Below are 72,089 nucleotides of genomic sequence, written 5' to 3' on the forward strand. Positions count from 1 at the left end.
ACTGTATGTAACTGACTTCAGACCTGAGATGGTGAGAGATGGTTTCCTAAAAAAATCACCATATCTGTCTTGAAAGCAGAAAGTTTCCCCTGTTGTGTTTGTCACTGTAAGCAATTTTAGACGTGAGGAGACAGACGAATGTTGTTTGGGCTCAGCAAGTCTTACCTGGGTCTGAGAGAAGAGGACTGGAGTGTCAGCTAAGGTTTGGAATTTGGAAAAGTTGCCTTCTGGAAACAATTTTAACTTTTCATATAATGTGTACATGTGTGCACAGAGTCCCATTTCCAAGTCACAGGTCAAGTACTGATTTAAAGTAATTAGCTATTTTTAATCACATTTTCAAGTTGTATTTCAGGAAAAAAATCTTCCATTTACCTATTTAAAATACTGAAGTTATCTAAATACACACACTTGGGTATATTCTTTTGTGCTAAAAGAATGATTTGCAAATGTTGGGCTGAGAGATTTAACCTTCTTTACCCAAAGAATAAAATGTGTAGTTGTGTCTTGTATGGCTTTTTCTTAGCATCTTCCACTGGGCCACCCCCTCCTCTACACAGCAAGGCAGCCTGATGCCCTAATCAACTGTGTGAGTTCAGGGTAAGCCTGTTGGTTTTTCTTTTTCTTTTTCTTTTTTTTAAAATAGAGGCAGAAGAAAGGGGGCAAAGCCAACAGCCTCAGGAAATTACTAATGTTAACACAAGAAGCAAAGGGCTTGCTCCTGGAAGCCTTTAAGAACTCCCTGATAATAAGCGAAACAGGTGCTGGTTTTCCTGTCTTGACTATTCATCCAGTCATTTCTGATTGATGTTAAATAGGTTTTTTACTTTGGAAATTTCTCTATTCAGTTTCCCTTGCTCTGTATTCCTACTCGTTAGGACCCCAGGTTCTTTTCCCATCTGCCTCTTTCTTGATTCCTAAATGTGAATTCAGCCAAGACACCCGAGCTGGAGCACATTAGACAACTGTTTCAACATTTACTCTCTATTGCAGTCAGCTTGGGGGGAGGGGTCCCAGATACAGTTAGCTTCCGGTTCTCCTCCAACTCTGCTTATCAACTCCTCCGAAATGTTTTCAATATTATGGATCTTAACATCCACTGAGTTGACAAACAGAAACGGAGAGTGAATTCCTTTAATGGTGTTTCTCTTCTTCAAATTCTAATCTCTACCTATTAGTGACACCCTTCTGAGCCCACGGCATCAACTACTTGGTGAATTTACTCTCCTGACCATCATTATTAGTTTTGTCATATTAAAGAACAATATCTTTCCTGGGCATGGTGGCTATGGTCCTGTAATCCCAGCATGTGGGAAGGGGGCAGAGGGAGGAGTATCAGGAGTTCAAGGCCATCCCCAGTCTTCAGCTGGAACTGGAGGACAGCCTGGTTTGCATGAGACCCTGCTAGGAAAAAAGAAACTAGTTTTGAGAACCCAGATTCCCAGTGTCCTAACAGAACTGCATTGCTTCTAATCTGCCACCTCATCTTCCACACCTCGCCCACAAGCACACACATCGGAGTGATTACAGCAGCCTGCTTGTCTTTCCCTTTTCTCCTTTAAATGATCCCAGAGCATTTTCCCCTCTCTGTGTACCGTTCCCAAGCACCAGTTAGTAACTGTGTGATATGCCATTTTGGTGGTTCCATAGTTCACCGTGCAATTCCTTATCGTTGACTTTATATGAAGTGGTATTGGTGTTTTACCATATGCCCACAGAAATGAAAACTTACCATGGAAAAGCTGTCTCCCTTGCAGAGGGGGCAGAGATGTGTGTGACTGTTCATCTGGCTGCTCAGCCTTCTCTTCACACATGTGGCTCGAAGATGCAGGGTGGAGAACGATAAGATGTTCTTCAGAACACTGCCTCTCACAGCTAGGTTATAGCAAGGTTAGTCTTCAAAGCACAATGTCCAACAAGAAAAATAACAAGTAAATAGGCCTAACATGGTAATTTCTCATATTCCAAAGCACTCTTGTTGAAGTACTTCCCTCAGAGTTTATATTTCATATGTATGTAATAGTAACTTATAGGTGAGCTGAAATTTTAGATATTCAACTAACTCTAACCAAGACTTTTCTGTGTTTCAGTTCCTAACTAAAGCAAAACAAAATGCTAGAGAGGGGATGGAAACACGCACAAATGTTTGAAGCTCAACAGAAAATCTCAGTGAAGGCTTGAATTCCAGTTGGCCTGTTCTCAGCTTGATATAAAAGCATGCAAATGCTGTGTTTGTCAGTTTTCTATTACTCTGACAAATGGCCTGAGATTATAATCAGTTTATAAATGGTGAATGTTAATTACAAATCACAGTTTTAGTGGTTTTAGTCTAAGGTCAGTGCACCCATTGCTTTGGGGACCTGTGTCAAGGTGTTATGACAAGGGCCAGACAGCATAGTAAAATGTCTTCCCTCATGTCTGGGATAAACTAGAGTGAGAGGAAGAGTCTGGGGTCCCAATAACCTTCCAGTGGCATGTCCCCAGTCACTGGAAGACCTTCCACTAGGCACTATCTTCTTCAAGTTCCCAGCATCTCCCAATAGCACCAAGTTGGGTAAACAAGCCTCTAAGCTATGGAGTTTTAGGGGAGAGAGATGCGGGGTGAGAAAGCATTTCAAATCTAAACTATAGCAAGCACCACTGGGCTGTGATTGGCCTTTCACAGGGTCTCATTCCACAGGCTCCAACCCAAAGTGCATCCAGGTTGGCTCCCTTGACCCAGGAGTCTGGGGATGATAAGTATTTTAGATTTTGAAGTTACTAGATTTGGGGATGTCTGCTAAGACTAGAGGAGCATCCCTAGCCCAAAAGGCATAAATGTAAAGTGCCACAAAGTTTAACGCTTTTTGAATGCCATGCCAGCACTAGAAAAGCCTTCGATTTAGGGCACTTGGGAGTCAGCTTTTTGAGTTAGGAGTTCTCTGTCTGAGCATGATGCTCACAAGACAGGCATCAACTGGGTCTCCAGTCTTTGGTGAGTTGGTTCTGGGCTTGACTCCAGCTAGGAGTCTTTTCCCTCATCCCGCCATCTGACTCCAGGTTAGAGCTCAGCAGCCTTTCAGTATCCTTGGTAACATGCCTTAGTTAAAGTTAGAGAATGGACCCGTTATTAAACATAACACATGTGGCTTCACATCTCATGCGCTCTTTGACACACCTACCAAATCTGAAAGCTAAATGAAAAGACACATTTTTACAATCCATCCCTTCTTATTTTTCATAGAAATGGGGAACTGAACACTGGTCTTCAGTCTGAGGCAAAACCATAGGAACGGAGTTGGGCATTGAAAATAGGATCATCTGCCTATAATCCAACACTCAGTGTGGGAAGTCATCTGCTGCACAAGTGGTTAGACTGTAGGAAGCACTCCAAAAGGTCCACTCTTTACTGTGCCCCGACACCCTCCTCATACCCTCCTCAGCAGTTTCCATTTTAAAAATAGGTTTTTAAATTTTTATTTATTTTGGTACCTTTTGTCTTGCTCATATTTTGTTTCTTTTATTTTTTATTTTTGTTTTGTTTTTTGAGGGGAAAAAAACCATGAAGTTGGGTAGGTATGGGGGGCAGAGAGGATCTGGGAGGAGTTGAAGGAGGAGAAAATATATAAATCATGTTGTACAAAGAGATATTTTATTTTGAAACTTAGATAATAAAACAAAATGTATTGGGTAGGATGGGAATGGTGCCTGCCTGCCACAGAGCACTTGTGGAGGTCCGTGAACAGCGTATAGGAGTCAGCTTTCTCCTTTCACCATGTGGGTCCCAGGAATCAACAACTCATGTCAACGGCTTGGCAGCAAATGCCTTTCCCCACTGAGCCATCTTGTCGGCCCCTGTAGCAGCTTCTTGACTTCCCGGCTATGACCTACAGCTCACACAGAGCCTCTCTCTAAGAGCTCCCGAAGGAAAGGAATATTTGATCCATCTTCTCTTCCCCTTTTCCTCTGCTATGCATCCTGCCTTGCTCAGTGAAAACTCCAAATTGCACCATTTAGTCACACTAAAAGCCCATTTCCCTTTTAATATTAACTATAATCTGCAATAACGTGGGTGAAAATAGGCTTCTGTGGGTTGAGATCCTAATTTCGATTCAGTATACTGTTAGTCTATGGAGGAACTACATCTCACATAACAAGGAGAGACACACCTTTGCAGAGCACCTCCCCTCCCTCCGTGATTGGTCTAATTGTCATTGCCTGTTTTCTAGGTGTCATTGGTTGCACCCAATACATGACAAGGACAGAGCATGAGAAAACCACGCTTTTAAAGTCATAACCAGAAACAAGTGTAACTCGATGTTATTCACGTTCATTTTGCAAGTATGTAAACAAAACAGAATCCCCAGTCTTGCCCCTCTGCTAAGTTTTCCCTCTGACAATATCTAACAGGCATCATCAAAATAAACTGGATGCTCTCTCAGGTTGATCATGGGGAGCTGAGCTGCCAGCTCTCACCCACCCTCGACTCCCAGTGAAGTTCTTTCTCCACAGTGAGACTGTGGTTTGTAGTTCAGAAAAGCCCAATTGTTCTGGAAGGTGGCGATGGCACTGTTTAGCAATTCCTATGGGCACGATTTAAAGCCAGTCTTAATAACTTCTAACCTATATAGTTTGTCTTGTGAATTTCCCCATCATCTGACCACATAAAAATGTATTTGAGTACTCTTTTCCTGGGCCATAGGGACCACAGAGATCTGGAACAACAGCAAGAGAGACATCCTTTGAATACAGGGAAAGAGGTTGTGTTAGATGTGGAACAGAACATCTGACAGAGAATTGTGTATCTGGGCTCACACTTTCAGAGGTTTAGACCGATCACGGTGTTGAAGACAGCACACATCACAGCAGCCAGACGACATTGAGGAAATGTCTGCCGTGCGTGTGTAGCGTGCATACCGTGCATGCGTGCGTACCGTGCATGCGTGCGTACTTCCGCCTCTTTCCCAATTCCAGCCCAGCCCAGGATAGAAGATGGGACGCTCCTGTCCACCCTCAGACCAGGATAGAAGATGGGACACTACTGTCCGCCCTCCGAGCTAGTCTTCTCCCTTTACCATCTCTGAAAACGTGTTTACAGATATGCTCAGAAATGTGGTTTCCTATTCTCCTAGGTGCTTCTCAATCAGTGAAGTTGGCAATCAAATTTAAGCACCAGAGAGGCAAAGAAAAGACTGTGCAAGCCTCCCAGCTTGGGGAGAGCCCGCAAAGCCCCCAGACAGCCAATCGCTGTCCCGTTGTCTGCTCTTTCAGCCGCCTCAGTGGTGACTCTCCATCTCTAGCTCAGGAGCAAATGTCGCAAAATGGACTGAGAGAGTAAATCTAAATGCTTCTAAGGTGAATAACAACAAGAACAAGAAAGAACAAGAACACGCTATAGATACATTTGAGATGTACTAAAAAAAAGTATGTGTACATTTAATTTTATATCCCAATAAGCATAAACTTTGACTAGCAATATCTTCCTGCTAGATGAAGTTAAAAAAAATCAGAGGCTGGCAAATAAACACGATCAAATGGGTTAAAAATGAATGAAAAAAAAATATGATACACATACACAATGATATATTGTTTTGCCTTCAATAAAGAAGAGAAAAAGTATAATAAACACGAGAAAATAAAAAGAATATAAAGTGAATAATACTAGCTAAATTTTAGAAAGATAAAAATGAGTCAAGTCAAGTGAATTTTAATCCAAAACTTCTACCAAAATTCTCCATGGGAAGATGAATGTGGCATTTAGTGCTCAAACTAAGGCACAACTGCACGGTCTAGACAGAGGAGAAACAGACAGAAAACAGAGATAGCACTCCCATCTTCTCCTAGAGGGGACTCCCTCTAGGCAGGAACTCAGCAGTTCAGGCTCTGACTTTTGGGGGACTGGGCTGATTTTATGAATTTGACTCCCAAAGTACAGAAAATAAAATCAAAATAGGCAAAGGGAGTGCATCACACTAGTAAGCTCTTTCCCAGGGAGACGGCTCGGTGTGGCAAGGCACTGAGCGAGCGAGTCTGTTTCCCTCATATACAGCCCACGTGGTGGAGGAAGAGAACCAGCTCCTACAAGTTGTCCTCTTAACACCCACATATGTCATGGAGAGCGAGCACGCACGCACACACATCACACACACACAAATAAATGTTAAAATTTGTAAGTGCTTCTGCACAGCAAAGGAAGCAACCATCACAGTAAAGAGATAGTTTATGTAATGGGAACAAACATATTCGAGCCATGCAGCTGATGATAAATTGGTATCCAAAGGACGAACAGCACTCGACCTCCTCAGCTCCAGAAAACGCTGGCCTAAAACTGGGGGGAGAGTTTATTAGACATTTATTTTTTAAAGCTACATAAATATCCAACATACATATATGAAAAATACCCTCAAAATCACTAATCACCAAGGATTGATACGTTAAAATGTAAGTAATATACTACTACACTCTGCCTGTCAGAGTCACTATTGGAAACTGATGAATAATAGCAAATGTTGGAAAGAATGTGGAGAAGGGGAAGTGTTGTGTACTGTTGATGGGAATATAAATTCTGATATCTGTTATGTAGAACAACCATGGGATATCTCAGAAGAGAAAAAACAAGCTGGAATTGCCGCATGATCCAGCAACTCCTCTACTGATTGTAGACCCCAAGGAACTGAAATCAAACACCTGTATTTCCATGCTTGCTACACCATTATTCTCAACACCTGAGACATGCAAACAACATCAGTGTCCAACGATGGATGGATCCGTTATTTAAAAGTCTCCATACACACACTAACACACACACACACGCACACGCACACGCACACGCACACACACACACACACACACACACACACACAAATATTATTCAGTTTCAAAGTGGAAGCAAATTCTATCATGCAGATAAACCTAGAGGACATTACGGTGAGTGAGACAAGACAGGTACCAGAAAGACAAACTTACACATGACTCTATTATGAAGTGGTCGTTGCAGAAGCTGATGGATGGGGGGAGGTTTGGGGGAGAGGCACGACAAGTGTGAAGATGTTGACCAGGTACACAAGTACAATTGGGAAGAACATATTTTTAAGCTCTATTACAGAGTAAGGTGACATCACTGATGGTAACGTATTATGTATTACATATTTCAAAATTGCTAAAAGAACAGATTGTTTAATGTTTATATTCTAAAAATAAGTATATGAATTGGGGGATAATGTTCATTCTCTTGGCATGCCATATACAATGTATATATAGCTTGAAACATCAGTGCATCCCACAAATATATACAGATATTAATTTTCAATTAAAACTAAAAGTTAAATAAAAAATAGGGTAATTTAGAAACACTGCTCCCCCTAAATTCCAAGTGAGCTGGGCCAAAGCTCGCTTATCGCTTGCTCACTATTAGAACAGAGGCTATTTTAAGGGGTACAGGTGACTGTAGCATGAGGGGGATCCTGACTCAGGCGTGCGAACATCAATCATGCTCTTGTCAGCCTCACCTGGCCTCTCTCTTCATTTCTCCTTCCAACGAGCTCTCAGCGTACATTCTTCATTCATCATGTACCAGTTCAAGAAGATATTTGGCTTGGTTGGTCACTGTGCTGAGCCTTGGGAGGAGCAGGAATCAGACAAGGTCAAGGTCAGGCCACAGCATGTGGTGGGCAAGGGATACAAACTGTTAGAGACCCAGATAAGAAGGATGCTATAGCAACAACAGGCAGGGACACTAACCTTTGCTATGTGCGTGTGTGCATGTGTGTGTGCTGGGGGCTCCATGGAATTGTGTCAAGGAGAGAAAATGTCTGAAACCTTTAAGACTGAATAGAAAGCAGTGGGACCTAAATCAAGATGGGAGGGAATATTCCAAGCCTAGAAAACAGAACATCTAAAAGCCAAAAGGAGAGAGAGAACACATGACGCATGTTTAGTGATGTCATCAGATAACTGGACAGAGGTTGGCAGACAGAGGGGGCTGGAAAGGAAGGACAATGGCATTACCTGGCTCTCTCCTTCCCTACAGTAAAGTTTAGTCAGTCCCAGAATCCCTAGGCAATCCCACTGTCAGAGAAGAAAAGATGAGAAGTAATCTGTCAGGCCTCACATCTACAGATAAAGAAGCCCTGGGCATCTCAATTATTCCCAGCACAACTGAGGAGGAGTCCCAGACCCATCTTAACCAGGACTTGAAGCTTTAACCACACCCTACTTTAAGAAGAATTCAAAGATGTCAAATAGTTCTTGCTTGCAAGATGGTATGACACTATGCTTAAAGACCCCAAGACTCCAAGGTGCTTCTCGATCCAGTCAAGTTGACAATCAAAATTAACCACCAGGGAGGCAAAGACTATGCAGCCCTCTTGGCTCCAGAAGAGCCCACAAAAGCCTCAGCCTTACAAGACAAATTAGGTACCTTTTCTCTCATATATGAACTTAAGGGGTAGAGAAAAGACATGGGGAAACTGTGGAGCTATGAGGGATGGGGGGGACAAAAGGGAAGATGGGAAGGAATAATGGGGTGAACAGGATGAGAGCAAATGTCCTACACAGGTATCGTAGGTCATGGTGAAACCCAGTGCTTTATACAACCAGAACTTTCTTCTAATTAAAAAAGAATTAAATCAGCAAGTAACTGTTTGCTTTGGTTCTATTTCTGGGACAATTTTCGTTTCCACTTGGGGACAAACAGCTAATTGGAGGAGGCAGTCCCCCTTCCCAAGCATTTGTCTTGCTGTCACGAGGACTAGAATAACTTGGAGTTTTTATGCAAGTGTCTGATGGAGACCCAGCTTCTGAAGTCACCAGCTCTGTGGTCCTGACTCCTGACAGGCTGAGGCATGGGAGCATGTCTTCCATCATGAAAAGACGGGCTATTAAGGATGTAGAATTTATTTGCTTCTTTACTGATGTTTTCTGTGCCTCAGAACACCTCTGCTGTTTACAACCCTTCCTATGCAGAAATGCCTGTCATTTTGAAGACCATGCCCTGTGTATTTTTGTTCCTTGAGATGTGAATACATGCTATATAGTAAAAGGGTTCAATATGCAGATAAGTAAGGGAATGGAGAGTTAGGCCAAAGTAAAAAAAAAAAAAAAAATGAAAGTAAAAAACATGAAAGTGATCAAAATAATTAAAATCAAAATTAAATTAGAATAAAATACAAAATAATAATCAGGCATTTATGTGTCCATATCTCCAGCACTCTGAATAACACCTAGTATACACTGGGCACTGAGTAGATGCTCATTGAAAAGAAAGCAGAATTCCTTAGGACCATTTATTATCATGAACCCTGACCTTCCCAACGTGTGCAGTATCCCTGCGACTTCTCTCAGGATCAGCATTCATTGAGCCATGCTTTGTGAAATCATGTCCTAATTTCTAAATCTAGAAATTTAATTTCATTTAAAAAAGTTAAGTTTTCAAATTTTCAGAAATCATAAAGAAAATTAATTTTAAAAAATTAAAGGAAATGGGAAGGGATTATATAATCCCAGAATTACCCTAAATTTCTTGTCTCTTTCCATCCACCTGGCATTAGTCACACATAAGTGCCTTTGCCTCAGGAAGAGACACTGAGGGTCAAGGTAGAAATGTGTCTGCTGGGTATATTTTGCTTTCAGAGGTCAACTTCCCAGGTCCTCACTCAGGTTTGCCCAGCAAGAGTTACCAAATTCAGGTCTTCATGTTTTTGCAGCAAGCTCTTTATCCAGTAATCCACTCAGGACTCTATTGTCCTGTCTGAACTGTGTTCTTTATGCATAGACCCCAGTAGCCAATTGAATTCTTCCCTCTCTCTAACTTGTGTCTGTGAACTAGACAGAGGAAAAATAAAACTGTACTCTGGCCCCAAGGCAGTAAAATATTCATACTTTTGATGGTCAGTAGGGAAAATTCCAAAAGTGAATTTTTCTCTCAAGAAATTCAGAAGGAAAATGTAAAGCCTGTTGTTGATGACTCTACTAGAACATTAAGGCTCTCCACAACCCGACACCCCTAAGGAAGTTCAGGTAGCCACCTACGAGCAGACAGAAGACTGACCCATGTGTGCCAACCACTGCCTTCCCACTCCTGTTCCTCTGCAGCTTCCACCGCTGTTTCCCTTGGAAACCAAAGCAGAAGCTGCCTGCAAAGCCAGCTTCTCCCTCCTCGCTCATCAGTACCAAGGACTAGCAGCCTGTTGTCTTCCTCAGTGAAAGCAGTTGATGGCGGGGTGGGGGATGGTGCTCACGTGGGCTCCATGGAAACATTATTACCTGGGATCAGATACATTGTGTGTTCCATGTGCTATTCTTTTCCTTTTTCTTCTCTTTTATTTTCTAAGATAAGCCATGGATTTCTCCTCTATGCTGTAATGGTCTGTGCACTAAATCTTTTCTGTTAGGTACCAGACTGCTTAAAATCTAAAGGTGATACTGGCATCTGCTTCACATTTCCTTCTGCATTCTCGCAAAGCTTGGTACAAGTGAATTGGGTCATGTAATTATTGGTTAATATGATTATAGCCCACAAATGTTTTAACATCCATGAACAATTCTTGCCTAGTTCTATAATGGTTACAAGATACTTATGTTTTTAATCTGTTCTACATTTATCAATTGTAATTCTATCCTAGGAAGAGTTTTTTCTCCCTTATTTATAAAAAGTATAAACAATGGATGGGTTATCTTGTGGAATGTGCTATAATCCGTTAATATCATCTTTTCCATCTGCTTTGAGGTATAGTTGACAAGTAACTCATTTTTAGTAATAGATTTTATGAAGTGGGTTATAATCTATCACTATCCTTTTTTTTTTTAATTATAAAATTATCCCAGCTTTAGATTTGGCTGAGGTGAGTCCTCTTGGTTTGTTTGTATGTCTCTTAATATATCTCCATTTTGCTGTAAACACGTAATTGCTGTCATGATGTTTCCATAAGATATTTTAGCTACAAAAATAAAAATATTCATATGGACACGTGTGGTAGATGTTAGCCTCACCCAGTGATCACAGTATCGGAAGCAGTGTTGCCTCCCAATGTGTGCATCTGCACAAATGCTTCATTGCTCTGGTGACTTCCTGCCAAAAACTACAAGGAAACATCAGAAAAGATTAACGTTTGGGGACATTTTACAAAACAATCGGCCTGTTCTCTGAAAAAGAAAAGCACTTATTAAACTTTGTGACTAAAAATGAGCATGAATATCAAAGCCTAGAGACATGGCTTAATGTGATGCGTCACCCACACTCAGGTACTGAAGAGGGAGGGGATGATACACGATTTGGACTCAGACACTGAAAGGGTCTGCTGCTAAAACCGTGGGCCAATGAGAAAGCTATTATAAGAGTTGGAGACTAGACAATGCATCATTTTAATGGTATTTTTTTCTGATTTTGACCATTGTGCTGTTGTTATATAAAAGAATGTTGTCACTCAGAAGAGAAGCACGGAAGTATGTGGGAGGATAGACGCGTGGTGTCTGAATGTATGCCCCGAAAGAGTCAGAGAGAGAGAGAGAGAGAGAGAGAGAGAGAGAGAGAGAGAGAGAGAGGTGGTTCTCATGGGTCCTCCACAGAGCATGTGTTGAAAAGTCAATCCCTGATGTGTCAGTGTCAGAAGATGGAGTGTAGAGGGAGGTGTTGTGGTTAAGATGGCCCTGCCCATACAGATGGTGATTACAAGCAGAGCTTTGGGCCACAGTGCATTGGTTAGTTTTTGTCAACTTGAGACAAACTAGAGTCACCTGGGTGGAATGAAACTCAATTGAGCAGTTGCCTCCATCAAATTGGCCTGTAGGAGTGTCAGTGGGCATCTTGCCCATCAACGATTGATGGGGTCAGGGCCATCCTACTGTGGGCAGTACCATCCCTGGGCAGGTGGTCCGGGGTTGTATAAGAAAGCAAGATGAGCAAGCCACAGGGAGTAAGCCAATTAGAAGTATTCCTACATTCCTACATGGTTCCTACCACTGATCCTGCTTGAGTCTCTGTCCCGACTCCCCTGAGTGATGGAGTGTGACAAGGACATGTAAGCCAATAAATCATTTTCTCCCAAGTGGCTATTGCCTGTGGTGTTGATCACAGCAATCGGGAAGCAAAGCACGACATTTGCCCTTCTGCCTCCTGTCATGGGATGATGTGGTAAAGAAACACACAGCTCGCCAGATGTGGGCAACTTCTCAAGCTCCAGAGCTGTGAGTCAATGAACTTGTTCACTATAAATTACCCTGGCTGAAGTATTTTGTCATAGCAGCAAAGATGGACTTAGACAAATGATAAGGCAAACGTGGTACTTAGTCAGGGTGACTTGGGAAATCAGGGAAGTATTATAACAATTCTGCTGCCCTTGCAACTTTACATTTGAGATTATGGTTAAATATTGTGAAATCATTAGTTGCCTATAATTTTTTGTCTAGGTGTGGAGCCTCACATTTCAGTCTCATTTATACAACCATTTCTCTTTCTTTCTTTCTTTCTCTCTTTCTTTCTTTCTTTCTTTTATTTATTTATTTATTTATTTATTTATTTTTGCTTCTCAAGACAGGGTTTCTCTGTATATCCTTGGCTGTCCTGGAACTCACTCTGTAGACCAGGCTGGCCTCGAACTCAGAAATCTACCTGTCTCTGCCTCCCAAGTGCTGGGATTGAAGGCATGCGCCACCACTGCTTGGCTATACAACCATTTTTAAGAGAGACTGGTTCACAGTCGATGTCCTAGTCCTCTGCCTCTTACCATCTTAGAAGTATTCGGCCTCTTTCCCACAGTGTTGCCTGAGCCATAGATGCAGAAGATGTGATGCAGATGTACTCACTGGGGTTGGGCTCTCCACTATCTGTGCATCTCTGCATTGGGTCCAGTTGTGGTTTTCTGTGATGGTTTCCATTTGCTAGAAAGAGGTTTATTGGCTGTCCAGTGCAGAGTGGTCAGCCCTGCAAACATATACATACAAAGAACAAAAAAAAGGCTCAGCGGGTTGCATTTCTGTATTGATGCACACACACACACATAACAATTATAATTAAAGGGGAAAGAAGGCTATTAACTTGAGGAGGGATGGGGGTCTGGGGGAGGGTACCTGGGAGAAGCTAGAGGAAGGAAATGGAGAGATGATCTTATTTTATTTCAGTCAAGGACATTTATAAACATTATAAAATAAAAACTTACTAAAACCAAGTCAACACTATTGGTTGTTTATACTCTACTACATCCTAAAATGAGTTGAAGATGATTTATCTATTCAGAAGGATTTTAAAGTAGCTTCAGCTGCTTTCTCCTAGAGGCAGACACTGAAACAGAGTATAATATGAGTGATTTGATGGCAACGAGATCCTTAAAGGATCAATAGGGGAGCAGCAAAGAAACCCAAAACGAAAAGAAACACTGGGGCACGTTATCGGGCTACGTAGGGCTGTGAGCAGTTACAGCTGAATACCGAGAGGCAGTACAGCACATGCTCTGAGCTAGCCTTTCCCGAAAAATCAGAGGAGCTGGCCTTCAGGAGGCAATTCTCTGCTTCTCTACGTCACACAGAACAACAGTCTAGTGGTCAAATGACCTTTTCCATGGTTCACAGGGACATTCTATAGTCAGAGCACAATGAGGAAAGTCAGGTTCAGTCCCGAGGAAACCATGTGTGGCTTCAAGCCAACCATGCCAGGAGCTTCAGGGTCATCATTCCTCCTAACCCAGCAGTGACAACCTTCCTAACGCTGTGACCCTTTAGTACAGATCCACATGCTGTGCTAACCTCAACCATAAAAGTACTTCATTGCTACTTCATAACCGTAATGTTGCCACTGCTATAAAAATGTGTGTTTTCCTGTGGTCTTTTGGGGATCATGACTCACAGATCGAGAATCAGTGCCTGAGCAAATTAGAAAAGAAGGAACAAGTTAAATTCCAGCAAATCAGAAAAAGAGAAATGATAAAAATTAAAACAAGAGATGACGATGGAGAAGACACACTCAAGAGGAAAGCAAGGAAATCAAAAGCTGCTTCCATCGATGAGATCGATAAAACTGGCCAGGTGCTAGTCAGACTACTAAAAGAAAAAGGACAGAGATGACTGATGTCAGAAGTACAGTATGAGAGTCAGGCATTGTAATAGACATCTGGAATCCCAGCACCAGGGGGCTGAGTCAGGAGCTGCACATGTTCAAGGCCAGCCCAGGCCACAGAGCAAGACCTTGTCTCAATTTTTTTAAAAAGGAGGAATTATAAGAAGTTGACACCGATTCCATGAGCACCAAAGTATGTATGTGTCAATACAAAGAAAAAGAAGAGGCTATCAATTTGAGGAAGGGCAGCTGGGAGATGCTGCAAGGAGGATAGGGATAAGGAGAGAAATACAATTCTATTTCAATTAAAATATTTAAAATAGTTAAAAAGTTAAGAAGCAAGCTAACAAATGACTCTGCAGTTAAAGGCACATGACAGCCTGAGTTCATGCCTCAGAACCCACATGATGGGAGGAGAGAACTGTCCCAAAAATTGTCATACACCACACCTACCCACCCACACACACACACACACACACACACACACACAAACGTGCACACACGCGCACACATACACAAACTAAAAAAATAATTCAAAAGGCAAGTGTTGGCTTCAGTGAGAATCCCTGTTCCAAAAACTAAAGAGTAATATAAGAAGATACAAAATGTCCTCCTCTGGCCTCTGTGCAATTCATATAGGCATGCACACATGCATACACATGTACACATACACCATACCTGCATGCAATACACACACACACATTATACTGCAACAAAAAGAAAGCAAACATGTTAGATGTGAAGAACTGAAACGTACCCTCCCAAAGCAAACAACCTACTACAAATAAGCTCAAGAAAAGGGTTCTACACTTGTGTGTCACTGCAGAGTTGCAAATTAGGACAATATGATACCACCACATACCTCTCACCTTGCAAAACCTCAGATACCTGACAAGGTGTTGGATCCTCTGGAACTGATGTAGCAGAGGGTAAAGATTGTGAGCCAGGAACTCATCCCAGGTCCCCTGCAAGAGCAGTTTGTACTCTCAACAGCTGAGCCATCTCTTCATCCCCATATATGACATTTTATAGAAGCTGAACTGTGGAGACAATTTTAAAAGTGAGTGATTAGCAAGAGCAGAGAAGAAGAGGCTGTAGGTGAACTTGGGAGTGTTTACCGCTGTGACCCTCATCTACTTGATATCCTGGTAGTCAGTACGCAGCATTCACGTGTCAGAATTACACAGTGTACTAGATGAGAGCAAACCCTAAGGTGAACCATGAGCTCTGCCTGGGAACGCTGCAGCAAAGCCAGCTCATCGCCTGTAATAAAGACGTGGCCCCGTGTGAATGTTGACAGTAGGGCAGGCTGTGCGTATGGAAGGAGAGAGGGGAACCTGGGAATTCTATGTGCTTTTTGCTCAGTTTTGTCATGAGCTACTCTAAAAGTTAAAGTCTACTTAAAAGCAAAAAGAGGGAGGAACACATCATTGACTTCACATGACTGGAGATTGTGGCTAAGTATTTCTGCCCTCTGAAAGTGAACGAGAATCTGCATAAATTAGGAAGAGCTAACCTACCTACTGAGTTCTTAAGTGCAATTCAGGAACAAAGTTCATAAAAACTGTCTGTCTGTCTGTCTGTGCCCATCTGTCTATCTATGTGTATCTATATCTGTCTCTGTGTGTCTATGTGCTTGTGTGTGTGTGTGTGTGTGTGTGTGTGTGTGTGTGTGTGTGTGTGTGTGTGCATGATTTCAAACACTCCTCCTTTTCCCTAAAGATAACTCACAAGCTTTCATCAAGATTCTTAATGCAGAGCTGAATAGATGGCTCAAGTGTAAGGGTTCTTACTACCAAGCCTGATGACCCTCATTGTCCCCCAGGCTCCTGTGGCAGAAGGACATTCATTTTGGCACTTGTTTATGAGCATACACATACACACAGAAAATAAGTAAATAAAATGTAATTTTAAAAATTTAAATATAGTTGCCTATGTTAGCCCACACTTGTAATCCCAGGACTTAGGAAGCAGAAACGGGAGGATCCCAAATTCAAGACCAGCCCAGGGTGCACAGCAAGTTTCATTAAAGAAGTATTTAGAGAGATCTTGCATCAGATAATTAACTACAAAACAAAGGATTGCTAAAGCCTCTCGTTGCACCCCATCCCCTAAATGCAGAAACCAGCTCTGCTCAACTCCTTCTCGTACCTCTCAGGTTTATCCTGTGGTTCAAGGTAGAGTTGCAAGAGTCTTGTCAGCCCATAGCAAAAAAGCGTCTCTTGGATTCCACCTGAGTACCTCTGACTAACTATGGACTCTATCCCTTCGCAGGAGATGTTGTCTGTGTACTCAGTGTCTGTAAACGAGCCCAGAATCACTTCTTCACACTCACAAGCATGGCCAACTGAAGGGCATGACCTGTCCTACCACCCCGGAAAAGGAGGAGGAGGCAGAAAAATTGCACAGCACACACTCATAACCAACATGGTTGGTATATGTGATGGTTTTTATATGCTTGGCCTAGGGAGTGGCACTATTAGAAGGTGTGGCCCTGTTGGAGTAGGTATGTCACTGTGCAGGCTTTAAAACCCTAATCCTAGGTGCCTGAAAGCCAATATTCTGCTAGCAGCCTTCAGATGAAGATGTAGAACTCTCAGCAATTCCTGCACCATGCCTGCCTGGTTGCTGCCATGCACCCACCTTGATGATAATGGCCTGAACCTCTGAACCTGTAAGTCATCCCCAACTAAATATTGTCCTTATAAGACTTGCCTTGGTCATGGTGTTTGTTCACAGCAGTAAAACAATAGCTAACACAGTATTTAACCACACTCACCACCAACATGGTTACACCTATGTCCATCTCTTCTTGAACTACTTGGTTTTCCATCTATAGGCATATATGTGTGTGTATATACATATAATTATATATATATATATATATAATTTTTCTCTGCCTTAAAATTTTAAAGTACTTAGAACTGTTCTTTATCTACCTTGACCCAAGATCTGTAAGAAGTTAGGGCTTAGTCACTGTATCTTCAAATTAAATGGAGATGATACCATCTTCTCAATAAATCCACAATACTGAAAGTCCATATTCCATAGGGTTTGATACTGCCTATCAGAATCTTTGATCAGAAATTATATATATATATTTCCAACTGACAGTGGGCTTAATAAGCTTAATGAATATATATTTACAAGGGAAGATCTTCCAGAGAAAAATTCAGAGAGTTTTTGGTAGTATCAAGTGATTTGCTTGATGGCTCTGGTCACATCTGGCCATCTGATATGCTAAACATCCTTGATACTAGCTTCACAACCAGTATGTTACCCCGGCTCCTGTTGCCAAGGTTCAAACCCTACAGGGCCCGACAGCCAGGAGAAGCATCTTTAGTCAATTTGGACACAGAGTAAACATGCTTTTCTGAGCAGGATAGAATAGGATTGAACCAAGGAGGAATTTAGGATGAGGATGAGTCTTGCAAGATGTTCAAGGTGGAATGAAATTGGGATGGGGATTTGGAGGCTGGGAAGAAAAAACAGTGTGAGCCATGGGCAAGGAACATCTTTCAAACAATACTTGCTGCATGTGGTGGCTTTTCTTCATGGTCAACTAGACACACATGGGAAGAAGGAATCTCAATTTGAGAAATGATTGGACTGAGGCCATGTTCCTGGGGTATCTTCTTGATTTTTTTAAAAATAGATGTAGGAGGCCCAAGCCCAAGGCCCATTGACTGTGGGTGTTGCCATCCTTGGCAACTGGACTGTCAAAGAAAAGTAGCTGAGCAAGTCAGAGAACAAGCCAGTACGCAGTATCCCTCCATGCTCTCTGCTCTAGTTACTGCTTCAGGCTTCTGCCTAGAGTCTCTGCCTTGCCTTCCCTCAATGATGGACTATGAAAAGGACCTGTAAGCCAAAAAGAACATTTTATTCCTAAGTTTCTTTGTATTGCTTGTATTATATTAATAGGTTTCCCAAATTACATGGGAATTCACGTGTCTGCCTGTAAGATGTTTCCGGTCCCTGTCCCCACCATGTAGGGACGGGGGTGAGGGACAAAAGGCTCAGTCTTGAAAGCTGGAAAAGCGCATACAGCTATGAAGGAGCTAGGGAAGAGCAGCCTTTTCAGGCTAGGATAGTAAAGACAGCATATAGATTTTAGTAAGTAATAATTCAGGAGTATTGGAGGGGAGAAGTTTGGGAGTGGCCCAACCATTGCACTGTTTAAGGCATATTAAAATAGAAGGCAACCTCTCTCTCTCTCTCTCTCTCTCTCTCTCTCTCTCTCTCTCTCTCTCTGTGTGTGTGTGTGTGTGTGTGTGTGTGTGTGTGTGTGTGTTTCATTTGGGAATTCAGAACATTGGGCTGGTGGTGAGGAAGGTACACTGGGGTTGGCAGGGGGGCAATTTGAGTAGCGTTAAGTAAAGAATACAACAGGTCAGTATGTTATCGCAGCAACAGAAAGCAGACTAGGACTTGTGGCAGAAAACATCTTTCAAACAATAGGAAACAGAATGTCTAGATAAGACGGAACCCGAACCTCTAAAAACCTTCTTCCCAATTGCCTTCTGTCACCCAAAATATGACAAAACAGGAAAAGTGTATCTCAGCTCTTCACAAGAGCCAATGCCCTTCTGAAGCCTTGTCCCAAAATCTGTGGCTCTTGTGTGTTACTTCAGTAAAAAATAGTATTACCTGTGCCATCTAAATGTAACGTGATAATAAAATGTAATAAATCAAAAATGTAATGTCACAATAAAAATAATTTATTCCACTGACAATAACTCACTAATGAGGTGCCATAGGACCCCTAAAATACTGGAGGCAGGAAAAATGGAGAGCGGCCTTGGGGCGGCGGAGGGGGTGTCAAGGAAAAGGCACAGCTTGGGAGGCAGAAGTCACAAAATGAGTAGAATGGAGAAAGGGGACAACAGGACTTCAGAATTACTTTAGACATCAAAAATGAGCTCAGAACCAGTCTTGCCCTGACATGTTTAATGAAAGGGACATTTGCAACCAAAATCGTGCAACCTTGCCCTTCACTGCAGCTGAGAGCAAGCTCGCCTTAGGCTCTCTGTCTACTCTGTAAGGGGCCATTGTTCAATTGCTAGGAAAAGGAGGTGAGAAGGGGAGGGGGCAAGGAAGAGAGGAAGGCAATGAAGGGAGGGAGGGAGGGACAAAGGAAGGAAGGGAAGGAGGAAGGGAAAGAGAGAGGGGAGGAGAGAGAGAGGGAGGGAAGGAGGGAGAGAGAGAGAGGAGAGAGGGAGGAAACCGAGGAGAAAGGAGGAGAAAAGGAGAGAGGCAAGATAGACTCCATTTTAATCCAGTCCTCTTAGATTATCCTGAAGGAATAGTGACTCTTCCCATATGGCCCAGAGATGTCACTAAAATTCCACACTCGCCATCCTCCACCACACATCAGGAGTGTGGCAGGCTGGCCCACATGGTTAGAAAGAGTCAAAAGCTAAGTACATGGCAAACTGAAGATTTAACTGAGTTCAAGAGACCTCAGTAGTTAAGCACTCTGGGAAAGAGTTTCTGGCCCTTGAATGGGGACCGCAATGGCCCCTTTGGGAGCTGCATCAAACTTGTCTTTCTCCAGCAAATGGGTGACCATTTCCCTTTTCTCTTGGGAAGGAAAATTGCCAAGTGCTTAATTAGGGTAAAAAAAACCAGCCAACTCAAGCAGAAAGCAAGCCATCCATCAGCAGACAGACCAACTCATTGCACATGGCAGCACACGTCCTTGAGTTCTCCCGGAGGGTCCTGGGCTCTCCTGGGAATGGCATCCTCAAGAGACAGCTCTTTAATTGTCTCCCCTAATTCCTTCTGAGGGCATGTACCACATTCAGGGTAGAGTTGAGGCTTCCTGGGCACGGCAAGGCAATACACTGGCTGATGAGTCATGGTTACCCACCCACTTCACACACAAGCTAATGCTGCCATGGCTAACGATCTCGAAGGGAAGAGAAACCCAGACTCTGCTTCTACCAAGCTGTTCTAACAAAGCTAAAGGGTGGTGACCCTGCAGCCTGGAAGCTGGCGTCTTTGGGGGGACAGTTAGTAGGCAGGCATTATCCCCAAGTGAAAACAGTGCTCTTCCATCACATGTGATCCAAACCAGCCTTCTCGCCCAGGAGCCAGAACCACAGCCTCCCTTTATATGGGCATATGCATCTGTGTGAGCACATGCAAGAGAAACAGCACCTGCATGTGTGTACCCATCAGATCCAGCGGAGAGGCACTACAGTAGAGAGACATGGTACTGAGTTGATACTTGCACAAAAGGAATCTCAAGCCACAAAAAGAAGTTGCTTTCCCTGGTCTCCTCTATGTGGGTTACCATGACACTCTCTCTGAATATATTTCAGATTTTAAATATACAAAAATACCACAGAAACTATTCAGGCGCTGTCTGGGGAGAACCGCCCACAAATAATGCGCATGTACCTCACATTGCTCTAGAGCTGACTTAGTCTTTCACTAAGGCACACACACTGGAGGAGTCAGAAAAAAAGGTGAAGTGTCCTGGTCACATGAGCTACTAGTTCTGGCAGAAAAGCGGTGCTGCCCTTTGCTCCTTATCTTGTTCACAGACGAAGCCGAGACCTTGGGAAAAAAGGAAATCCCCCACTTGCAGTTACTCCCACCTTTAGCCCTAAGTACTACTGTTCCAAGTTTATGTCAGTTACTTTGATGCTATTATTTCATTGCCTTTCCTATTGATCCTAGAGGTGTGTTCCTTTAATCTCAGTACTCCGGAAGTAGAAGCAGGAGGATCTTGAATGGGGAGCCATCTTGGGCTACACAAAAAGCTCCACGCCATCTTGGGCTGCTTAGTAAAAAGAGGATGGAGAGGAGTGGGAGGAAGAGGAGGAAGAGGAGGGAGAGGAAGAGGAGAAGGAGGAGGAAGGAAGAAAGGGGTCAGGGGGAAAGAGAAGGTTTTGAGAAAGCCCATGCTAGGCTGGAAATGAGGCTGGCTGGTAGGGATGTTATTTGCCTAGTAATCTCAAGACCCTGGGTTTAGACCCCAACACAGTAGGGTTAGACAGGAGTTAGATGGGAATTCTGTAGGACTACCTCATTGGGAATAAGTTCAACAAGCAGAATAGATTTCCCTTTCACAGGAGGACCTCCAGGAAATGGTAGAGAATTGGACCTCAGCGGCTGGGAAAGGGAGGGATGCTTAAATGCCAGAGGAAGAATGGTTGGGAAAGGGAGTAGGGAAAAACCAAGGACATGCTTGCCAGTTCATAATTCTCTCAGGGGTTTCTGAGTCTGCCTCTCCCTCCTCCACCCAGTCCCAGAAGGAGGGTTTCAAGTCCAGGCAAGCATGTGTAGTTCTCGAGTGCAGTCCAGAAACCTGCATGTGCTAAGATCTTGACAAAACCAGACCTGACTAAAGTCATTTCCCCTACAGCAGGAACACTATAAGCATTGCTACAGCATCCAGCTGTGCATCTCCAGAATGCGCTGGCACACAAGGCTTGAATGGCTAGTGTTTCCTTGAAATGCTCCTCCTCTCTCGCCTACCTCCACAGATGCAGAAGGTGAATCCACCCTCACTTCTCCATTCCCACAACACGCCATTATGTAGTCTCCAATTTGCCCCAGGATTTGATCAGCGTTTACTACACTGGGCTTTCAGAGCTGGAGACCATGGTTATATAAACCCAGGCATTTATGTAGCTTTTAAATTACTTCATTTACCCTGTACTGGAGAAAAAAGTAAGCATGAAGCAAGAAATTCAGCTCCAAGAATTTCAATGAAGAACCCCTTGCACATCACTGAAAGTATTATCCTGAGCCCGAAGCATCCTCCAGGGTCTCTTTTATTATCCCGAGCCTGGTGAGCTTTTCTCATAGTCACTGTATGGCAGGGCAAGCTGACCTGAGGAAATCTTGCATATTCTGGAGAAAAGTTGATGTCTACTCTTTAAGGACAATTCCTTCAGGAATATCTTCCCTTTCTCATCACATGCCTCCCTAAGCAGCTAGCTTTTGGCTGACTGGTATACAAGTGGTCAGGGCGAGAATCAATCTACTTTTTAAATATTTTATTTTCATTTTTGTCATATGTGCCTGTGTGTATGTCTGTGCACATGAGTGCAGGCTATGAGGAGGCCAGACGAGGGGGTCAGGTGCTCTGGTGATGGACTTGCTGGCAGTAGTGAGCTACCCTATGTGAGTACTCGGAACTAACCTTAGGTCTTCTGCAAGAGCTGTGTGCTCTCTTAACCACTAGCCATCTCTTCAAAGACTAAATCTATTGCAAAGCCCTCACGACCCTGTAGCCTCATCCCACCTGTTTCTCAGATCCAAGATGGCAGGCCCACCATGTCAGACCTACCCACATCTCGAGTCTTCCCACGGCATACACTCCCCTGTACTGCTAGTGTGCAGTATTCTTTCAATGATCACACTTGATCTTCTTAAGGAAAAGTCATATAGCTTAGGGAGGCAAACTACCTAGTGTCAAAATACGACCCTTGTTCTTGATGTCCTGGAAAGGCTGAATGACAATGGAAGAATAGGTAAATCTCTCATGATACTGCTCTAATGAGTCTTACAACCTTGTCTCCTGAGTCATCCCATGTACAGTCGCTTACTGTGGGACCTCACACTTGAGATGGAACGGCTCTGAGAAGCTCAAGCACATAGCCTCATAGCTCTAAACAGAAGCACATAGCCTCATAGCTCTAAACAGAAGCACATAGCCTCATAGCTCTAAACAGACGTAAGCAATTCTTCCTCTCACCTGCCACTGGGGGGGGGGGGGGGGGCGGCAGTTTGGTCCATCAACAAATACCCAAAGCGAGGCTAATGTCTACACAAGAAGAGGTCCCTTTCCTAGGTCATGCCAGCCCCCTGTCCCTCAGGCCTCCCCTATCCACTGCATAGTCAAACAGACCAGAGACTACTCCCCACTTTTCAGGGTGCCTTGCTCCAATAACAACCCCTCACCCTGGTCAACAACACCAGGAGATCACAAAGGCAGCTGAGGCCAGTTAATGTATTCACTCAGTTTCCTTTTCTAGAAATATGTCTTTCTGGAAAACAAAAACAAAAACAAAAACAAAAACAAAAACAAAAACAAAAACAAAAAAAAACAAAAACAAAGCAAAAAAAATAAAAAAAACAAAAATAAAAACAAAACAAAAACAAAAACAAAACAAAACACCGCTCTTTTTGAAGAAAATTATTCTGATCTCCCCGGGATTCATTTGGATTGCCTTGTACCTGAGCCTTAGGTTCCTAGGGCAGAAGGAGCAGAGGAGGCCTAGCTCAGCCCGTACCTTCTCTGAGACTTGAGTAAGCAGCAGAGGGCCCTGGCCCACGGTGGTTCTATTCGTGTGGCAAGCAAGCTCTCAGCATACGGCTGGTCAGCTGTAAACCCTGCAATCAAGTAGCAATGCCCAGCACCCTGCTCCAGAAGCAGCACTGAGTGGCCCAAGCAGAGCGTGTGCTCTGAGTAACTGTTCTAATTGAACATGCCAATCATGACTGTACAAAATAATTAAAACGTACATTGCTTCCCATAAAGCATATAATAAACAAAACATGCTATTTTTATGACCAGGTTCTCTTTTGAAGTTCCCTAAGACTTTCTACCACGTTAATAATGATCACTATTTATTGGCACTATGAGCAAGGGACTATGCTAAGATTTTAATATGTACTGTGTCATTTAATCCCCATGGCACCCCTGAGGCATTTAAATTCACTCCAATTTAATGTGTTAAATAACTGAGACTAAAGGAGGTTAAACTCGTACCCAAGAGAATAGAGCTTATAATGGTGGAGCCAGGATTACAAAGCTGGTGCCCTACACATTTCAATGTTAGCCGTCTAAACCCCATTCTGTATACTCATAAAGATAAATCAAGGCATGGGGGTACCTTAATCCTAGCACTCAGGAAACAGAAGCAGGTGGATGGATCTCTGTGGGGCAAATGGACCGTACCACCAGACAGAACTGGTAAGGTTAAACAGGCTCAAATCTCAGGGAATTTCAGAATTGATAATGGCAGGTGTGGAGCCAGCTCCCTGCCAAACTACCTGATCTGTAACAGGTAACCATGTCACCCCACTGAGAGGACCATGACAATCGATCACATAGCATAAACGCCTGAAGATCTCCATGCTAATGGGGCATGTAGATAGGTCCCGAGTGTTCAGGCTATGAGCTTCCCTTCCTGGGCATTCCTTCCCGCAAAAGGTATTTAATCCCTAGCTCACCCTGAGATGGTGTATGCATTCACATCCGCCAGCAGTTTGGACAAGCAAACACTGTCTTCTTCATCAAGGACCGCCTCCGAGGAAGGCTTTTGTGGTAATTCCTGAGGAGGCCCCTCCACACTCTCAGCATCACTCGGAACCAAACAGGATTCCTGACCTCAGCTTTCCCCTTCCTGCCTGCCTCATAGCCTGGGTGCACAGGACACGGAGAACCACAGCATCTATCCCAGACTCTGCTGTTTTCCACCTGAGGAAACATGGAGTCGGCTGAGCGGTTTGCTGGCGGCGTTCCCTCGGGCACCCCAATGGCCAGGCAGACATGACAGATTTCTGTGAGTTTGAAGTCATCCTGCTCCACGCAAAATGTTCTAAGCCAGCCAGGACAACCCAGTGAGACCCTGGCTAAAGAAAGAAAATAAAAGATGAGTCGTGGGAAGCAGAAAATAGTGAGTTTAAACTCCCTGTCTGTGTTGAGCAGAGAATACGTTCTTCTAAAAGAGACCAATCAGGTAGAGGACCTGAGAGCAGGCTTTTTGTGGGCCTGATATTTCACTCCATGGGTCTTTGGTTAAAGAGCTTCTATTAATGAAAAAAAAAGTGGTGGAGAAAAAAGCGAAGCCCTTAATGACAGCAGTTTCTCTATGGTGGCACTGAAGGAGGCTGGGTGGTAATGCATCGTAACTTCACATTTCCCCATGCGAAAGTGGCTTTTAGCTGAGACGGGCCTGCATGCTCCTCCTGGCTGAGCTGTAGACACCTTTCTTGGCCTTCTTTTCTCGTGGTATTCAGTTAAGAGAAGTTTTGATCATGGTTATTTCTCCTGACCCTCGGAGGTATAAAGCCCCCCATTGCTTGCTGATTCCAGTACCCAGAAATGTCCTTTTTCAGGATCTGGGACCTGTGCTTTTGCGTTCTATTACATCATCATAATAATGATCACCATTTATTGGCACTATAAGACCATACATGGAAGGGTAGGAGCTCAGCCTCAGTCAGCACCTACCAGCAAGCACCCCAACCAAGGAGCAGTGCACCACTACTTCTGTAGCTTGCTTGGGGTTTAAAACCTCCCCCACCCCTTCTCTTTCAGTAGGATTGCATTTAGTCTCTTACCGCCTCTATAATGGACTTGAAGAGCCTGCTTCAGTGTACTACTCCATCCTGTGCACTTTCTGCTGGTTCTGTGTCACTATAACCTATGTTAACCCACCCTCTTTCAGTTGCCAACAACTGTGCTTGTAGACTACTTACCCCAGTCAGCTCACTAGAACTGTAACTTACATTACACAAAATTCCCACCCCACCCTCAGCATCTCCGCGAGAGACCCAGTAGATGCTCCCATACCCCATCAGACATCATCAGTTCTCACATGAGCCTCTGTGATGTTGATTTCCTAAACTGGATCCATTTGGCGAATGAGTGAAAAAAGAAGCAGGAAGATGGCTTGATAGGCAAAGAAAGGTCCTTGTCTCTCATCCTGAGGGTCTGGGTTTGACCTCTGGGACCTAAGTGGTATAAAGAGAAAACTCTCTAAGCACGTTACCTTCTGAACTCCACTCACATGCAGGCCGTGGCACACACACACACACACACACACACACACACACACACACACACACACAGGGCTGGAAGAAGACTTTAAAGCTTTTTAAGTGACTTCCATGTTGCCCAGGCTAGACTCAAACTCCCTCTGTAAGTCTGTTCTCTTCCACACTTCCTTTTGGCAGGTATCTAGCCCACTTTATTTAACTTTTGTTCTTCACTCCCTGAGCCATCTGTTTAGCACTCAGAGAGCTGTTCTGTGGTTCAGATGAAAGCTCTCTACTAGAGGTGTGAAACTGACAGAGACAGAGACGAGAGAAGTTCTTGTTGGAAAGTTAACAGTCTGCTTTAGACATGTCTAAGCTGGTCTCCACATAGGACATACAGACGGAGGGGTCCTGGGGATGTCTGTCGTCACTGGCCTCTAGCTCAAGAGATGGGTCTGGGTAATGGTGATCTGGGAGTTTTCATCTTCAAGGGATTGTCCGTAAGCCATCAGTGTGGAAAGGTTGAGGAGATGGGGGCTAAGGACAAGGCAGCTAGAGCCCGTGGGGACAGAAATGGGCACAGGGACAAAAGCAGGGCAGACAGAGGGTGAAGACTGAGGACAGGTGATGAAGACAGAGCAGTAGAGAGATTGGTAGTGGACCGGTCTCAGCATGAGCAAGTGCAGTCTGATGTAGCATATGGCTGTGAGGTTGGGTGGAACTTCAGGGTGTAGAGTGATTTACAATGGCTCTCTGAAAGTTGGCTACAGCAGAAGCCATCAGAGACGATATTAAGAATCCAAGGTTGTAATAATGGCTAATACTTACGAAGCATTTAGAAAGTCCAGTCTGCTGTGGACATCCAGCACCTCACTGAACCCTCAAGCCAACTCCTTAAGGAAGCGCAAACTAAGACACAAACTGTGGAGTCATTCACTCAAGATCGCTAATCAGCCGGATTTGAATCTAGATAATCTGGCTTCAGAGCCAGCTTTCTCATCCTTAAGCTAAACTATTTCTCAAAGTTAAAAAAAGAAAACAGGATTAAATTTAAGAAAGACACCAAGAGATTTATTTACACGTTTGATTTGGGTTAGGAGTGTTTTGAGTATGGTTTTAGAGACTAAAAGAAAGGACGAACCAGGCAAAGTCTGAAAGCCATGGAAAGAGTGGGGGAAAAATCAATGTACAAGGAGGAAGGCGTGGTCAAATCCTTCGAGAATGGTGGTATGCCAGACTCTGGCCCTGCAGCTCAGTGGTGAGAAACAGAGTATGGGCCTTGACCCCAGGAAGCCTTCAGCTTTGCAGCAGGAAAATAGATAAGAAACAGACAAACATAAAACCTGGTATCCAAGATAAAGGTGACAAATGGAATCCTGGGATAGAAAACAAGCTCTGGTTGATAGTGACATTAAAGCTGAAGTGTGGCCGGGTGTGGTGGCACATGCCTTTAATCCCAGCACTCGGGAGGCAGAGGCAGGCGGATTTCTGAGTTTGAGGCCAGCCAGGTCTACAAAGTGAATTCCAGGACAGCCAGAGCTATACAGAGAAACCCTGTCTTGAAAAATCCAAAAAGCAAACCAAAAAAAAAAAAAAAAAAAAGCCGAAGTGTGAGGAAAGTCCTGTGGAGATCGGAGAAGAGAGGCAATGGTCACTAAGGGATCAGAGTGTGGCATGAAGCACAGAAGGAGTGAGTAACCTGGGTGGATTTTAATACTGCCCAGATCTTGCCCCGTCCCGTGAATGCAGAACAACTGGAGATGGCAGCTGGGCAAGGTTCTGCTTTAATGCTCCCCAGGGCATCCTAAAAAGAGAGTGATCATTTTAGAAACATCTGGGAGGTTTCCTCACACAATATGTATTCACTGATAAGTGGATATTAGCCCCAAACCTAGGATACCCAAGATATAAGATATAATTTGCTAAACACATGAAACTCAAGGAGAATGAAGACTGAAGTGTGGACACTATGCCCCTCCTTAGATTTGGGAACAAAACACCCATGGAAGGAGTTACAGAGACGGAGTTTGGAGCTGAGATGAAAGGATGGACCATGTAGAGACTGCCATAGCCAGGGATCCACCCCATAATCAGCATCCAAACGCTGACACCATTGCACACACTAGCAAGATTTTATTGAAAGGACGCAGATGTAGCTGTCTCTTGTGAGACTATGCCGGGGCCCAGCAAACACAGAAGTGGATGCTCACAGTCAGCTAATGGATGGATCATAGGGCTCCCAATGGAGGAGCTAGAGAAAGTAGCCAAGGAGCTAAAGGGATCTGCAACCCTATAGGTGGAACAACATTATGAGCTAACCAGTACCCCGGAGCTCTTGACTCTAGCTGCATATATATCAAAAGATGGCCTAGTCGGCCATCACTGGAAAGAGAGGCCCATTGGACTTGCAAACTTTATTTGCCCCAGTACAGGGGAATACCAGGGCCAAAAAGGGGGAGTGGGTGGGCAGGGGAGTGGGGGTGGGTGGATATGGGGGACTTTTGGTATAGCATTGGAAATGTAAATGAGTTAAATACCTAATAAAAAATGGAAAAAAAAAAAAAAAAGAAACATCTGGGAGGTTTCAAGCACAGACGTGAGATAACTTAACGGTGTTTAAACAAAAGGACTAAGTACAGAGGAGGGTATAAGAAATAGCTTTCGTGAGGAATAGGCAAGTTTTTCTCTAAGACGACAGCAAGAGGAAAGACCTGTGCATCTGTAGAGAGAAGTTCAGAGGTGAGAGGGGAGCCCACAGCTAAGAGTTCATCCTTCTTGGAGCGATCTAAAGGTGTGGGGATATGCCTCACAAGAGAGACATACCAGAAGCAGGCAACACAGGGAAATGAGAGAAGATATCAAGGAAAACAAATGGGTAATGAGGACTAGGAGCCTCAGACTGTGTCCAAACCCAGATCCTTAGATGGCCCCAGCATCACCAGGAGAGGTTATGCGAGCATCCCCAGCATCTCCAGGAGAGGTTATGCGAGCATCCCCAGCATCTCCAGGAGAGGTTATGCGAGCATCCCCAGCATCACCAGGATGCAGATGTGAACAGTGGGTGAGTGCAGAGGAAGAATGGGGAACAGAATCCAGAGATCTCAGTAAAGACACCACAGTAGACACAGATCATGGATTCCAAACTGCAAGTTAGCAAGTCAACGCAGGGGAGGGCATGTAGACTAGAGTGGCTGAGATCTAGAGGGTTTTTTTTTTTTTTTTTTTGGTTTGGTTTGGTTTGGTTTGGTTTTTGAGACAGGGTTTCTCTGTGTAGCCTTGGCTGTCCTGGAACTCACTCTGTAGACCAGGCTGCCTCGAACTCAGAAATCCGCCTGCCTCTGCCTCCCGAGTGCTGGGATTAAAGGCATGCACCACCACACCCGGCAGAGATCTAGTGGTTTGATGAGATAAGGACCTGATTCGGCAAAAGAAATATAAAATGAGTGGGAGGCATGACATGAAGATATGGACACTGGGTGGGGAGCCTTTCAAAGCAGCAGCTCCTGTAATGAAGTCTGGGCTGTAAGCACAGGAGCTCTGAAACAGTGACAGCGCCTAGCTTAGCCACCATCTCCAAGGAGCCATGCAAATGGATGGAACTAGAAAACATCATCCTGAGTGAGGCAACCCGATCACAAAGGAACACACTGTATGCACTCACTGATAAGTGGATATTAGCCCAGAAGCTCCGAATACCCAAGATATAATTCACAGACCACATGAAGCTCAAGGAGAAGGAAGACCGAAGTGTGGATGTTTTGGTCCTTCTTAGAAGGGGGAACAAAATACTCACAGGAGGAAATACGGAGACAAAGTATGGAGCCAAGACTGAAGGGAAGGCCACCCAGAGACTGTCCCACCTGGGGATCCATCCCTATACAGTCACCAAACCCAGACAGTATTGTGGATGCCAATAAGTGGTTGCTGACAGGAGCCTGAGATAGCTGTCTCTGAAGAGGCTCTGCCAGAGCCTGACATATACAGAGGTGGATGCTCTCAGTCATCCACTGGACTGAGCACAGGGACCCCAATGGAGGAGTTGGAGAAGGGACTAAAGGAGCTGAGGAGGTCTGAAGCCTTGTAAGAAGAACAACAATAACAGACCCTCCAGAGCTCCCAGGAACTAAACCACCAACCAAAGAGTACATATGAAAAGTCACATATGTAGCAGAAGATGGCCTTATCTGGCATCAATGGGAGAAGAGGTCCTTGGTCCTGAGAAAGCTTAATGCCCCAGTGTAGGGGAATGCCAGGATGGGGAGACGAGAGTGGGTGGGTGGGTAGGTGGGGGAACACCCTCATAGAAGCAGGGGGAGGGGGCATGGGATAGGGGGGTTGTGGAGGGGAAATGGAGAAAGGAGATAACATTTGAAATGTAAATAAAGAAAATATCCAATAAAAGAAAGGGAAAAAATGAGCCATGCAAATGAGCTGAAGGCATCAGAATGTGCTACCACTCAGCCACCTTCGCATAAAAACTGCTTTGAGCTGGAAGCAACCAACACCAACAAAAGCTCCCTATGCTGCCCTTGTTTGCCAAAAAGTAGAGCCTGATTTCACTTTGTGAGGTGTTGCTCCCTCTGCCTCTCTCGTGCCAGGGAAGGCAGAATGAAAAGCCACTCTAGGCTGTTTGTCCAGAGGCGGCACTGCAAGGCACAGCGTCACTAACATGGCTGAAACAGTCCTTCTCCTCCAGTACCTTCCCCCATGTATTCAGCTTCCCACCAGCCACTGCCCTTGGACGCCAGGAAACCTTTTCCTCTGCCTTGTCATATACCCATAAAATTGTTCCCCCCTCGTTAAAATGACTAGTAAGTCTCAAAGACCAAGTAGCTGCCTGGGGTTTCATTCCATTTCTGTGAGGCCCATATGCATCTCAAAACACCCTGTTCTCATTAATCTGTCTTTTGCCAGTTCAATTAGCAGGGTCCTCAGCCACTGCAACTGAGAAGGTGGAAGAGAAAGCTTTTGTTCTTCTTTGGCAGACCATTACTTAGATCCTGGATTCTTAAAGTTCCCCTAAAATCACCAAATGTTAGCTGTAGTGTTAAGGGATACTGGGAAGAGGGTCTCTAGTCATTTGCTTGATGGTGTTCTGGCACCTTCTCTGAATACAATTATTGACCCCCATTACCCCAGCAAGTAAGGAGGTTCTATTGAAGAACAATTTCTGTCATTATATCATCAAATCACTGCCTCAATTTAAAATGTCACTCCTGCTGACACACTCAATTCTTACAAACAACCTGGTTATTCCTTGAAGCTGGACCCAAAGCCTTTCAAGACTGGTTGGCCTTTCGCTAAATTATCACCGATAGCTTTTCTTTTTGGGGGGTGGGGGCGGGGGGGGAGGGTGTGTGTGGTTTTTATTTGTTTTGATTTTGTTCGGCTGGAGACAGTGAGAGACAGCTGAAAACTTGGGGGACTGTTTAAAAAACGTGAGGATGAGACATAGGAACTGCAGTATCCGTTGCCTGGCTGTGTCCTGTGTTGCTTGGTGGCCGTTCTACTCATTCCTCCTGCTTGCTCTGAGGGTTAAATCAGATTGGATATATAAAGTAGTAAGCACAGGGTTCAGCACATAGTTGAGCACTCTCCAAACTGATTGCCCAGCAACATGTGGGAAGCAGGGGTGGGGAGCCCTGATCAGCAGCCAATACCAATTTTAAGTTGTCAATGTGGTGCTTCTGAGTGCCTAACTGGCTCTTGGAAGTTGTGTGAGCTAAGTGTTGAATGGCAGGTCCATAGTTCCTCCCAAGAGTCCTTGGAGATTCATCCAATATATTTGGTTAGTATGCGTGTGACCTGTGTGAATCTACTCTACTGTGAGCCATGTGTCTACAATGCAAGGAGGATGCTAAAAACTAAACAAGGCCCGATCTTTCTTTCCTAAGTCCTGTGTCCAACCATTACAAGGTGAAGTGGCACCCATGGGGAAGGATGACATGACCAGGGAGTTCCCAGAGGGACACCTCACTTATCCTGGGGTTCAGGGATAAGCAGCTCATGAGTAAAGTGAGATCTGGATGGAACAAACATGAAGCAGCCAAAGCCTGACATGCCAGTGGGCAGAGACTAAGAAGTTAGTGCTGGCACACAGGCCAGGTGGGCCCACGCCGAAGATGCCAGTCTCATTTGACCAGTGCTTACCTGTGAGCATCAGTAAGGAGCCAAGTGGGCTTTTAAACAAAAAACAGAGATTGTTCAAGAGTGAAAACTGTTTAAAAAAGACAGAATGGACCAGCAAAGTCAGGGACTATGATCAGCACCTGGAGGAGGGTGGGAAAGTTGTCAGAAGTCCCTGATGCTGACCCCACTACAGTTAGTGTTGGACGACACTGGGTACCTAAGTACGATATGGGGAGTTTAGATGTAGATGCTGTTCTTGGTATGAGATACTGGTAGAACGCACAGGAAGTGGATGGGAACGTGGAGTTACACTTAGAAAAACTCAAGCTCTTCAAAGGCTGACTGGCAGGAGTTGGGAGGGGAGAGGAGGCTGAGGGGGTGGGAAATATGTAATATGGGGCAAACTGGAACCCACGTTTCCAGCTGCCTTGCCAAGGGAAAACTAAGCCGACCAGCCTCAGGGCACCTCAGAGCTCACTGTCCCAGGAAATAGGACTGGAATTTCTCTAAGTCGCACAACTGGGGACAGACCTGCTGTGCGTTAACATAATCAGGCTCCAGGGAAAGTCAGTGTTCCACTATTTTGGAAAATACAGTAAATTCTAGGTTTTTAAAAAAGTTATCTCATGAAACCAAGTTTATGATTTTTTTTAAATTAAAATATGTCTTAAGATGCTTAAATGTTCGAAAGGGGGAAGGGTAGCCTATCAATGCAGTTCAGCTATTGGACCCTCCCCCAAAACACTGCCTAAATAGTGTTATAAATTTCAGAAAATCTCCTCCTGAGCATGTAGGCTTCCGAATCCTCTTGAACATTGCCTGATAACCATCAGATGATCCACACGGCTGTCTTTGCATCAGAAGGATGCCTGTGCTCCTCCGGCTTGGTTTGCCTCCCACAGTCTCTCCCTTGACCCTCAAGGCTCATAGGCAGCCTCTTGTGCCTTTAGTTAGGTGGTGGAAAAATGGATTGTCGTCTGTTCCAGCATATTTATAACTGAGCGTCGACGATGTGCCTGGCAGAGAGCTACGTCCCTGGGCACGGGCACTGTGACTCTGCCCTGCTCAGGAAGCACACAGACTGGCAGGGCCTTCATCTCAGCAGGGTGTCGCAGCTGGCACTCTATGACAGCACAGATTTAACTTTGCACTTAGGAAATATTCCAGCTGTCTGCTCATCCCGCACGCCTACTCGTAACAAAAGCACATTAGAATGGATGCTCAATTCACTATAGAAATTCTGACATGAGTTTGCCAGAGTTGGACATTGCTCTGCCGCACACGCTTCAGCAGTCAGGCCCGGGCTGCTGCGTGAAGAGGGCGGATGTTCAGGATGATACAAGAGAAACTTACAAAGAGATCCTGGGCAGCCTGGGGCACCCGCCGCCCCAGCTTCCTATGTAATCCTTCTTTTTTTCTTTGCAAACTAGATTCAAACCATCATCTGACCTGCTATTTGCAGGGCTCAAGATAGATTTAAACCACAGTCAGTTATGACCAAGGGGACGCAGGAGATTAATTTGTTTTGTTGATGCTTCAGCCCTTCAAACACCTGCCTGCCGGCGTCCCTGGAGGGCGCTACTCGAAGGAGAAGGTGCTGCTGCTGCGTCAGAAAGTGTGTCTTCGCTATCGATCCCCCATTCTTTCCACTGACAGGGGAAATGAATTGGATAAAGTTTTAATGGAGACTGAAAAATCCTCCCCTGAAGGGAGGACTTTTATTTTTTGCAACAGAATTAATTTTTATTGACTAAACCACAAAAGAAACATCAAGGCCTCAAAGCATTTCCTACATAAGATTAGGTTAAGATATTTCGGTATTGAGACTTGGGAGGGGGGAGGGATGATCGAAATTCCTGCCTAAGACAGTTGCAGATTTTCCTTTTGGTTTTTCAAATGCGATGCCAAATCTGGGCCTTCTGGATGCTCCTTGAGGACCTGGTGACACTCTTCCCTCCCTTACAAACAGATGCTAGCATGCAGTCATGGCCTGTATATGAACCTTAACTCTGTTCCTTGCTACCAGGTTATCCTTAAAAGCCTCCTTGCTAATGGAGAAACCTGGTTACTCAACCTCTCTCAACTCCACTTTCTTTCTCTATCCAACAAGGTTGTTAACACACTGCTGCGAGCTGAGCTGAAGGGGTGGGGGGAGTGGAACGAGACTGGATGGGGGGGGCAGGGCTGAGGGACTGGACAGGGAGGGAGAGGCTAAGACACAAAGGCAGCTCCTCTGGGCAGACAGATAAGCAAGAGAGGAATGTGTGTGTGCGTGTGCGTGTGCGTGTGCGTGTGTGTGTGTGTGTGTGTGCGTGTGTGTGCGTGTGTGCGCAGAGAACTGCACCAGTTCCTGTGAAGCTGGAGTTACAGGAAATCATCATCTTCCATGCAAGGGCTAGGAATCACACTTGAGTCATCCAGGAGAGTGCTCGTAACCATTGAGCCTTCTCTCCAGACTGGAAGGGCAATTTTTTTTAATTGACTAAGATATTTATTCACATTACATCCTGATCAGCAGCTTCCCTCTCACCTCATCTTCCCACATCCACACCTCCTCCCCATCTTCCCCAAAAGGGAGGCGTCCCATGGACATCAACCAGACCCAGGCATATCAGGCCACTGCAAGACTAGGTGTGTCTTAAGCAGGCAATGTAGTCAGAGAGAGCTCCTGCTTCCACTTTAGGAGTTCCGCATGAAGACCTAGCTGCCCAACTGTGTAGAGGGCCTAGTCCGTCCCATTCATACAGGGGTTGGCAGTTCAGCCTCCAAGAGCCCCCATTGGCCCAGGTTAGCTGACTCTGTAGGTTTTCTTGTGGTGTCCTTGACGCCCCTGGCACCCTCAATCCTTTCTACTCCCTCTTCCACAGGATTCCCCCAATCCCACTCTATCTTTGGCTGTAGGTTTCGGCATCAGCTTCCAACAGTTGCTGGGTAACTCCACTCTGATGACATTTACGCTAGAGTCCTGTCTACAAGTGTGGCAGAATATCATCAATAATGTCAAGAGTGGGCTCCATCTCATGATACAAGTCTCAAGCTGGGCCAGTCATTGGTTGGCCCTTTCCTCAAATACTGTTCCATTCCCCACCCCTGAATATGCTGTAGGCAGGAAAAATTGTGGGTCTAAGGATTTGTGGCTAGGTTGGTTTCCTTATCCCTCCACTGGAAGACTAGCCTGGTTACAGGAGATGGCTGGCTCAGGCTTCATATCCCCCATTGCTAGGAGTCTTAGGTAGGGTCACCCTCATAGATTTCTGGGAGTCCTCAATTTTTAGCTCATCCCAGATATGACCCTCGCCTCTATTCTAGTTGCCTCTCCCAGTATTTTCTTCCTCTCTCCTCCCCCACCTCATCTGGCCTTTTCCCATCCTCACCCCCACCCCTCTCTCCTCCTTCCATCTGCCCCTCATATCTAATATATCTCCTTCTCAGTGAGATTCAAGTGTGCCCCCTTGGACTCTCCCTGTTACTTAGCAACTTTGTGTCTGTGGTTTATAGCATGGTCATCCTGTAGTTTATGACTAATATCCACTTATAAGTGAGTACATACCATGCCTGTCTTTCTAGGTTACCTCACTCAGGATAATATTTCCTAGTTCTACCTATTTGCCTGCAAATTTCATGATGTCCTTTTTTAAAATACTGGACTAATACTCCATTATGTAAATTATCTTTATCCATTCTTCTGTTGAAGGACATCTAGGCTATTTCCAGTTTCTGGCTATTACAAATAAAGTTGCTATGAACATAGTTGAGCAGTGTCCTTGTGGTACGGTTGATCTTCTTTTGGATATATGCCCAGGGGTTGTATAGCTGGGTTTTAAGGTAGATCTATTCCCAATTTTCTGAGAAACCCTCACATTGATTTCCAAAGTTGTACAAGTTTGTGCTTCAATGATTGAGTATTCCAAAGGGGGAATTTTTAATGATATTATCTATCAAAATCTGACCTTTGATCAGGCATGGCAATGCACTCCTTTAATCCTATCACTTGGGAGACAGAAGAAGGCAGATTTCCATGCGTTTGAGGCCAGATTGGTCTACATAGTGAGTTCCAGAATGGCTAGGTCTATATAACAGAGAGACCTTGTCTCAAAAACAAACAAAAATCTGACCTATGAATATATAACTTAACTGATTTTTGAGATAATCCTTTACTCTAAAAGTAAGTCTAAGGAACCATGATGAGAGCCAGTATAGGGAACAAAAGACACTGGAAATACAGGGGCAAAAATACAGGCATGAGGAGGGGAGTGATCAATGCCTATTCCTTTTGGCACAACTAGAAGAAACTTTCAGTTTTATTTAGATAAAAGTTACAAATAATAAGATTTACTCATTTTGACTGTACAGCTTAACAAATTTGGGTAATGTGTCTAGTCATGTCATCTTGTAACCACTCAGTGAAAGCATTCACTAGTTTGAGCATAATAAATATCCAATTATCTTCCTTTGTAAACAATACACCCCTCCACCCAGATCCCAGGCAACCAAACATTTGCTCTCTGATATCTGTTGACCTTTTCTAGAATGCCATACAAATGACACTATGTAATATGCAGTGCTTAGAATTTTTCCTTAATATAGTTTTTAAAAATCCATCCATATAGGGTACATTAGGATAGCCTACTCTTTTTTATTGCTAAGTAATATTCCCTATTACGGATAGATCACCCTTTGGTTAGTTATTCAGAAGCTGATGGGCAATGGCTGGGTTGGGTCCGGTCTGTTATGAGCAATGCTGTTTCTAACATTTCCACAAAATTCTTTTTGAATACATGCTCCATTTTGTTTTAAGATGTGTATTCCCACTTAAAAGTTCCAGTGTAGGAAGATCACTCCTCTGAATAGCTAGCCTAGAATAAATGAATATAATTACAGCTCGACTAGCTAAGGCTTATATAACTTCTTTCTGGATTCAATGCTTGGTGTCTTTTCAAGTATTACATATGTAAATTCAGAATTATTTGGCTTGCTCTAAGTAATGCATCTAGTTGGTTTCCCTATAAGAAGATGAATCAAATCTCTATGGTAACATCACATGATTCCCTGTGGCCTTAAGAGCACTTGATTCTCTTTCAAAGTAATCTTTCCCACACTGTTAGTCATTTGCATGGGTTCATTTGTTTGTGGTGCTGAGGATTAAACTAAGCCCAGTGCATGCTGAGTGAGTGTTCCGCCCCTCAACTACATGGAAGTCTACATGGAGAAATGACCAAGTAAGTCCATCACCCACTTTTCCCACTTTGGAAATAATGCTAGCTTCAGTCCACAGACAGGGAAATAGGATGCTCTGAGATCAGGTAACTCTGCTGACTGTCACACAGCTACAATGTAACAGAGCAGATCCAGAGTGCAGATCTAAACCACACGGTACTCACTCAGCTCAGCTCTGTTCACTTTTTGTCTTAAGAGTGTTCATTTTCAGGGGTGAGGAGATTGCTCAATGGGCAAAGTGCTAGCTATGCAAGTGTCAGTAGCTCATTTTTTTATTTTTATGAGTTATTGTATTTGGGTTTCCGCTGTTGAGTTGCATTGCTTAAATATTCTAGATGTTACTCTCTTGTCAAGTAAACAGTTTCTAAGTATCTCCTGTGGTTCCGTAGGTGCTCTCCTTGTGGGACTCCTGTGCTGCTCCCAGTATCTACGTTTGGTTTTGTTTCTGCTTTCATGTCTTTGTCTAAAATAATACTTAGCTGTTGTGAGGTCCTGACTGATGCACTCACCTCCTTGCCTTCTGGAAGTTTCACTGTCTGGGTCTTACATGTAAGTAGTTTATGTATTTTAAATCGAGTTTTGTAACTGGCAAGAAGAGATAGAAGCCTGATTTTGTTCTTCTGCATGTACTATGTCTACTTTTCCCTCGAGGCACTTTGAAGACTGTCCTCTCTCCAACATGCATTCTTAGCGCCTTGTCAAAACTCCATGGGTTTACGTCTTGCCTCTCTTCTCTGTTCCATTGGCCTGTGTGCCCGTTTACGTACCAATACTGTATAGTTCTGGTTACCTGTGGGACTGTGATAGGCAGCCTATTTTGGTTGAATGGGGCTTGGTCCGGTGACCCAATAGAGAAATCTACAAGGGATGGAAAGGCGAGCCACATTCCCAGAATTAGGTGCCTGTCCATAATTCTGTGACTATCAGTCATGCAGACAATGTTCCAAGCTTCTGGCATTCTGGCTAGACTCTACCCCCACAGCTACCTTACTATAGCCAGGTATGCTCCTCCCCACAATTACCTGATAGCCCAGCCCACTATAAGAGGGGCTGCTTAGCCCTTCCTTGCTCTCTTTAGCCCTCTCCTCCCTTCATCACTGGGGCCGAGTGCCACCCTGGGGCCCCTATTCTGTTCTCAGCTCCTCTGCTGTATTCAGCGTGGGATGCCGGAGGCTGAGAACCTGGTACCGGGGGATGCCCCTTGTCCACCACCTGCCGTGTGGAGTAAGTGGCTTAACACAGCCAGACGTCCACCCAGGGCCACGTAGAAAGCGTGCATAGTCCTCCCGCGTCCGCCCACCCAGACACTGGAACTCTGGCGGGACTCGGGTTCTCTCCCACTCCCCTCTTTTCCCCACACCCACGGCCCCGCAAATGGTAGTAAAGGATGGCTGTGCCATCCACACAAGACAGAACCAGCTAAAGAAGACACTCCGCACACAGAGACCTACGTTAAAACTCCAAATTGCCCAAGACCATGAGTGACCTAGTTCAAAAACTAGGCCTTTTAATCTCAATCTCTCTCTCTCTCTCTCTCTCTCTCTCTCTCTCTCTCTCTCTCTCTCTCTCTCTCCACAGTGTTCCTGGTAAGCTTCTTCCCCAACACCCACGGCTCCATAGTTACTCTAGCTTTTCATTGCATTTCAAAGATAAGTGGCATGTTATCACATCATAGAGGAGTGACTATGGATAATGGTAATGTACTACATATTTCAAAAGGCCAGAGGAGGGTTTGGGAAGATAGTCAGTAGAGTTCAGATCCTCAACACCAATGGAAAAGCCTAGTATAGCACTATGTGCCTGATGCCCATAAGGGAACTGGGGAGAGTGGGAACGGGGTGATGGATCCCTGGAGCTAAGTGGCCAAACAGAATAGCTGAATCCGTGAGCTTCAGGTTCAGCAAGAGGCCCTGTCTCCAATAAACACGATGATGATGGGTGAGCAATTAAGGAAGACACCCAACACTGATCTCCGGCAGGAGCTGTCTATGAAGAGACCAAGGAAAAGGAGGCTGAGCGGTGAGGAAGTAACCTTCCTCAGAGAGAGGCCTGACCTCTGCTCCAGGCTCCTGGGCTTCTGGAATGTCTTGTCTAATTCGGAGCCTTTGGCTATTGACAACCTAACAAGAAGTGATAGGAACCTTGGAGTCACATGATATCAATTATGGTCTCCAAGGACACTGATGACTGAAAGTATCAGCTTGCCTTCCAGGAGTAGCTAGAGATTATGAGCTTGACTGATCATCAAAGGTTGATTCTTTCTACTCGTGGTGATAGGGAGGTTATCTGGCCAAGACTCTGAAAGAAGAGGGAGACTGGGACTTGCACATGGGGACCACACCCACACTCCGTCCTAAGCATCTCTCCCCTTGCCTGACTTTAATTGGTGTCTTTTTTCTGTAACAAAGCTTTTTTAATGGGATAATACTTTCTTGAGGTCTGCGAACAATTCTAGTGAATGGTTTGACCTAGGGGGAGTTGGAAGAACCCAGCTGCCTTGAAGCAAAAATGACTGTAGAGCTCACCAAACATGCATCTGACCCTGAAGTAAGGGCCTCCCTGAGAGCTGTTCCCTCACATGGTATATTTGGCTAGAGGCCCTATAAAGACTCAGTTCTAGAGGACATGAACAACAGCTTGAAGTGAAGTAGCACCAGGCTGTAGATTAGCATTTCTCAACCTATGGGTCACAAGCCCTTGGGGAAAGGGCAGGAGGTGAACCACCTAAGACCATCAGAAAATACTACAATTCATAACAGTAGCAAAATTACTGTTATGAATCAGCAAAACAAAATAATCTTATAGTTGGGGGATCACTGCATCATGAGGAACTGTATCAAAGGGTTGCATCATTGGAAAGGTTGAGCATTGCTGCTATAGATAGCTAAGTTCCTGATCAACAGAACAAGACGAGCAGACTATGCCTTCATCTCCTAACAGAGCAAGACACAGGAGGCTAGGAGACTGGGTACGGGGCTGCATTTTGTCCAGGTTTAGGAAGAGGGAGGTTTTATCTAAAAAAGAAAGAAAAAGGTATGAACGTCATTAAAAGTGAACATTTGCCAAGCATTGTGAGTAATCCCTATGCTTCAATCCAAGGACAGTGTTAAGTGATGACCAACATTACCATCCCCATTTTACAGATAAAAATAACTGAAGCACAGAGAGATTGATTAATTTGCCCAAAATCACCCAGCAGGAAAGTGGCAGGGCTGAAATTTGAACCCAGCTGGAACCTGATGGCAGAGACTAACTCATAACCATGCTACCACATGAGCTCAATCACATGTGACAGGGAGAGCAACAGGATTCGCTGGCCATCTGGATTTAAGTGAGAAAAAGCCAGAAGGAGTTGGGGACAACTGGAAGGTTTTGGGTGTCAGTAAACTGAAAGGTACAGATGTCACACAAGCCCAGTTCTGTAGACCCAAGAGTTCAGGGTCACAGGCTCAAATCTATCATAATGTTCCTATTCCTCAGTCTACACTTCAGCCACATAAATCTCTCAACTTCCTGAGAGCCCCCAAGAAAAAACAGAATTGGCAGTCAGTTGTTGCTGCTGTAGTCAGAGTTTCTTCAGTGGATAGCCACTGGTGAGCTGCCCATGCTTCTGTAAGCAAGCCGGGTGGAAGTGAGTTCACACCCACAAAGGCAAGAGCTGTAGAAGGTGGACTAGGTGAGGAGAAGAAACAAGGCAGCGGGAAGGAGAAGGAAATGGTGAATGTAATCCAAATACATTCTGTATGTGTGTGAAAATGCTATAATATGACGACAATGTTACATTGAATATGTGTAATTAATATATAAAAATTTAAAACTTCATTACACACACACACACACACATGACACAGTAGCAGAAGCCTGAGCTGGTGAGTGTGACACTTTGGAGCCTGGCTCTGCATTTTCTCGCTGAGTGACATGGGCAAGTAACGGAGCCTTGGCAGTCTTGCCTTGGAAAGAGGGGTTATGATATTATCTAGGTCATTGGAATGTTGAAAGAGCATTTACTTAAACAACGATCTGTGTCAAACCCTCAGCACAATGCCTGGTGTGTAACTAAGCAAAGGCTTTAGGGCTCCCTCTCTGGCTCTAGGACCTGCGGGTCACACCCCTGATGGGGGTCTAGCATCTCTTTCACTGGGGTCACCCTAAGACAATCAGAAAACACATATTTTTACATTATGATTCATAACAGTAGCAAAAGCACAGTTATGGAGTAGCAACAAAATAATTTTACAGTCGGGGTCACCACAACATGAGGAACTATATCAAAGGGTCACAGCACAAGGAAGGTTGAGAACCATGGCTCTAGAATTAAGCTCTGCTTGTTCTGAAGCCCCTTCTCCATGTCACTGCATACTCAGAGTTTATGTTAATTTCTAATTCTTATTAAGAATACGAGAGAGACCAGTGTCTTAACTACCCTTGCTACAGGCATGTCCGTGTGCATGTGTCACTGGGTGAGACCACTGTTATCTAGAGGTGATGCAGAAAGTAAATTGGACAGTTCACACTAGCATACAGCCAGACTGTGTTGCAACAATCAAATTGACCCCGTGAAGGGTGGGGACCCAGCATCACCTCAGACATGGATCAGAACACAAGCTAATCCCCACCATCATAAAGCAAGGCACAGCAGAGCCTTGGTGACAATCTAGTCTTGAGTGCTTAAGTATTTAATCTACATTTTACCATCTCCAAGCAAAACCTACTTCAAATTTAGCCAAAGGATTATTGCAGCTCCCCCTTTCCAAATCCCCTAGCGGTGGCCATCAGAGACAGCTTCATGGCCCTCACCCACAGCTCTGCACACTCAGCCTTCCCTTAAAGAAGATAGAAAACTCCTTTAAATCTAAGGATTACTGAAGATCAGAAGCCCTGCTCAGTATGTGTTTAGTGTGGTCCTTATTCATTAACCGTGAGTTCTGTTCACAGTTATCTTATGCTGGGAGAACATTTGGATCTAAACATCTGTTCGATGGCTCTGAATTAGAGGCACAGGGAAGGAAGCCCAAAGAGAGATGAAGGCTGCCAGGGAAACAGTTTAACTGCACCCACATATGTGACAAAGACCTGAATTTCCTGATGCAGTATTTTCCAGGGGAGCACAAAGTGTATGTGAGCATACAGGTTCAGCATTGGGTTCTCCATGCAGCATATTTTGCTAATAAATAGAAAGAAAGAAATCCTATGAGTTACGGAGATGTATGCGATAACCTGTATTAACAGCCGGTTTGGCCATGGAGGTGAAGCGGGAGAGGCATCTCTCCTTAGGTGCACTTGCTGGCCTCAATGTCTCTGTTTATTACTGCGGGAGGCTCAGTCTGTCGTGCTCAGCCTCGCAAGCTCCAGCGCTTAGGCTGCCACAGTGCCTGCCACATATGGAGCTTTCTATGTATGCATATGCATTGGAAAGCGAAACTGTATTTTCTAAATCTATCTTCAGTTGTTCCGAAGGCCAACAAAGCATCTCAACATTCCCGTCTCGATTTACACAACTTAAAAAGTGAGGAGGTGGTGGGGAGATGGCTCAGTTGGAAAAAGCTTGCTTGCCACAAGCAAGCTTGAGGACCTGAGTGTGACCAGGCACAGCAGAGCGCCGGTAGTGCCAGCATTTAAGAAGGCAGTGACAGAGGGTCACTTTTCTAGCTGAACTGGAAAGCTCTGGGTTCAGTGGGAGAACAATCCATTTCAAGCAATAAGGTGGACACAACAACACAGCTTGCCTATCAAGACCAGACCAGTGACAACACAAGCAGACATGGTAACATGAAAGGAAAAAGCGGCCAGAAGATTGAGAAGGGGTGTGTCGGTAAGGGGGAGGCGAGAGGCTAGAAAGGACAGCACAGGAAGGCTGGGGGGAGGCAAAGGAAGAAGAAAATGATGTAATCACATATTAACTGAAAAGTTTAAAAATAATAAGATGGAAGAGGCAGGCAGATATCTATTTAGCCAGGTTTAAATAGATAGTGCTAGGCCAGCTGAGGCTACATAATGAGACAGTGTCTCAAAAATAACAATAACAATATGAAAAGAGCCTAAGGAAGATACCCAGTGTCAACTTGTGGCCAACGCACACATAGAAACACATTAACACACACACACACACACACACACACACACACACACAGCTAAGTTGTAGAACTTATGATCAGTATTGAGATGATCATCTTATGTAACTGTTATTCCATATTTGATACTTTCCTTTGCAAGAGTCGGCACTTCCTTTCCTCACTGGCTGTGTGGAAAGGGAAAATAGCATGGATGAACACGGGCATTCCAATTGCACCACTAGCTCACAGTATTTCTATGAATTAGTGAGAATGTTAAAGGTCAAGAGCTAAGTACCTAAGTGCCTGACCGTGAAAATAGAATAGGAGCTTGTTTAGCTTACTCATAGCATGCCTGTAAACCCAGCTAGGAGTAGAGCTGGAGCAAGGGTACCATAGAGACCCCCTTGGGAAGTCCAGAAAAAAAGGAAGGGGTAAACAAGGACAGGAATGAAGAGACAGTCTGCAGTGATTTGCATGAGAATGTCCCCCACAGGCTCAGATGTTTGAATACTTGGTCCCCAGTTGGTGGCACTGTTTGGATAGGTTTAGGGGGTGTGGCCTTGCTGGAGGAGGTGTGTCCATAGGAACAGGCTTCGATGGTTCAAAGCCAATTCCCAGGACTCTTTCTCTCTGCTTTTTGTTCCATGGTCAAGATGTGAGCCTTCAGCTTCCTCTTGTCTCTGCTGCTATGCTGTTTCTCCACCATCAGAGACTTGGGCCCTCTGGAACTGTAAGACCAAATATACCCTTTCTTCTATAAATTGCCTTGGTCATTGTTGATAGGTTACTTCTCCACTGCCAGTGAAATGAGCCAATTCAAACCAAATTAGATTATGTTAAAGGCAGGTTTATTGGAAAGCTGTTCTCAGGTGGGCAAGCTCATTGGGAAAGAGGGAGGGGAAGGGGAGGGAAAGATGAGAGGGGGAGAATGAGAAAGAGGAAGAAGAAGGAGGAGGAAAAGGAGGAGGAGGAGGGAGATGAGGAGGAAGAGGAGGAAGAAGAGGAGGAAGAGGAGGAGGAAGAGGAAGAGGAGGAGGAGGAGGAGGTAGAGGAGGAGGAGGAGAGCTACCAAAATATCTAGATTATATAGGGAAGAGTCTAGGAGGAAGGGCAGCCCAGCCCCTGGACTGGAAAGTTCAAGGCTGGGGACAGGTATGCCAGGTAGGGACTGAGGGGTGCCGGGAGAACATGGAGGCCAGGTCTGCTTTGGTATGTAAAATATGCACCTCAGTCTTTTGCCTCCAAGTCTGAAACCAAACAATTACGTTTGTCTTAATTAGGGTTTCCATGCTGTGATGAAACACCACGACCAAAAGCAAGTTGGAGAGGAAAGGGTTTATTTGGCTTACATTTCCACATCATAATCCATCATGGAAGGAAGTCAGGACAAGAACTCAAACAGGGTGGGAACCTGTCATGAAAGGGGTGCTGCTTACTGATTTGCTCGTCATGGCTTGTTCAGCCTGCTTCCTTACAGAACCCAGGACTACCAGGCCACCATCCATGTGGTGATAGCACCACCCACAATTAGCTGGCCCCAACCCCATCGATCACTAATTTTAAAAAGTGCCCTATAGCCAGATCTTACATAGGCACTTTCTCAATCAAGGTTCCCACCTTTCAGATGACCCTAGCTTATGTCAAGTTGACATAAAACTAGCTATCCCAGTGTTTTATCTCATTGCTAGAAAAGTAAGTACTGGATAACATGCTGAACCAGTGGACAGTGTTTTATCTTGGTTTTTAGTGACTACTGCGTAGTGGTAAAGCTAAACCAGTAGATATTCTTTAGGCACCAAAGCTGAGAAAACCCATTAGTGTAACAGAGGGCTGCTAAATTTCTTTTTTAGAAATTTAAAAATTAAAACAATTAGAATTTTTATGTTAATGATTAGCTTCCATTAACTCCCAATCTTATTCTCTCTAGAACGAGGCATCTTACACATGTGAGGAATTGAGAACTCCCTGTGGTCACTCTTCTGTCGTCTCCTTTGCTAGACTTCATAAGGATCTGTAGTTTCAGCGAAGGTGGTATAGACCTGTTCAGAGTCCCCTCCCTGACATTCTGTGCTGGGGCCCTGGAGAGCTGATTTGAAGCTCACAATGTCACTGGGAAAGAAATGAGGTAGAAAAAAAGTTAAATCAGGCAAAATAATTAGCAAGACCTAATTAAGCGATGGAGCCTCCTTGTTCAGCACTTATATTTTTACACTGCCCAAAATCTTAATCCAGGGATGCCAGACAATGGCAGGCTAGTTAACTGTTTTTAGAAATTATTCTCAGTTGTTTAAGGTTTAGTTGTTTGTTTTGGTTGTTCTGGTCCGGGTTGTTTGGGTTTGGGGGAGGGGATGTCAGGGAAGGACAGACTCTGGTGTTGTTTTTGTTTGTGACTTAGCACTGTTTTAGATTCTGTTGATATAGTCGAAGCTAGAACTGCTTGTTTAAGGGAAACTCCAACTCCTAACATCTGGACTCTCACTGTCTCTGTCCATCAAATGAGTTTACATAACAGGAGATTTGCACAGTGGGAGGCAGCTGTGAAAAGCTCATTTTGCAAGGTGTACATGGAGCAGGTTAATTTGCTTACCTGGTTCCCTGAGTCTTGTGAGAAGAATGCTTTCCTTTCTTCAGATGAAGCACGCCTCTCCCACACCCACCGTGAGGAGGATCGCGCCTCTCCCACTGCCACCCGTGAGGAGAATGGCACCTCTCCCACTGCCACCGGTGAGGAGAATGGCGCCTCTCCCATACCCACCGTGAGGAGATCTTCACCTTGGCATGGCATGACTCTGACCCTGTGTTTGAACTCTGAGCCTCAGTTTCTCCATCTTTACATCAAAGAAGAACTCTCAATCCCCAGCTAGGGACCACCTACAGCAACTGCAAATCCCTGTTGTTGTAACCTTACAGTTTAAAACTTCAATGTATAGATTTTCCTCTGAACTCTGAAAACTTGCCCACAGGCAAGGCAACCTCGATTCTACCATGTGAGTTATTATGTCAATACAGATGGAGTCCTCGCCTCTTTTATTAGGGAAGGGTATACATGATCTTTTTGGTTCTGATTTTAAAACACATTTCCCTAAAATGAAGCACACATTTTTGAAAGAAAAAAAAATCCTGCTGGTTTTGCCAAACTAAATGCCTTTTAATGCTAAGGAGTTGATTTAAGTTTTTAAAACAAACATGAAAGAACAGGAGGTGTAAGAAACATTTGGTTTGCTTTTTTATCAAAGTTGCCAAGTCCATCAGGGGCCAGCGATCTCTAAATCCCTCCTCCTTACAAAACTTCAATGCAAATCTTTAAATCTCCTTCTGGTAAAATTTAGACACACACACACACACACACACACACACACACACACGACATTCCTAGACCTTGATGACCTATAACAAGCTAATTCATTCTCTTGTTCCTTCCTTCCCTTTGGCCAGTTTAAATTAGCCAGTCTTGAAATCTGATGAGATCAGACCTCAGACAGTGGAGAAAAGACACAGTCACTACCTAGGTTAGAATAAAAGTCAGTGACCTCCCTGCCCCAGTGTGCTGGCTAACCTAGTTTGGGTATTGGCACAATCTCTCTTCAAAAAGAAATTACCTCGCCAAACCGTTTTCACTTTGTGTTTCTTCATGGGACACTGAGTCTATGCCTTGTTTCTACCAGTATAGAGGGACTACATGATATATTTAACAGGCACCTGAGAGGTAAACTCGATACCTGCACATTCTCCCGCTCTTCACCCTCCATTGAAGAGTTTGTTCACAGACTGTAATTGCTCCATCTCTCTACCTTTTGATTTTAAATTCTAACTTCACTCAGCCTGGAAAAAGATGGACACATTTTTGTAATTAAGAGCCTAGCAAGGCTGCTCTTCTCTCAGATCTCCAGCAGGAGAGCAGCTAGTTATGCCCAAGGAAAAAAGATCACGGTGCCCCACCCCTCAGGATGTCACCACTGGCACTTCCTTCTCTTCTGGCCTCTATACACAGTCAATGAGATATTGTTTGTGGGCCATTAGGGATTTGTAGCAAGCATGCGTTTCCCTACCCTGTTCTCCTGGGGCTGCTGTTGAGATGAGGTCGGGAATGGAAAGACTAAGGGAGCTAATTGGAAGGTCACACGCTCTGCGGGCCCTACAGGTGCCAGCTTTCCTGACCCAGCACTTTAGTGGGTAAGATTGATGGGCCTTCTAACTTGAGATACTTATGGGAACCTGGACCTCTCCAGGTGAATTAAGCAGACCCAGTTCCTACCCTGCAGGGATTTGCAATTCAGCTGGTGTGAGCAGTAGTGGGGCAGAGCTCCTGGGCTCTACATTGGAGGGCGGGGGCTTAAGAGCCTCTTGTTCCCAAAAAGTGGCCATTAATTTCCTTCACAGGTGGTACATGGACAGTTTTGCATGTCCCCCTCTGCTCTTGCAGACTAAGAATCTATTTGAGTCTCTAGGCTCTTGGAGGGAGCAAGTCAACTAAGATCATCATTCTATCTACAGGGTAGAAACTATCAGAGTGATTCACTGGGCACAGTTAGTGTTCCTTTTGCTTGCAGGATGCTTGGGACTCCCCTGGGGGGATAAAAGGATGAATATTTAGTGGAGTCTAATAATAGTGGGAAAATCAGATTTTGTAATTTTTTTTAAAAGAAATTGGGTGATATTTTTATAGTTCTCTCAGGAATTTTTATCTCAATAGCTACTTTTGCTATACATAGTCATAATCTACCCTGGTAGTACGCTAAATACTTATAAATGCAGCATGGTCTGCTATATTGCTACTTTTTCTATGCATTGTTAGTTGAGAAATAAAGAAATGCAGTCAGATATCCAGCAATATTTCTGGAATACCTACCGTGTCCTAGGCACCAAGCTAGGCACTGGAGGACACAAGTAACATTTAGTTTCCCCATACAGAATCACAGAGTACTTCCAGATGAGCATGTGTGTGTAGAATCACTCCTGTGCTTGTGCTAGTCAAACAGAAAAGCTTAGATTGCTATGGTCCAAAAATGACAAAGGGACACAGGAAGTATTGACATGTTTCTGCCCTAGAGGCAACACCTCCACCTTAGATAGATTAGGGAAACTTTTCATCCCATCAGAACAGAAAAAGCACAGCTCTGCCATGTTCCAGAGCTACATGTCACTCTGCAGTGTTATTAGGGTGGGCATCTGGGGGTGCCCTCTCAGGATTCTTAGCCTCATCAATAAAAAATTTAAAAAATAGAATCAGAAAGAAGCTCAAGGGCAAATTTACTGGAGTTTCAAAGAAAACCCACTGAGCAGGCCAGCTTATATCAGCTACCTGGAGTTGGAAGAAAAGAGGATGAGAGAAAACCATGGCTTGTGAGTTAGGTGTGGAGAGAGGAGCAGCTACATGAAGAAAGAGACATAGTGTCAAGTGGAAGAATGAAGGAAGGGGCTGAAGAGATGGCTCCGGGGTTGAGTGCATACTGTTCTAGCTCCCAGCAAAATTGTCAGGAGGCTCATAACCGCCCGTAACCTCAGCTCTAGGGAATCCAATGCCTTCTTCTGACCTCCAAGGGCTCCTGCACTCACATGTATGTGCCCACCACACAGAGAGAGAGAGGGAAAGAGGGGTGGGGGAGGGGAGGGAGGGAAGGGAGAAAAGGAGAGAGAGACAGAAACAGAGACAGAGAGACAGGGTAAGCACACTGGGGCTCTGGCCATCATCCAAAAGAGAGAAAAGGAAATGTAGCACCTTTCTGAGTCAGAATTCAGAAGAGTAAGTCAACCTAACAGAACCTCACAGCAGCTCCATAGCAACCGTATAGACAACAGAGGTTCTGGGAAGGGAAAATATATCACCTCATTAAGGGGATAATTATCCTTCTACCTCTTTAGTATGATGTTAGGTAAATCTGCTTTCCTAAGGAGTGGTCTCTTAACCAGAGGATCAACAGGCCCAGCTTGATTAATTCTTACATTGTCTCTACCCAAAATCAGAGGTAAATTCCATTCTCTTGACCAGAAGGAAATAATTTCCCTAGGAGGCCTGAACAGAACCTTAATCAAAGCTGTGTGACAGTGGGACAGACACAAGCTCCAAAGGTCTATGAAACTGAGCCACATGAATTGTCTTGGCCTGCTTTTAAGAATGTGAGTGAAACATGGTCTTTCTCCTGCCTCAGGGAATGCATGCATTCCTCCTGTCTTACAAATGATTTCAAGAATTCATCATGGACCACATGAAATTCATGGTCTCTTAGATAATCAGACAAAAGAGCTAGAAATGACTTTCAAAGTAAACATCATTATTTAAGAGCAAAAGGGTTTTAAGGAGGGTTAACAAAGAAGAACCATTGAAGGTAACTAGCACTGTCAGAATTCAGGAGAGTTGTGAGGGCTGCCCTTCCAGGACCGCTCTCCAATCAGTCACCACCACTGGCTGATAAAATAGCAAATCAGATGCAGCAAGACATCCCCTCCTAACAAAAGCAAGGCAAGATGCCTAGAGTGTGGATCACCAAGTGTGAGCCTGGCTAGCCTGACAAGTTCCTGGATCAATCCCCAACAATGAAGGGAAATCTTGTATCCATTATCTCCAGTTTGAAACCAACTTTGTCAGGGTTATTTTCCCTGAGCTTGAAGAGATTGAGTAATACAATGTCAAAAAATAGAATCTAAAACTCAGGAAGATAACACTCCAAAGTTACTGAGATGTCCCTTTTAAAGGTATAGGAAGATTGCATATATTTGTGAAATTAATGTATTTGTAATAGTGATGTATATAAAACCAAACCAGAGGCTGAAGACAAAGCCCACTACATTATTCCAGACCAACAAGACAGTGATAATGCAGGGCCACCCATTACTTCTTCCCTGCTAGCTCATTCCCTTAGCTCCTAAATTTCCCTTAGCTCCTAAATTTAACAAAGGGCCAGTAATTCCCCCCAATAACAGTCTTATTTAACAGTCTTATTTCTCCATTCTCCTTTAAGAAAAACTTCTTGAGATGTTTGTCCAAGCTTGCTTTCTCCACATCCTCTTCCTACTGTACCCTGGCCACTCATAAGCCAAGTGTTTCTTTCAAGCATACCCAAATGCTGTTGTTTACCAGGAATCTCTAAATTGCTACTTCCAAGGATTGACTTAAGAATTACCTATACGGGACCCTGTTATAGCTATCTTGTATGAGGCTACGCCAGTGCCTGGCAAATACAGAAGTGGATGCTCACAGTCATCTATAAGATGGAACACAGGGCCCCCAATGGAGAAGCTAGAGAAAGCACCCAAGGAGCTGAATGGGTCTGCAACCCTATAAATGGAACAACAATATGAACTAACCAGTACCCCCAGAGCTCGTATCTCTAGCTGCATATGTAGCAGAAGATGGCCTAGTTGGCCATCACTGGGAAGAGAGGCCCCTTGGTACTCAAACTTTATATGCCCCAATACAGGAGAATGCCAGGGCCAAGAAGCAGGAGTGGGTGGGTAGGGGAGCAGGACAGAGGGAGGGTATAGGGAACTTTCGGGATAGCATTTGAAATGTATATAAAGAAAATATCTAAACCCAATCACAAAGGAACTCGCACAATATGTACTCACTGATAAGTGGATAATAGCCCAGAAACTTAGGATACCCAAGATATAAGTTACAACTTGCCAAACGCATGAAATTCAAGAAGAACGAAGACCAAAGTGTGGACACTTTACCCTTTCTTAGAAATGGGAACAAAACACCCATAGAAGGAGTTACAGAGACAAAATTTGGAGCTGTGACGAAAGGATGGACCATCTAGTGACTGCCATATGCAGGGATCCATCCCATAATCAGCTTCCAAATGCTGACACCATTGCATACACTAGCAAGATTTCGCTGAAAGGACCCAGATATAGCTCTCTCTTGTGAGACTATGCCGGGGCCTAGCAAATACAGAAGTGGATGATCACAGTCAGCTATTGGATGGGTAACACGGCCCCTAATGGAGGAGCTAGAGAAATTACCCAAGGAGCTATAGGGAACTGCAACCCTATAGGTGGAACAACAATATGAACTAACCAGTACCCGGGAGCTCTTGTCTTTAGCTGCATATGTATCAAAAGATGGCCTAGTCGGCCATCACTGCAAAGAGAGGCCCATTGGACTTGCAAACTTTATATGCCCCAGTACAGGGGAATGCCAGGGCCAAAAAGGGGGAGTGGGTGGGTAGGGGGTTGGGGGGGTGGGTATGGGGGACCTTTGGGATAGCATTGAAAATGTAAATGAGGAAAATACCTAATAAAAAAAAAGAAAGAAAATATCTAATTTTAAAAAAAGAATTACCTATAGGGCATGTAGGTTAGTGGCAAAATGTTTTCCTAGCCATGTGCAAGACCCAGGGTTTAATGTCTCATATCACAAAAATAAATAAATAGATAGATGATAGATAGATAGATAGATAGATAGATAGATAGATAGATAGATAGATAGAAATAAAGATCCACCTAGTATGACTTGAAAATTTGTAGTATTTAATAGCTGCTCTCTCTCTCTCTCTCTCTCTCTCTCACACACACACACACACACACACACACACACACACACACTCACACACAACCTACTGAGGGAACATAGAACTTACTTTGCAGCTCCTGTCCCTCTTCATCCATACTCTCTGCCCTTGGAAACTCATGAGGTCCAACGATTCAAATATACAATCTCTACATTAATGGTTCTCAGATCTTATCCACTCAGCAATGATAACTTGAATTATCCTCCTTGAAGGAGGATAAGGAGTTGTCCTCCTTGAATTTCAGATTCCTTTACCTAACTGCCTAATTGACATGTCCACTTGGACAGCTAATACCTTTCTCAAAATACCAGGGTGGTCAGAGAGCAGAGTACTGTGCCCCACCCCACAGCCCTGCCTGGCTCCCAAGAGGTCAGCTGGAACCCAACACACACTTGTCCTGGTCTCCGCAGTCCTCGCTGCCTGTGGAGACACGAACGACACAGACACCAAGTCGGGTTCACGAAGCAACTTTACTTCGGGCTTTTTCTTTTACAGCTCTCTTCCCCAGCAGCTTCTTCTTAGGGCAAGGGCTAAACTACTCCTATTACAACAGCTTCTCTTACTCTACTTCTACTCACGGCAAGGGCTAAAACTACTCCTATTACAACAGCTTCTCTTCTATTTCTACTCAAGGCAAGGGCTAAAACTACTCTCACACTACTCACACTGACTCACCTCCTTCTAGCTCCACCTCATCCAATCAGAATTCACACACACTCCAGGCACGAGCTTAGGTCGTTCACAGATAGGCTGACAGGTCTGGATCACAAGGAACAGTCCAGCCTTGCAGGCAGCCCACGCATGCAGCCTCACTGCACATGCTCGGGCAAGGCAGTAAACAAGTGGGTTTCACGGGGCCTGCGGCCGCACCCACTTCCAGCACACACTAAGTGCCTTCATAAAGAAATTGGAGAGTTCTCATACTAGCAACCTAACAGCACACCTTAAAGTTCTAGAACAAAACAAAACAAAAAAGCAAATATACCCAAGAGAAGTAAATCACAGGAAATAGTCAAACTCCAGTCTAAAATCAATCAATTAGAAACAAAGAGAACAACATAAAGAATCAACAAAACCAAGAGCTGATTCTTTGCAACAATCAACAAGATAGGTAAACCTTTAGCTAAACTAAGGAAAAGGCACAGGTACAGGATCCAAATTAACAAAGTCAGAAATGAAAAGGGAGATAAAACAACAGAAACTGAGGAAGTCCAAAAATTAGGTTTTACTTCAAAAGACTGTACTCCACAAAACTGGAAAATCTAAACAAAACAGATGAATTTCTAGACAGATACCACATACCAAAATTAAATCAAGGTCAGGTAAACTATCTACCAGGCCTATAACGCCTAAGAAAATAGAAGCAGTTATTAAAAGTCTTCCAACCAGAAAAGGCCCAGGGCCAGATGGTTTTAGTGCAGAATTCTACCAGAAATTCAAAGAAGAGCTAATTCTAATACTCCTCAAACTATTCCACAAAATAGAAGCAAAAGGAACACTACTTCATTCTATGAGGTCACAGTAGTCCTGATACCTAAACCACATAAAAGGAGAACTTCAGACCAATTTCACTTAAGAACATCAACCCAAAAATACTCAATAAAATTCTCACAAACTGAATGCAAGAACACATCAAAAACATCATTCATGACGATCAAGAAGGTTTTATCCCAGGGATGCAGGGATGATTCAGTATATCATCTTATTACATGCTGAAAAAGCCTTTGACAAAATCCAACATCCCTTCATGTTATAAATCATGGAGAGATCAGGATACAAGGCGCATACCTAAACATGATAAAAGCAACATAATAAAAACAAAATAGAGTAAGCCAATAGCCAACTTCAAATTTAATGGAGAGAAACTTAAAGCAATTCCACTAAAGTCAGGGACAAGTCAAGGCTGCCCATTCTCTCCCTATCTATTCAATATAGTTATTGAAGTTCTAGATAGAGCAACAAGACAACAAAAGAAGATTAAGGGACTAAAATTGGAAAGGAAGAAGTCAAGATATCACTATTTGTATGACTGTATACATAAGCAATCCCCAAAATTCTACCAGAGAACTCCTACAGCTGATAAACAACTTCAGTGAAGTGGCTAGATATAGAATTAACTTAAACACATCAGTAGCCCTCCTTCATACAAATAATAAATGGGCAGAAAAAGAAATTAGGGAAACACCCTTCACAATAGTCACAAATAATATAAAATATCTTGGTGTAACTCTAACCAAGAAAGTAAAAGATCTATATGACAATAACTTTAAGTATCTCAAGAAATAAATAGAAGAAGACCTCAGAAGATAGAACAATCTCCCATGCTCGTGGGTTGGTAGGACTAACATAGTACAAATGACCATCTTACCAAAAGAAATCTACAGATTTAATGCAATCACCATCAAAATTCCAACACATTTTTTTACCGACCTTGAAAGGGTAATTCTCAACTTCATATGGAAAAGCAAAAAACCCAGGACAGCCAAAACAATCTTAAACAATAAAAGAACCTCTGGAGGAATAATCACCATCCCAGACCTCAACAGGTACTAAAGAACAATAATGATTAAAAACTGGTGCTGGAGAGATGGCTCAGTGGTTAAGAAGAGCACTGACTGCTCTTGGTCCTGAGTTCAATTCCCAGCAACCACATGGTGGCTCACAACCATCTGTAATGAGATCTGACACCCTTTTCTGGTGTGTCTGAAGACAGCTACAGTGTACTTACATATAATAAATAAATAAATATTTTTTTAAATAATGATTAAGAACTGCATGATACTGGTACAGAAACAAACAGGTTGATCAATGGAATAGAACTGAAGACTCAGAAATAAACCCACACACCTATGGACACTTGATTTTTGACAAAGAAGCCAAAACCATACAATGGAAAAAAGAAAACTTCAACAAATGGTGCTGGTCTAACTGGATGTCTGCATGCATCCAGTAGAATGCAAGTAGGTTCATATAATATCAACCTGCACAAAATTCAAGTCCAAGTGGGTCAAGGACCTCAACATAAAACCAGATATACTAAACCTAAGAGAAGAGAAAGTGGGAAATAGTCTTGAATGCATTGATACAGGAGACAATGTCTTGAACAGCACACAAATGGCTCAGGCTCTAAGCTCAGCAATTGATAAATGGGACCTCATGAAACTGAAAAGCTTCTGTAAGGCAAAGGGCACAGTCAACAGGACAAAATGACAGCCTACATATTGGGAAAAGATCTTCACCAACCCTACATTTGACAGAGGACTAATATCCAAAATATATAAAGAACTCCAATAAACCAAATAACCCAATTTAAAAAATGGGGCATAGAACTAAACAGAGAATTATCAACAGAAGAATCTAGATTGACTGAAAAACACTTAAAGATATGCTCAATATCCTTATTCATCAGGGAAATCCAAATCAAAACAACCCTGAGAGTCAACCTTAACCAATCACAATGACCAAGATTAAAAATTTCAAGGGATATACACATGCTGACTGGGATGTGGAGAAAGAGATTCCTCCGTCACTGATGGGATTGCAAATTTGTACAACCTCTCTGGAAATCAATCTGGCAGTTTCTCAAAAAATTGGAAATAGTTCTACCTGAAGACCCAGCTATACCACTCCTGGGTGCTCCATTATACCCCAAGGACACATGTTCCACTATGTTCATAACAGCTTTACTCATAATAGCCAGAAACAGAAACAAATCAGATGTCCCTCAACAAAAGAATAGATAAAGAAAATGTGATTCATTTATACAATGGAATATTACTCAGCTATTAAATCAAGACACTATGAATTTTTCAGGCAAATAGATAGAACTAGAAAATATCATCCTTAGTGAAGTAACCCAGACCCAAAAGGACAGGCATGGTAATGTACTCACTGATGAGTGGATATTAGGCATAAAGTAAAGAACACCCATGATACACCTCACAGACCCAGAAAAGTTAGACAAAAAGGAAGGCCCAAGCAATGATGCTTGAGTCACACTTAGAAGGGGAAACAAAATAGTCATAGGAGACAGAGAGAGAGAGGAACTGAGGGAGGGGAGGAGAGAGGAAGGGAAATGGGGTGGTAGGATCAAGTGCAGAGAGAGAGAGAGAGGCCCAGAGGGCCAGGAGAATGAATAGTAACCTGCAGCTGCTGGGGTGGGGAGTGGGGGAGGGAGAATCTCTAGAAATCCTAGAGACCTGGCATAGGAGAAGCTCCCAGGAATCAATGTTGGTGACCTTAGCTGAAATGCCTAACACTGAAAAGGCCACCTTCTGTAGCCAGGTAGGACCCCCTGTGGAAGGATAGGCACACCAACCAAGTCACAAAACTTTCCACCCAAAATTTGTCCTGTCTAAAAGAAATGCAAGGATGGAGAAGAGACCCAAAAAACGGCCAACCAATAGCCGGCCCAACTGGAAACCCATCCCATGGATAAGCACCAATCCCTGACATTATTGATACCGTTATGCTTGCAGACAGGAGCCTAGCATAACTGTCCTCTGAGGGGCTCTACCCAATAGCAGACTGAAACAAATGCAGTTACCCACAGACAAACATTAGAGAGAGGTAGGGGACACTTATAGAAAACTTGGGGGGAGGGCTGCAGGCCCTGAAGTAAATGGGAATCCCACAGGAAGACCAACAGAATCAATTAACCTGGACACCTAGGAGCTCTCAGAATCTGAACCACCAACCAAAGAACATACACAGGCTGGAACAAGGTCTCTCTGCATATATGTAGCAGACAGGCAGCTCAGTCTTCACGGTGGCCCTGTCTGGCCTCAGTGGGAGAGAATGCACCTATTCTGGCAGAGACTTGATGTGCCAGGGTGGGGGGATACCCAGGGGCCCCCACCCTCTCAGAGGAGAAGGGGAGGGAAGAGAAGGGACATTGTGAAGGAGGGACCTGGAGGGGAAGCAACGTTTGGGACTTAAACAAACAAACAAATCAAATACTGTGCCTTTGTCACCAGAACTTTCTTGTAAAGAACAATTTATTCTTAGAATGGCTCAGGTCAAAAAATCTAAGGTGCATCTTAGAAGACAAGACAAGACATCTTAGACTCTTTTCTTTCTTCTGCATCTCACATCTAAGAGACAATCCTGTATCAAATCCTGTAAGCTCTGACTCTAAACCAGATCTAACCAGCAGGTCAGAGCAATCAATCCATCTTGGGAAGCCTGTCCGGTAGAAAAGACACTGAGGTTGATGACACTTAGAAATTGTAAAGAGAGTGGAATCATCCATGTGACTTTGTGTCAGAAAAATGATAATCGTGTGAGGGAACACATTTATTAGCTAGACTTAACTGTTAAAGCAGGGCATACTACTTTTAAAAATAATTTTACAACAACAAAAAAAATGCATTACCTGCCGAAGAAAAGAATACTTTCAAAATAAAGTATTTTTTCCAATCACCCCTGGTATGTCTGGCAATAATTTACAATAGCTGTTCAGTTTGGGGTGGGTTAATGTACTATGTGCATAGCAGCCAAAGTAAGAGAACTAACTTTTTAGGTCTAAACATCATCAAATCGGGTGATTACAATACCTATCAGAAATAGGTTGGAGGGACCTTGCTGAAACCTGAAACTGTGCAATTGAAGTTCCTGATTGACAGAGCAAGCACAGAGCTTTCTCTCCATGGATGGGCACCGGCCTTAAGGTCCCCACCATAGGCATTTCTAGGTCATGGATAAACAGTGCTAACCACTCTCATTGCAAACGTTTCCCTTCCAGCTGTTCTCAGTGGTGCGATGTGGGTTTTGTTGTTTTTCTTGATTTTTGTTTTTGTTTTAAATATCCTTAGCTGTTTACTGTTCTCCTTTGTCTCTGGTAGGGAACCAGGAGGCCAGCCTGACCCAAGCAAGAAAACTGTGAAGGACACTTGAAAAGCACGTGCTTGGGTCTGAGACAAGGGAGCTCTCCTCATTCCCAGAGTCTACTCTCAACAGGTGCAAACAGCACATGACAGTTTGCCAAAGTCATTTATGTGACATCTCACTAATTCATTCCTTAAGTCCTACTTGAAAACTCTATCACCTTCACACAGACTTGGGTAATGTGTGTCTGTCTGTCTGTCTGTCTGTGTGTATGTCTGTGTGGTGTGTTTATGTGTATGTTTGTGTTTGTCTGTGCCTGTCTGTGTGTCTATCTGTGATGTTTGTGACTGTCTGTCTGTCTGTGTATGTATGTCTGTGTGTCTGTCTGTGTGTATCTGTGTGCCTGTCTGACTATGTGTATGTCTGTGGTGTGTGTGTCTGTCTATGTCTGTGTGTGTGTTTGTCTGTGTATGTCTGTGTGTGTGTTTGTCTGTGTATGTCTGTGTGTGTGTGTGTATGTCTATGTGTGTAAGTCTGTGTCTGTCTGTCTGTGTTTGTCTGTGTTTGTCTGTGTGTGTGTCTATCTGTGTGTATGTCTGTGTGTGTATGTCTGTGTGTCTATGTGTGTATGTCTATGTGTGTCTTTGTGTTTGCCTGTGTATCTCTGTCTGTGTGTGTATGTCTGTCTAATTATGGCTGTCTGTCTGTCTGTGTATGCCTTTGTATGTGTCTCTGTCTGTGTATATGTCTCTGTGTGTATGTCTATGAGTGTATGTGTCTCTGTGTGTGTCTCTGCATGTGTATGTCTCTGTGTGTGTCTGTCTGAATCTGTGTGTGTGTGTGTGTGTGTGTGTGTGTGTGTGTGTGTGTGTGTGTTTCAAGACAGGAAACTCAGGGCTTCACACCTCATACACTGTAAGTAAGCACTCTACCATTGAGCTACCTGCCCAGCCCTGGCCTTGACCTCTTATTGTCATCCTGCCTTCATATCCATCTCTTCTATAGTCTTCTACTGAAGTGAAGAGAACATTACAAGTCAGAATATATTGCTTTGGTTGGTTGGTTGGTTGATTGGTTGGTTAGTTGGTTAGTTGTTTTTGGTCAACCCTCCCAGTGCACTTCATATCACTCAGAAGAAAATCTCAGTCCTTATCTAAGTACCCAGGCATCCAAAGACACAACCAAGCCTGCCTTTTTTACCATCTACACTTTATCGTCTAGTCCTCCTCAATGGCACCTCAGCTGTCACTCACATTTCCCACCAGCACACCTTCTGTCTCTCATACTCCTTGTGTCTATTAGTTCATTTTGTGTTTTGACCACACCATAGAAAGCACCATCTCTGGCCTCTCCCCTTACGTGTCTCTGTTTCCCTCCTAACATTTAACTTCCATCTGTTATACATTTGTCCTTAGTCTCTATTTCCTGCTTCCTCCATGAGGTTATGAGTGTCACAAGGACATGAACATGCTGCATTCTCTGCCTGGTGCCTAAATGAAAGGAGAACAAAGTACAGGATCCATGTAAAGAAGCTGGCCTCAAAACTGGCAGGCACGGCTCTTCTTTCAGAATGAAATAGAGAGGAGCCTTAGTTGGCAAATTTCATGAGAATTAAGAGCAGGAAAGCTAGTCAACTCTACTTATTTAGAGCCAGCAATTGGGAAGGAGTGGTGGAGGAGTAAGTTAGACACCCCCACACACAAGGACTCAGAACAGTGAGATGAAGACAGCTGTGAATAAAGCAGTAAAGATTGGAGATGACCATGAGAGCGATAAGGGAAAATAGGAGAAGATTCCCAAGTATCTGTAACCGACAGGGCTCAGAATCACACAGGTCTCTGGACAGCCTACACTTCTGGATCCCAAGTTCAAAGGCAGCCTTAAATTCCAGGTTTGGTAAACACAGGCTTATAGGTGGTGATGGAGGTCGGAAGCAGTGGGTAAGTTACATGGATATGTGAAAGTGTTTCAGTGAAGCCCATCACTTTATACACTTAATTAAACTGATAAGAATATTTTTTAAAAGAATGAATAAGAAGCATAGTGAAGACATACGCCAGGGAATTGTTGATGCCCAAACCAGCGATGAAAGATGCAAAGCATTAAGAAGACAGAGAGGGGACCAGCTGAGCAGTAGATGAGCCAAGAGAGGGAAAGCAGAGAGATTAAAGATGAGCATTTAGAAAAGGCAATGCCCACGGTGCCAGATATGAGAAAAGGTTCAGATGGGAGAAGAAGCAATAATGCCAACGGGCTATAAAAGAACTATGGCTTGGGCAAGAAGCATGCTGCTGGGTGTTTACTGATTCTGAGCCAGGAAAACAGTGTTGTGTTCACTTGTTAAGTTTCCAAATCAGAGTTTCCCAAGCTGAACATTAGAGTCCACCAGTGAGCCTTTTCAAATACCAATGCTTGAATACTGTCCCTGGATAATGAGTGCAGGGTAGGTAGAAGGCAGGGCTCAGGCATTAATTCACCATGGAAGGCCCAGGAGGGCTGATGGTGTACAGCCAGGACTGAGAGGTTCTGGGAAAGCTGGACTTTCTACAAGCACCACATGGGAAGGAAGTCTCTATGTCTGGCGCATACTGGGCAACCCTAGCCCATGCAGTAGGATTGTGAACCAGGACAGAGGATGGAAAAGTGTGATTCAGGAGACTTGGGGAACATATTGCTGGTGCACCTTGCCACGGCACCCAAGCCGGGGGGTAAGACAGCCATTTTCTCTGCCAAATGTCATTTGCCTACTGTGTCCTTGATTTGACAAATCATTAAAAGAGACCTAGTCCTAGCCACTTGTTTTTTTTTTTTAATGATATTGATTGAATTTTTCCTTTATACCAGGCACTTACCGGGGTCATCACAGTCTCTGGTGTAATAAGAACATGTTTCTGTGAAGTAGGCACAGCTTTTAGTCCTATTTCATGGGATAAAGAAAAAGGTTCATACTAAAAACTACTTGTCTACAGGTGGTGATGCTGGAAAAAGCAATGCTGACCCCTGACCCAGTTCTAGCTCACTCCAGAACCCAAGCTCAGAGCCATGTCTATACTAAACCTCATCCAGTCCACTGCCTGCTGGAGGCACCTTCTGCAGCCCTGAAAGTAAAAGTTCTCTCCTGCTCCCACCTCCCCAATCTGGGCACTTCCTCAAACTTCAAGCTAGCTACCCAGAAGAAGATGCTAACATTCTATCCCTCTCCCTTGGCATCACAGGTAAGAGTTCTTCTTCTGCCCTTGGTGCACAGGGACTGGTGTTTAAAAGAGCTGACCTATCAAATGCCTAGCACACATGAGAACTGACCTGTGAGCACCCAGGCATGCAGAACACAAGATTTTTAAAACAATGACATACAACTTCCTGGCTTCATCACTGAGTTCTCCAAACAAGGACACAGCAGAGAAACAAGTTGAACAAAAAACGCCATGTGTCCCAAATCAGCCTTGATTACTGGTTTTTTTAGTTCAGCGTGGCATTAATGACTATAGGGCAAGTGGTCGGTTGGTGGTTTTTTCTGCATTAGGTCTCAGGGCTCAGTGGTAGCTTGTTTAGCATGCCAACACTTGCAGTCAAAGCCAGTACGCCAACGTAAAATAACACACAGTAAAACCTAGCAGTTGAGAATCCAGCTCAGTGGTAGAATTCTTGCCTAATAAGCACACAGCTCTGAGTTTGGTACCCGGCGCTGATGGGAGGTGGGGAAGTGACTTAGTCACGGTGTCTACTGCTGTGCTGAAGCACCAGTGATCAAAATCCACTGAGAAAAGCCAAGGTAGGAACTCAAACTGGCCAGGAACCTGGAGTCAGGAGCTGATGCTCAGACCATGGGGGTAGGGCTGGGGGAGGGGGTGAGGACAGTGGGTGCTGCTTACTGGCTACTCCTTCTGGCTTGTTCAAGCTGCTTATCTAAGGAACTCAGGGCCAGAGCTGAAGCCAGGAAATTGCATGTTATTGAGTTTGATAAGCCCGGTAGTCGTGGCCTCCCCACATGAGTCACTAAGGCTTGCCTGCAGATCTCGTGGAGAGATTTTTGTTTTTGTTTTTGTGTTTGTTTTGTTTTGTGAATCCCTCCACTCTGATGATTATAGCCTGTGCCAAGCTTACATAAAGACTAGCCAGGGCAAGGGGTGAAGAAACTAGCATATGTTAGGTCATCATATGTTATTTGCATCCATTACATCTTTGGTCCTTTCTGACACAAGTGCCTCCAGGTGTTTGCTGAGTACCTCCACCTCAGCCTTCACCACAAAGAGAAAGCACTTCACACAGACCGCTTGCTCTCTGTGTACTAAGCTAAGGTTCTTTGAAAGCTCCTAGCCCATGGGAAAGCTTCACAGAGGGTTCCTGGACTTGTAATTATGATACTATTCCCTAGGGATCCAATAGCGAGCCCATCATGTATTTCTCATAAGGAGTGTATCCCTGAGTCTGCCCTGAATGTTCCCAAAGATCCATACTTGAATGAGTGCAGTTATCGAGGACTGGGATGTCACCCAAGCTCAGCACAACCAGCCGTCTAATTTTGTAGAGATTCATCTCAAATCAAAGAGGCTTTACTTGTTCAAAGGCAGGTCTTTAAGATGGCTGCTTCTGCCTGCAGCTCTCACTCAGCCACTCCGATTAAAAGCAACAATCGCCACTGATTTGTATTCTCAATACAAATGCAGAACTAAATGGGTTGAAAACCTTCCCATCCCAGGCTTCGATTCTTAACCCTTTCCTCACCAACACAAAGAGTTTACTGGGTGTCACTTCCTACAACGTGATATACCAAACCAATGTGTGGTGTCTGTTCCCGTTACAAAGTCTGATAGTAAGATCCAGTGTGATGAGATCGTATAAAGGCTGAGTCACTGTGTTGACTATAATTGCTTCTTGGACTCACAGGATCCTCTTTTTAAAGACAAAGAGAAGATGGACCAAGTGTTAAGGATGTCAGAGGCCTGGGGGATGCAGGATTGACAGGGCAATTAATGCATGCCTGGAGCAAGATCAAAAGGTCATGTCATGGCACCAGCTGGTCTTTTCTACTCTCCCATCAACTGCTCTTCACCCTTCTCAGGTGATGGCTAGGTTTTTGTCAACTTGCGCAAGCGAGGGTCATCTGGAACAAGAGCTCCTCAACAGAGAAAAATGTCTCCATCAGATTACCTGCAGGCATATCTTTAAGGCAATTTCCTGATCAATTATTGCCGTGGGAGGACCCAGCTCACTGTGGGTGGTGCCCCACTGGGAAAGTGGCTCTGGGGTGTCAAAGAAAGCAAACTGAGCAAGCCAGCCTTGAGGAACATGTCTGTAAGCTTCGTTCATCCATGGTCTCTCTGTTTCGGTTCCTGCCTCTAAATTTCTTGCCTTGAGTTCTTACTCTGGCTTTCCTCAGTGATGTTCTAGAACACGGAGGTGGAAGTCAAATAAACACCTTCCTTCCCAAGCTGCTTTTGGTTAAGGTGTTTATCCCAGCAAGAGAAAATAAGCTAGGACTGTCACAATCGTCATTTTTATCTTACTACTCAAAGTCTAACAAACCACCGAAAGCCAACATGCACATCTGAAACTCTAAGTGTAACAGTAGAATGGCCGTATCTGCAGGTGGGCATGCTGCATGTGAGCATGCTCAGTTTATCCCATAGTCAAAGTGAATCACTTTGACATTGAGTTTTCACAACACCAGAACTCTCTACTAATGCTGGATTCATACCCCATGATTCTGTCCTCGCCCCTCTCAGCTCCTTTCTGTATATTTCTTCTGTTTTATTCCCATCTATAGTTATATCTCAGAACTAAAAAAATGCCCCCCCCACTAATTCCTACCATCATTTGAGCCTCTTTCCCAAGTTCCTGGTGCACATCCCAATGCCTATGGACTCATTTCCACTTGGAGATGGGGTCCAAAGCCAATATGATGGCTTCAGGTGGCACCCATCATGTGTCCCCTTTCTTCCTTACTCCCTTGCCTCTGGGAGGATTCCCTAAACATGATCTCAGGCTGCCCTATAATCTGTTCTTCAAGAGGGAAACACAGGAAGTCTTCTCAGAATGAGGCTCATCTTTCCATAGGAGGGAAGGGACAAATGAGGAAAAATTAAAACAAATACTCAAAAATAATGAGAACAGAAACATATGCCTAGCTTCCCCACTGCAATGTGTAAGTTAATTCCTTCAAAAATTAGTGGAACTTCACTGATTAATTTATTCACTCGTTCAATTTACATTTCCTAGTGCCCATCATGGGCCAATCATGTTCTGAGCACATGGGCTACATCTAGGAGCAAAAAGACAAAACCCAGGTCCCTGAGGGGATTCAAGCCCAGAAGAGGGTGATGGTCATCAGCATACAGAGCTGGTCAGTTAGATAAGACAAGAGTGTGGATAAATGAGTCTATGTTGGTGACAAGCCATAGAACCTAAGCCAAGTGAGGAAAGTATAACATGGGAGAGAGAACGGGAGGAACAGTTGGGTCAGTGAATTGTACATCTCAGCCTGATGTAGTGGTGGACTTGGGACACTAGAGGGTTTTCTGGAAAAAAAAATCACAGACTAAAATATTGACCTGACACTGTAAATGGTATCAATTGATAGATAACATTATTGAGTGTATCCAATGTGAAACAGAAATGAGTAACTGAGACAAGATAATGGCTGAGACCATGGGCAAAGATGAAGTCAAAGATCTAACAGACCAAGGGTCTGATGTATTGTCCTCATGAGTACTGAGGTACCCCAAACTTACAATGATGGAGAAAGAGAAGCACACAGCACAGGGCTGAATCTCTCTCTTTCCACCAAACCACTAGGTGAGTGTCAGAGAAACTAGAGTCTTACAAAAAAGCAAAAACTCCTCATATCTGTGGTTCTCAGTAACTGATCAGAAAATGAAATAATGCAATAAAAAAGCCAATAAGGTGACATCTAGCTTGAAGTGTCTTTGGATGCTTTTGACTGGAAAAACTGAAGTAGTTACTGTAGTCCCAGGCCCTCCTCTTGATGGGTGAAAACAACAGACTATCAAATATACCATTTTATGTTAAAGAACAGTCAGAATCAGAGAGTTGGCCCCCACACCTTTAGTGAATCACAAGGAAAACAAGATTCAGTTCTGTCCCTCTGGTGGTTTGAATGAGAAGGCCCTCAATAGGCTCAATGTTTGAATTTTTTTTTGAAAGATTTATTTATTTTTATATGAGTACATTGTAGCTGTCTTCTGACACACACCAGAAGAGGGCACCAGATCTCATTACAGATGGCTGTGAGCCACCATGTGTTTGCTGGGAATTGAACTCAGCACCTGTGAAAGAGCAGTCAGTGCTCTTAACCACTGAGCCATCTCTCCAGGCTCAATGTTTGAATTCTTGCTCGCTGACCAGTAGATGTACTGTTTAGAGAGGAATAAAAGGTGTGGCCTTGCCATTGGAGGTCATGTTGATGTTTGTGGCCCATGCTGCCACGGGAGGCCATGTTGGTGTCTCCACCAGAGGCTGCTTTCATGTTCATGGACATGGGCCACCTGAGGCCAGGTTGGTGTCCATGGTCCTTTCTGATCCTGGAAATCATGTGGAAGTCCATGATCCAAGCAGCTGTTGACTGTTATGGGCAACCAAGCAGCTGTTGACTGTTATGGGCAAGGAAGACACTTTCTCGGAGGTATCAATGACTGTCGACTCATGGTTGAGAATAAAAAGCATAGAAGGCCTCTGTGATAATCTCCCCTAATGCACACACACACACACACACACACACACACACACACACACACACAGTAAGAAAGAAAGAGGGAAAGAAACAGTCTAGGAAGGAAGTCATCAAAGAGAGTCCTCAAAATTGTTATAGGAATGCTAAAGTGTAACTCTTGACTGTCAATGCCTTCTGGCAGAGGGGAGGGGAAGACCTCAGTTATCTTTAAGGGTCTGCCCACTGGGAGTTAGATCATGCTACAGTGAGTGTATGGGCAACACAAATTGGACTTGGTGAGGTTTTTTTTCTTCCTTTTTGGGGGAGGACACAAGTGTTGGGGGAAGGAATGGGAAGGAGGAACAGGAAGTGAGTGTGATCGGGATGCATTATGTGAAATTTCCAAATAATTAATACAAATATTATATTGGGGGAAAAAATGAACCAGGAAAGGCTAAGGTTGTGATCAGAGCTCAAATTTTAATTTTCTCCACTACAGATTACCTTAGAATTACTGTTGATTTCATTAATATGAATTGTTGTTTATATATAGAATCAGACTACAGAGAGAGAAAGGGGTAGGGGAAAGAGGACAAACATCTTGTACATTTTCATCTCACAGGGGAAAGAAAACCTCAAGTCTTTGGAGGAAAAGAGGTGTGGCCTTGTGGAAGGAGGTGTGTCTCTGGGGTGGGCTTCAAGGTTTCAAAAGCCCATGCAAAGGTCCAGAGCCTCTGTCTGTGGCCTGTGTGTCAGGATATAAAGTTCTCAGCTACTGCTCCATGTTTATATGCTTTCTGCCATGATGATCATGAATTAACCCTCTGGAGTGGTTTGAATATGCTTGGCACAGGGAGTGGCACTGTTAGGGGACGTGGCCTTGTTGGAGTAGGTGTGTCACTGATGGGTTGGGCTTTGAGAGACCTTCCTCCTAGCTGCCTGGAAGCCAGTCTTCTCCTGTTTGCCTTCAGAACAGGATATAGAACTCTCAGCTCCTCCCGTACCATGCCTGCCTGGATACTGCCATGCTTCCCACCATGATGATAATGGACTAAACCTCAAAACCTATATGCCTACCCCAATTAAATGTTGTCCTTTCTAAGTCTTTTCTTGGTCGTGGTGTCTCTATACAGATATGGAAACCCGGAAACCTTCTGGAACTGTAGGCAAGCCCCAATTGAATTCTTTCTTTTATAAGAGTTGCCTTCATCACGAAGTCTCTTCACAGCAATAGAGCAGTGATGAAGACAGTCCTCCATACCTGACTCTCTTCTTTGCACCATTTAAAAGCTGACATTGCTCCTTTCTGACCAAGTGACTTTCTCAACTTGGCACACAAGACTCCCTTCCAAAGGCCTCGTCTGGGCATCTAGTCAATGCCAATGTGCCCTGGTAAAACTGGATGGACTCACAATACTGAGCTGCCTCTTACTCCTCCCCCACCTCCCGTGACTCTTCTTCTCTCTTCCCACACGTGTACTGTACTCAGCCCTTCCCATGAAAGACAGAGCAATGTCAACTACCATGTCTCTGGCACAGACTAACTCCACACATGACTGCTGCATCAGACAGAAGAGTTCTCGTTCGAATGTGCTTATCAGATACAGGTGACATTATAGTGGACAGGATGACATTAGGGTGGACACGGTGAGCCAATTTTCAGAAGTGTTGGTGGGGTTTTTCTTGACTTTGTCTTCAGTCTCTGAGGGAGCATACTGAACTGGCAAGATGTTATTGAAAAGCAATTTGCATAAACATAGATTAAAAGTAGTTAGAACCAGATAATTGGGGGAAATGGAATATGAACTTGAATAGTGTAGCTTCTGGCACAGAGTGAATACTCTATTACAGTCAAATGTTCTTAATTTCTCAAATTTGAGAATTGAGCAGATTTCTCATTATATTCTTTCATTGCTCCTTCTGTTTCTTCTGTTTATTTTAAAAGCACCAAAACCAGTTAATAGCATTTCTTTGTTCTGAATGAAATACCCACACCCCATAATTTATCTGTTAAGTGGCATTCAGAAGCATACAAAGCTCCTAGTTAGTACATACAATCACTGATAATTCTGCAATCTGAATAATGAAATGAAAACAATTTCAAAGACCATGATGTACTCTTGTGTGCGTGTTATCCCCCCCACCCCGCATAGCTATGCACCTTGTCTTCATGACAGTTCTTAATCTATACAAAAATGCCAAAACTTGTGTGACCTATTGGGATTTATAAACCTGGAAGGAAGTTTCCCAAATAAACAAAACCTGGGGTGATGTATTTGAGGACTCACATCTGGGGAACTAAATCCACGCTCGACATGATTATGACTGGAATCTAGGCAAATGAAGAAAATCCCAAAGGATTTCCATGTTCCAGCTGCTGCCTGGGTATTTTTAGCCCTGCTATCTCTCTCACTGAAATATGCTCAGATTTGAGGGGAGGGACTCCTGCCCGTACCCAGATGACTTTGCAGTATGGAATTTTTGTTCAGTGTTTATTCAAGCCAGAAGTGTACACTATTCCAAATATGTATGTATGCATATCTAGCTATTCCTTTTCCTTCAAAACTAGTGTCAGAGCCACGTGAGATGGCACACATTGGTAATTCTAGTACTTGGAAGGCCAAAAGAAAGAAAGGAAGAAAAGGGGGAAAAAAGAAAAGGAAAGAAAAGAAAAATACCAGTGTCAGAATGTGACAGCTGTACACAAAAGAGCCCTGTCCTTGTCTTAGGAAAAATTTCTAAATCACTAACATATCTCACCTTGTCCTTGCACTGCCTCTAGAGTTCCTCCTTCTTGCCTATGGGGCCAGTTTAGTGTTTAGGGATACATCGGAGATTCATCCACTCAAACTAGAAGCCCTCTCTAAATGGCAGAGCTAAGACAAAGAAGCAACCACATCTACCCATGGATCCTGTGGGACCCTCGGAGGTAGTGTCTGTGGTCATCTAGAAGCAGAAGCTTCTATAAACCAATGCTGGAGAGCTTGGTGACATTTTCTCCACTGCTGATGGAAAATGTCTGCCCACTGTCACACCATTACACTAGCTAATATGCTATCTCTATTATTATCTCTTAAACATACACAAGCAACCAGCCACCATATGTCTCTCTGGCTAGGGCAGGGCATGCCACTCACTTCTGAGCAGCAGAGAAACACTCTCTGACTCACTTGATAATATGTTCAGTGAAGTCTTAGAGATGTGGGTCACTTCAGGTAGCAACCCCCAACAGAATGATAATTCTTTGCCAAAAAGATGTACATTTTGACAAGATATCTCTCACCTACAAATTAAAATTTCACACATCTTCTCTTCTTCTAAGACTGCAGAATACTTTTTACAGAGACTGTGGTAACATTCCAGGGAAGCTTAGCCATTCTGTAGTGAATTCTACAGGGTCATAAATAACCAGAAAGAAAGGCAGGTCACTATTTCTTCCAAGTAAATCTGGTTTTGTTTTTCTGTTTGTTTGCTTGATTGGGATTGGTCGATTTTGTTTTTGTTTTTGTTTGCATGTGTGTGAGTGTGTGTGTGACATTGTAAAATGAATTCAAACATTCACAGACTTGTCTACAATTATAGGGTAGAAGTTATTTGTTACTACATTTACATTGATAATATCCACAGCATTATGGAAACCAACCTAAACATTTTATTGTTTATATTTTGTAAGAAATTTTAGCAATAATTTTCCCCAGACATTTTCCTGTCAGTTTTCATGGTGGTGTTATATAATCTTATATGTGTGTGTCTCTTTTTAGTATTTCTACAGTTTCATTTTTATATTCAAATTTAAAACTGACCCACATTAATTTTAGCTAAGGATGTGCTGTAAAGACCTGACCTTATTTATGCCAAATGGTTAAATAACTATCTTCTCTTTAAATAAGAGAACAATATATTGTCTTATTGTCTCTACTTTGGTCCATTTAAGAGCTAACCTTATTCTTTTCTCCTGTCCAGCTTCACGCTGGCATCATCCTTACATTTCAATGTTTTATTTTAAAAATGTGAAAAGCATAAGTATACATCCTGGTGACTTTTTGCAGACTGCACTTACTTGCAACACCAGCACTAGATTTGAACAAACATCACCACCCACGTAGCTCTCTTCTCGTCACTCACCACTGCTCCTACACCCAAGGGAACCATCCTGACTCCTGACAACCCAGGGCAGCTTTACCAGCCATTTTCTTTATGTGAATGGAGTCATAGAGCAGCAATGGCATTTTTAAAAATAATTGTTGTTTTCATTTTATTTGTCTGGCTCGTCTTACTGATACCCCGTGCTCTGAGACGTGTCATCGCATCAGTCAAGGGACGCCTAGCAACCAGTCTGGGAAGTCTTCCTATCACTTCCTTCACCAGATCTCAGCTCCAGGCAGCTGAGAGGTCATTCTCACTCCTAAATGCCTCCTCTGCTAACAGCATCTGTTCTGTTTCTGAACTTCTTAAATATTTGAACAAAATAAACTAATGTATCTCTTTCACTTTCTAAGTGTTGATAACCAAATTGTCTTTCAAACATTTTTTTCCTACTGGTAGACAATAAACAGCCCATGTTTCTTAGATTCTGTGTCTATGAGTTATACTTTCACCTCAGTGGAGTCACGTAAGTCTACTGAGTCCAGAACACTGTAACAGTTAATGCCAAGTTGATTGTCAGCTTGACTGCACTTAAAATCACCTAAGAGACAGGTGTGGCTCACTTCCAGATGTGTTTGTGAAGTCATTTCCAGGGAGTATTAAGTGATAGGGAAAGTTTCACCTAGATGTGGACAATGCTTTCCCAAAGTCTGGAAGCTGGAGCAGAACAAAATATATACAAATTTTTAAATCTATTTTTTCTTTAGCCTTGTCTGACAGCCCTATATTATGACTTTAAGAGAACAAAATGGATGTTGTATCCCTAGCACTGTGTTCCTGGAAGTGTTCTCTTAACCACCTTGGAAATGAGAAGAATGGCTCTCCTGAGGACAGTCTTGCATGAGAATAAAGAGCTAATTGCTATCCCACCATCATATCTCTCAGCCTTTGTCCTTATGTTCCCTCTGCTCTGAATGCCCACAATACACTGTATAGGAGGGCTTTGACCTGATCTGAATCCTCAGTCTGCCAGGCATCCGCTGTGTAACTCACAAGCTCCTAGGCAACGAGATATAACCAGTATATACCTTTCAAGCTTGTCGAGTGTCTTAAGGAGGCTGGGCTGCAGAGCACTTATCAAGAAACCCGAAAAGTCTATGTTCTTACTGACTGTTTACCTAACTCTCTGTGCTCCTTGCTCCTAAAAGAAAATAAAACTTGAGACCTATGATTCATGTAATTTATATCAAATAGCCCAAAGAGCTGTTTGTGAGCTTTGAAACCTGGGGCTGAGAACATAGCAGAACAGGCCAGGACATGCCCGGGCAGGCCCATCGTTCAGACATTCCTGAGGCTGCTTAGCCATAAAGATAAAGAGAATGACATGCCGGACTAGCCTGGCGCCTCCCTATCTCCCACCCTTCTGACCTAAGTTAAATGTTATCTGCATGTACAGTCTGCTGATGTTTAAATGGACCAATCATGTGAAACCGCACCAATTCCTCTCCCAGCCCCAGCCCCTTTTCTATAAAAACCCCTAGCTTCCAAGCCTCATGGTCGAATCCACTGTCTCCTGCGTGAGATAAGTTTCAACCCAGAGCTCCGCCATTAAACTACCTCGTGTTTTTACATCAAGACAGTCTGTTTGTTCGTGATTCTTGGGTGCATGCCGAATCAGGAGTTGAGTGGGAGTTTCCTCACTAGGTTCTTTCACTCCCTTCCCTCTTAGCCCGGGTCACTCTACTCTTCCAGGGCCTAATCAATTTGTTCATCTTTTTCTCTAAGAGCAAATCAGCTTTAAGTTTTTCCATATCTACTGCCCTTATTATTCATAATAAGCTTTCACTGAACATGATTCCAGATGGAAACAAATAGTGACAAGAAGAAGGGAGTTTAAGCACTGATGAGCCCTGTGCACATCTCCTAGAACAGTATACATAGTGTAATAGGGGTGAACATCTGGAACCAGACACATGTGCTTCAAGTGTTGTTGTTGTTACCGAAGGGTTCACTGGGATCTTATTGTTTTTTTATGACTGCAAACTAGACTCTAACATTAAAGAAAACAAGTCCACTTTCAGTGAGGATGTGACGTCGCATAAATCTTGGAAATTTCAAAACACCATCACCATCATAAGTAACTTGAATGTGATTTAAGACCATGAGCAGTGGAAACGACACCAACTACCAAGGGGAGAAATTAGGATGGTACCCATCTAAGGAGCTGAAGTTAATAAAGAGTCTAATTAGACCTGGTTTTAGAAGTATTATGTGGATGGTTAAAGAAAAAAGAGGCCATGGATTTGAAAGAGAGCAATGGGGTATGAGGAGGGGTTGGAGGGGGGAACGTTATTTGATAGTTTCAAAAAGTAGGAAATAAAATAAAAGTAAAAATATTATGTGAGACAGAATGATATGGAAAAAATGGGTCCATTTTCATTTAAAGAGCATTGTCCAAATATAAGCACTAATTCACACTTCGTGGTATCCACATGATTGTATTTCAGGATTACGATGGCAATCCAATCCTGGTCTGCCTCTTTGCCAGAGTACAGGTTCCCAGTAATCAGGCTGATGAGGGTGAAATCCAAATAAAACAGACACTGTTTCTGTTCTGGGGACAGGGGTCTGGGGACCAAGAAACTCACTAGGCTCAGTCTTCACACACATAGTTCCCTAACTACCGGCTGCCTCCAGCCTCCCCTAGATTCTGCCATAGGAATTTAAAGGTTGCTCCCCTCAATGGAGACAGGGTTTCTCTGTGTAGCTCTGGCTGTTCTGAACTCACAGAGGTCCTCCTAGCCCTGCCTCTGAATGCTGGGATTAGAGACATTCGCCACCTTGCCTGG

General features: G+C 43.8%; 1 long non-coding RNA gene across 1 annotated transcript; it reads right to left on the reverse strand.

Annotated features, from left to right (window-relative positions):
• Positions 1–6,182: 6,182 nt before the first annotated feature.
• 4933428C19Rik (RIKEN cDNA 4933428C19 gene) lies at positions 6,183–48,891 on the reverse strand. Its single transcript, NR_040644.1, has 7 exons — positions 48,866–48,891; positions 46,866–46,968; positions 45,089–45,255; positions 14,896–15,066; positions 12,781–12,898; positions 7,488–7,595; positions 6,183–6,307 (listed from the first exon to the last, which is right to left on the reverse strand). It is a non-coding gene; the product is annotated as an RIKEN cDNA 4933428C19 gene (long non-coding RNA).
• Positions 48,892–72,089: the final 23,198 nt, after the last annotated feature.

This window comes from Mus musculus, chromosome 4 (genome assembly GCF_000001635.26).
Source record: "Mus musculus strain C57BL/6J chromosome 4, GRCm38.p6 C57BL/6J".
NCBI lineage: Eukaryota > Metazoa > Chordata > Mammalia > Rodentia > Muridae > Mus > Mus musculus.